Genomic DNA, 72,089 nt, shown 5'->3' on the forward strand with positions numbered 1-72,089 from the left:
TAATCATAAGCAACTAAGTTCATCTCTTTCATTTATACCACAAAGCCATTTTTCCTTCATTCTAGAAAAGTTTGAATAAAGTTTCTCCGAACAGTCTTGCAAACCCAGATGCAATGTATTAACGGAGAACAGGGAATCAGGAATGACCTTAAACCTCAGGCAAGTGTTTGTATTCATTCTCTCTTCATAAACAATATAATTGCCACTTTGCCCTACAAATTAAACCCCACTGTAACTTCAAAAGGCAATGTAAAATTTTTATGAAGTTCAGAAATTTTGTTGCATCTAAGTCTATCTATAAATAGGTCATAGACCACAGTTTGGAAATACTTCATAATATACAAAGCTTGGTGTGGTCTGAGGAATTGAAACTTTGGCTGCTCTGTAATGTCTCAAACACAGAGAAGGAAAAGAAATGAATGCAGAGCTTAAAAGTAAGGATATCATAATGATATCATGTTAAAACTTTTCATTCCAACCTAAGAAGCTATAATCAAGCAGTGAAGGAGAATTGGGGAGAAACAGCAATAAGAGATGAAGATGAGCAAGGATTAGAGCTATGCAGCATGGGATCCCTGTCCTATCTCCCTCCCCCTCCTTCAAGACTTCAACTCCTGTTCTTTTACCCCATGCCAAAAATTAAATATTAGTTACATTGAGAATAGACTCATATATGATACAGACTGCTAATGAAGGGAATGTGGTAGGCTCTATTGCTTCACAATATGAACTCATTTTGTAGCAAACAAAAGCAGAGAACTAACCAACCAAAAAAACAGAAAAGATCATGTAATATGGAAATAACAGTTAAGGTGCTCTTCACCCCTCAATTTCACCACCTCAGTTTCTCCTGTATTTTTTTTTTAGTTTGAGTAGAGTTGACACACAATGCTACATTAGTTTCAGGTGTACAATATAGTGATTCAGCTTCTCTATATGTTATGTTATACTCACTTTAAGTGTTCCTACCATCTGTCACTGCACATTATTACAATACCATTGACTATATTCCCTATGCTGTCGTGCCTTTTATTCCCATGTCTTATTCATTCCATAACTAGTGCTTTCTTCTATATCATCACAGTGTGATAAAAAGAAATGGTATTCACTCAACTAATGATGATGATGATGATGATGTGTGAAACACCTTGACTATTACAAAGATGAAGCCTGAACTCCCCTAAAAGAATTTGTACCTTAATTTTTAAAATTAAGACTCCTTCCTGAAAAATTGTGTTTTCTGGCTTCCTCATCACCTTCTCATACTACTGTCACCTGTCTAAGCCCATCATTTTTGTGTCCATTCTAGTACTTTTCACTAGCTTTTTCAAACTTCTTACATCACAGGCTATCTTTAAGGGAATGCCTTTTCTAAAATTTGAACTACCATGTTTTTTTTGGAGTTTACTCACCAATCTAGAGTAGCAGAACCCAACTATTAATGAAATTCCATTTCCTTATTCCCATTGCATTCTGGACCATCTCTTCTTGAATATCCCAAAGGCACTGACTCCTCAAAATGTCTAAAAAGAAATTATTCTCCTGTTCCCTGTATTCTTTTCCCCTTCCCTACTCTCTTAGTTTTATTTCTTCCAGGGCAAACCCTAAGACAAGAATCCCAGCACAAATAGTTTATTTGGATGGGGATGCAGGAAAACTATTCAAGGATTGGAGGAGTGAGACCAGGAAGGGAAGGCAGCCAAAAAGGCATAGTTGTCAAACAGGTTGCCACTGTGGGAACCCAGAGCTGTGTCCCACTTAGGGAACAATGGGAGTAGAATATGAACTTCAGAGTAATACCACCTATGGTGCAAATGTGCCAAGGTATTTACCCAAAACTCCTGTCAAACAATGGTTAAGGGCTGTCACTAGGACATAATTCCCCAGTGTTCCCTTCTCCTTTGACCTTAACACCAGAGAAAGCCCTCAGGTACTGGAAACACCCTTCAGCTAGAAAGCTATGTGCTGTACTTATGAGTGGGGCACCAGCAAGTTCTGTTGATCCTTTGTTCCGCATCTTGGCCACTGGCACAACACCACCAGTGACCCTAGCTGGAAACCTTATATTCATCCATGATCTCTCCCTCTTCTTCACCCCTTACACTCACTGAGAAACGAAGTCTTGTTGATTTTACCCCATCTTTGTATTAACTTTGTTTGCCCTCCTCAATCCTTATTCTATTGCTTTATTTTGGTGTCTCTCCTAAAACGTTGTCATAAATGGCTTTCTATCTGGTCTTTGTCCTCCAGACCCTTCCTTTGAGCTGCCAGCAGAGTCATCCCTCCTTTCTACTACTCCTGGAGAGATAATAAAAGTAGTCACAGCCAACACGTACTAAGTGTTCTCTTCATGCCAGGCACTGAACTAAGTAGGTTACATGCATTATCTCACATGATCCTCACAACAAACCTGTAAGGTAATGTTTTTTATTTCCATTCTACAGATGAGGTCACTGAGGCTTAGAGAAGTTAATGAAGTCAGAGCTAATAAGATCAGAGAAGGAATCCAAACCCAAGCAGTCTGACTCCAGAACTCGAGTGCTTGGCAACCATGCAATATCACCACTGTGCCCAGTCATCTGTTTAAAATGCAAATCCAGTTATCTCATTGCCCCAATTAAAAACCCAACTCCCATCAGTGGTTTGCTAGCACTTTAATGACATGACGTCAAGCCATATACTGGCCTCATGTTCCCTTTCTGGCTTATCTTTATTCACCTGGGCTCACATATTAGCTCGTAAATTTAAGCCACAAGGAATAGGAAGCAGAGTTGACTAAAACATGGGGCGCTTTGAGGAGAGCTGTATAAGATAAGCCGGTGTTCGTATCACAGAGGCCTTCTATAAATCACTAGATCAAAGAAGCTATATATCTCTCCAAAAGGCATCCACCTGTCTCAGCCATCGACATTCCTGAAAAAGTGGTCAGGACTTTCAACCTCATGCAGTCAGGAATGGCCTGAGCCAGCTGGAAGGCTGACTCACCTACAAACCTGTGGACTGAACCCTTACAGTCACCAACAGGTACTGTTTGGCTCCCTGCTGTTCCCGTCACCTGCCTACCTGAACCCTACCCTTCTCTCCACGGCCATTCCAACTGTTTCTTGTTCTACTAGGTCTTTTCCTGCTGCCCACATTGCTCTTTCTCTGCTCTGAACTCAAAAAAGACTCAATGTCTGTCAACCAGCACTGCCTTGTATCTTATGAGGTCATTTCGTTTTCCCCTGAAAGTAGAGCATGAGTACATAAGGGAATAGAAGCATCTTATATTTAATTGAATGCCCTTCAGCACCTAGAATGTAAATGATTTGCAACAGAAAACTGAATGGACAAGTTAGATGGCCTATCAAGGTTCTTTCCCATCCTGTGTTATTTTAAATCTAATGTTCTCACAGTTTGAATATATGCTAACATGTGATAAACTACACATATCACTGAGAAAAGAATATTAAATTCTGAAGGTCACCTCAGGTCTAATTAATAATGAGCAATAGGCTATATTTCATATATGAAAGTGACCCACTATCAGTAGAGCAAACATTACGAGAGTTAAATATTCACAGGGCTAGCCGTTATCAGACTAAGTGGTGTTATGGTGGTTAATATTGCACAGGCCAATTCTGTTATCCTTTTAACAGAATACTAATCATCTACCACACCCCTGTCAGCTTCCCTGCTCCACCCCTCCTTTATGATTTTGCAGGTTAGTACTTTGGATAGAGACACAGTGAGGCCTATTTCCCCGACAGGATGTAAAAAATGCCAGTAGGTAAATAAAATTCCATTTCACAGAAGAATTGATTTCCCAATGTTGAAAGCATACGCAGATTGTTGCCATTTTGTTGTCTATTCACACTGTTAATCCCTTCAAGTGAAGTGATTAAAACTTTCTCCCCTCAGCAGAGAGATGAAAGTGAAATCATATTTTCAGCATGGAGTCACTATTCTATCATTGAAGTGGGCAGAAGAATTATGTTCAATAGAGAGCATGTATTTGTGCTGTGAAACTTTATGCAGCACTGAGGTGGGAGAAATAAAAATTGACCCTCATTAAAATGATGATGCCAGCCTATGGCTGGAGATAGAAGGCAGCTCCCTACACAGGAGAGAACTTCATTGATGAGTGGGAAGAGGAAGCTCTTGGTGACCAACTCACAGTAGTACATTGCAGCATAATTAAACCAGCTCCAAGTTTCCTTGGTTTGAAATCAGGTTTAGGGAAAATGCTGTTTCAGTGAAGATAACTCTATTCCCCTGGGATGTTGCTGCTAATATAAAATCCATTATCAAAAGACACACTTAGCTAACCAGAATTGGTGATTCTTTTCCAAAGTATGGTTCTTAGAAACAGGATTTTATTTGTTTTGGCTTACTTATGGTAGTAATACTCTATTATTTCTAATTTTATGCTAATCGCTAATATGAATTTATACATGAAAGAGGTATTTTTTTATATTTAGTAACATAATTTAATAACAATAATCTTGGTCTCAAACTCCATATGATATTCTTGAAGATGGAGAAGTTAGTATAAGAAAAGTTAAAGAGGAGAAAGGCATAAGAATGTCACAAGTAGCTATTTTATAGGCTACTATCAAGCACAGACCAAAAAATTATTTTGAAAGCCCAAAGATAGTCGCTAATAAAATGCTGTATACTTTCCAAATAACTAGAAAGATTGAAGTAAATAAATAATAGTTTATACAGAAATTCATTTGGAAAACTATTTAGAAATATTAAATGTTATACATTTAGAAATAAATTTCATGCCATGATCCAGCAACTTCATTTCTAGGAACCCAGCTGAAAAAATAATCACTGATACATAATTGTTAGAAAAGATTGGGGGAATATCCATACTTATGACGGACTATTGCACAACCTTACTATGAGGACCATGACAATGTGCTCCATACACCTGCAGCTACAAGAAATATAATTGACCAACGGCCCACGTGGCTGCTGCATTTTGAACTCCATTATTGAACGTGCACCAAGGCCACACTCTGTGAGGCCTACTCCCAGCTAACGACCAAGGGGACAAGGTACTAAGGCAGACCCACTCCTGGTCAGACTCGCATGGCTGTGTGATGGTTATTCCAGCTTCACCTGACTCCCTCCCTGTTTTCTCTCACATAGGAATTTCAAACAAAATGCTTGCAGGTTTAATCACATCTTGTCATCTGATCCTGTGCAGACCCAGACTGAGAAACATTAAAAACATGTTTTGGGCCACCTGGGTGGCTCAGTCAGTTAAGTATCTGGCTTCAGCTCAGGTCATGATCTCACGGTTTGTGAGTTTGAGCCCCACGTTGGGCTCAGTGCTGACAGCTCAAAGCCTGGAGCCTGCTTCTGATTGTGTGACTCTCTCTCTCTCTCTGCCCTCCCCCACTCATGCTCTGTCTCCATCTCTCTCAAAAGATAAATAAATGTTAAAATAAGTTTTTTTAAAAACATGTTTTGAAAAGATTATCTAACTTCATACTCTTAATTTTAAATTAAATGCTCATGAAATATTACATTTCTAAAAAGCAAGATGCAAACTCTATGCCAAAAAGTAGCCAGATGTTGTGGAAAAATAAAAGAAAAGGACACATTCACATGAAGATAAGTGGGAAGATAATAGATAATAGAATGGATAGAAAGATACCAATGTTAAAAGTGACTCTCTTTGGGTAGTAATTTTATAGATGGTTTCAATTTTCTTTTATGTATATTTCTGAATATTATAAGTTATATAAGATGACTATTTTATTTTTAAATTTAAAAAATTAATGTTTATTTATTTTTGAAAGAGAGACAGAGGAGGGGAGGGGAGAGGGAGACAGAGGATCTGAAGCAGGCTCTACACTGACAGCAGCTAGCTCAATGTGGGGCTTGAACTCATGAATTGTGAGATCATGACCTGAGCTGAAGTTAGACACTTAACCAACTGAGCCACTCAGGTGCCCCATTATTTTTAAATTTAAAATACAAGCATCACAATTTTTTAAAGTGTAGATTTTATAGAAAAGTAAACACAATACAATTTGGTTGCTATAGACTGAATGCTTATACCTCCCCCCCCCCCCCCACTCCCAATTCATGTTGAAACCTAATCCTTAATGTGTTTGTATTTGCAGGTGAGACCTTTGGAGGGATTAGCTTATAAGGGAAGAGTCCTCATGAAGGATATGAATGCCCTTATAAAAGAGACTCCAGAGTGCTCCCTAGTCCCTTCTGCCATGTGAGTATACAGGAAGAAGATGACCATCTATGAAACAGGAAGCAGACACTCATAGACAATGACTTTGCCTTAATCTTGGAATTCCCTGTCTCCAGAACTGTGAGAAATGTAATTCTGCTGTTTCAGCCCCCCACCCCAATCTGTGGTATTTTTGTTATAACAAATCGAATGGACTAAGACATTGGCTAAGCATTAAAAATGGCTAAATTGAGGCATATGATGCTTTCCTAAAATAATTGAAGGTTTTTTTATTGTTTGGTTTATTTAAATTGGAAGTTCAAAGAGAAAGGTAGGCTCTTTGATTCCTCAGTACTTTGATGAATTTGAATATGTGCATTGGAATCATTGCCTTCTTGATATAAAGTACCTACTTCAAGTTAGTGAACAAAGTTAGATGCCACTGTTGGGAGAATCTCTAGAAAAGCAAAAAAAAAAAAAAAAAAAAGACATGGAAACCTTGCTCTTGATTTAATTTATAGCAAAATGGGGACTTCTACCAAGATTCTACTTCATTACGAGTTATATGGGTGACTTGTTTTTGAAAGCTTGGTGTGTGGAGAGAGACTGTGTGTGTATGTGATAGAGAGAGGTACTTTTGGGGGCGGGTTTGGAAAATATAATTTCCTTCTCAAGCCAACTCTGATAGATGTAGTGACTACCTTTGTTGAAAAGGATGCTGAGGCAGCAGATGATTGAGCTGAGAAAAGTGGTGTTATCAATGAATCACGTCTGCCTAAGTGTGGAAGGGAAGGTATTTGTCATCTTTGGGGTGATGATAGGCAGTGTACCATTAGTCTAGTAGTTTTTCTGTCAATACATTATGTGACTTCAATGTGAAAACTGTATTTAAGTTCTGCCAGCCTATTATTGATTAAAAGCATTATGCTATTATGTTTTATTGGAAGTATATTGATTTTGAGGTTAGTCTGGAATACAGACCAATGTGGTTGAGGAGCTGATGATATAAAGTAGGAGATTATTGGTTGTAGCCCACACATAATCTCAGAATCATACACATTTAGATACTAATGAGCTATGTTTTGAAAATTGATCATCTTTAGGTGGAGGAGGGAAGTAGTTCATACACTATTCAATTTTAGTAAAAATTAGTTGTACATTTGCACACCACACTAAAATGTTAGTTGTAATATAAATTGTCAGGCTGAGGTTGTACCATCTGAATTTTTTAATATATGTCATGTTTTGTTTTGCTTCCTTTTAAATCAGACATGTTGATGTACTGTGACTTAAAAAGAGTACTACAACTTCCCAGGGAAACAGAATGAGTGTATTTTATACGTTATTTTTACTATACAGAATGGAATCTAGAAGTATTAGCATACACATCAGAGTCAAAACTGGATCTCCAGCATTTCCTAGTATAGAATATGGATTAGCTCATCAGAATCAGAAGGGGGACTTCTTGATAATGTGGCTTCCTGGTCCCCGTGCTCTACCTTCTCAACCAAAATCACTGGGAGCTAGCCTCTAGAAATTTACACGTTTAATAAGCATACCAAGTAAATCTCATACACACAAATTTGAGAACTGTTGATTATTACCAGGCACTCTCCTACTTTACCACCACCTCTATTACCCTCATCTAAAAACACCAACAGCACCTACATTATTCTCTATTCCAAACCTACTTCTCTAGATCAACTTCTGAGAAACATGTATACTTACTCCTAACCCTGAATATTAATAATTCTCCCTAGAGATGTTGTAATAGGCTCCAAAAAACTTGGAAAAATGTTGCTGGCATATTTACTCAAAATTAAGGGTTTCTCTATTCTTGTGTTCTAAGTAAGATGACCTATATTCTTTTGGAAATTGAAGTATCTTTCACCATGATGTGAAAATAGGTTCAGAGGCATTTCAATTTTGATGGATAGGAATTATGACAGGTGTTTTTTATAAATCTGGTTTGAAAAGTAGTAGTAGCAGTTGGATAAGAGTATTAGTAGATAACAATTGCCTATACCAAATGCTTTTCCTATATTGAGCTCTGTGTGCTTTATATTCAAATATCCTTGGACTTGCATCATATATATCTGGGTTGGTAGTTGTATTTAGAACTTCTTGAGGCTTAAACCACTTCTTTCACATATTTTTCATAGTGCTTTACCTCAGGCAAAGCACTGTTCCTTCATATCTTGCCCCTCACTCTTACACCCAAGCAGCGAAATACAGATTTGAAGGAAGCCTGCCTCCTTGTGGAGTCTCAGCTGAAATATAATGCATTTTAAATGACACCATATCAGCAAATCCAAAGGAAGATCTCTAAAAAGAATGTGTCATTTAAGATGATTTATGGTGTTCATTATTCTTGGGTAAGGTAGTAAAACATATATAACAAGAAATGCCTACCTAGTGCCGTTTCCATGGCAGCAGATACATCAGGCTTCTAGACTATGCCAAGACTCTGCTTTCCATTGTAAACTCTGTGAATTTCCTACTAGTTACTACAGTGGGTTAAGTTTTGGTCCTTTGACACAGGAAAGATTTTACTTAAAGTTTTGAACATATATTAGCTCTGGTAAAAAGGTAGATGACTCCATGAAATATCCAAAAAAGCAGTCTCTAGGGTCTTTTGAAAGTGAAAACATGTGAGAAATCATTATGGTACCATTTGGCCTCTGAGGTTGTGGGTCTGTCAGCATTTCATTTCCTGGCTTCTGCATATTTTTTTCTATTTGGACAACACTAATGTCCTACATCACATAAAGAAAAAAAAAAAGCTTTGTCCAGAAAACTGTCTTTTTTAAAATTTATATATTGTATTTATCAGGGGAGCACAAAAAGTTTTGTTTTGTCTCATGATAAAATGCTTCTTTTGAAATACTTCTTTTTTTTTTTTTTTTTGCCTTTCAAATTGTGTCTGTGATGGGATGGCACAATATGAACATATTCTTTTAAATCAGGAAAACACCTCATTAATCCCATATCTATCTATAATACCTCTGGCAAACAGATTCTTAAATCCCTTGAGAAAAAGTGCTTGTTAAAATTTATGTGGAGTTTTCAGTCCAGAAGATAGAACTAGAGATGGAATCAGGGTGTAGAATGAGAACTGAGCCTGTGCTAAGGGCACAGACCTGGGAATCAGGAATTCTGTGTTCTGACTCTACCATTAACAAATTGTGGGATCCTAGGCAAAAGCATGGATCAAGCCAACCAAAATCTCTTCCAGTTCTCTGGGGGTGGGATGCTGCTGTAGAAACACACACTGCCAACCGGCAGTATTTCAGAGTGCTGTCTCCATCTTCAGCCAAGCCCTCACTAATGTTCAGTAATATTATACTACCATAGAGAGGGGAAATATTTAAGAGTTAAGATTAAAACAGAAAGAAGGACAGATGGGTTATAAAAGTTAATAAGATGTCAAAGAGGAGCTTGGTTAGAGAACATGGTATTTGCTACTCTGATTCATGAAGCTCACAGTCTTTTGTTGCCATTGATCCTGAGGCCCACTGCATTCTTGGTGAGAGATCCAACCTGAGGGGCTCCATGAACATGTGTCAGGTGGCTGGGCATTCCCTGGGACAGTACGGAAAATTAGGCCCTTTTCCTGAAGAGAGGAATCATTACTTCTTTAAGCTTTCCATAGAGGTTCATAACCCAAATTATATACCATATAAAGAAAGAAAGTGACATGTTATCCACAGTAGCCTGGAAGATGGTCTCTTCATCTTTGAATCTACAGTTCTATGCATGATCTATACCTTCCATCTGATATATACTCAAAAAGGGTTTCATGAGAGAACTGAATGGATTAATGAATGAAAGAACAAATGCACAAACCCCATTTGGGGATAAGTTGCTAAGCACCGAAAAACATCGTTCTTGCCTCAAGTAGCACAGCTAATCAGAAGCCTCAGTTCCTCAAATGAACTGTGATCTCTGCTTCCCCACAGCAATTTGTGAACAACATCCCCCTGCTTTCCTTTCTACTAGATACAGTGCTTCATATTATTGCCCATGGCCAATTAACTTCAATGGAAAAATGAAATCCATCATAATATTCATTTTTCTAATGGAAAAGTTAGAAGCAATCTTCTCTGAAATAGAGATGCATGATAAAGGACTTACTGGAATAGAGTTGAAAAGGAGAGCACTATTCTTGGACTGCCATATTAGGGTTACAGGACTTACTAGGCAGAGACACTTGTCCATCAGCCCATAAGCCAAAACCCTTGGGTTTCAAGTCTGCACATTTATTTGAGAGGCCATTAAACTCTAACTACTTTGGCCCCTGCTCATAACCCAAAATAGAGGTGTCTTTGGTTTATTTGCTGTACTTGCTGTTCTTACTCTGGTTCCATTCTAACAAGAAGCTATCTTTTTCATGCTCCCATTGTCGATGCTCTGTTAACCCAACTAGGCAGGTGCCACTGAAAGAGCTCTCAGAGCTGCCCTGGATATATGCCTGCTTCTCCGCATTCGTCAGAGTCTAGATGCATATTATACACAGGAAAGCCAAGGCCCTGCCTTCATCTTTCTACCTGCAGTCAAAAACTACTGTTGAAGTCCCATCCAGGAACCAGGGAAAGTTCCTGCTGATTCTGTGAAAATGTGTGGGAACTTGTGCTGCAGGATGGCTATGTAGAATCTGCAAAGCACTCCAACCTCTCTTCTGCAACTTCTCTGTATATATCAACTTTAAAAGTGTAAAGCTCTGTCTTCAAGAGCAGTTGGTTGTGCCTAGAAGATAAGCCTTGTCCAGGAGTGTTTTCTCACTTCAATGACTTGAAACAGATCTAAAGAATAAAGTTCAATTGTAGTCAAAAATCACAGGTTCTAGCTATGGGACTCAAACCAGACTTTCATGGGTCTGATGAAGAGGCACGTTTGCTATCTCTGTGATATTCAGGGAATACTCCCTTTACACAGGCTATTGTATCTGGGCCAGGTACCTGTCTACTGACCCAAGCTCAGTTTAGTCTACCTTACCTTGCCTCAATCATTCTACAACTATCCATTGAGTACCTAGTCTATGCCTATATTCTGTTAGGCATCAAAAATAAAAGTCCCTACCCCAAGGATTTGACAGCTTAACAAGACAATGAGGTAATTATGGTAAAAAAAAAAAAAAAAAAAAAAGTCTATTACCATCAAGAGCATTCTATTAGTTAAAATTGTTCTTAAAATGATTGGCTATTGTCATTAGGCAAGAGAAATAAATGAGGCAAAAAATAGAAAGGCAAAATCATCGTTATTTGAAAATGATACGGTTACATAATCATAAACCCAAGAGAGACAGCTAAAAAACTATTAGACACAATGAGATAATTCAGTCAAATCTCTGTTTTCAAAATTAATTTCCTCAAATCAATTGCTTTCCTATGTACAAATAAAAACTGTTAAGAAAATAAAATGAACAGATTAAGTAGTCAAAATAAATGTAAGAAACATGTTGGATCAATGAGAAAAAAACTTTAAAAATTTCTACCAAGCAATACAATGCAAGATAAATAAATAAATAAAAAGAAATTTGTTTTTAGAGAGACAAAATAATTATTATATAGACATCAATTATTTTTAAAGTAATTTATACTATGAATGCCTTACTATTTTTAAAATACCATGTTTCTTAGTAACTCACCAAGGTATGAAACATATAAATTGGTACTGAAACAAGAGTAATCTGACAGATTAATGAAATAAATTTGAGAGTCCAGAAATATATCAAATATATTTTTAAATTTAGTATGCAAAACCGAAAAGCATTTTTATCAGTGGAGAAAAGATAGACATCTAAAAAATGGCCCAGCATTTGGGCAAAAACAGGAAACGATGGATATCTCACTCCTCCCACCAAAGTAAATTCAAGATTTTTCAAAGATTTAATCAAGAAAAATCTGTAAAATTACTAGATAATAAAAGCAAAGAAGAGAAATTCTCATAGGTGCCCATAGTGTAGTAGTATACATGTGTACATGTTGTCATGGGGAGCTGGATGTGAGGGGAGAAAGAGAGGGTAAAACATGGTAGAGATGTCATGCCCTACTAAGAAGCAACAGATTAGAGGTTAATAGAATAAAATAAACAGGTCATTTAAAAATGGACTTAAAGTTTCATTTCTTCACTGCATCCTTACAATAAGAAAAAGCTGAACAAACTGAAAACCAGTGACTTTTTTGGATTCATAAAAGAACTGAGTTTACAGGGCAAACTACTACTCCCAACACAAATTCAGAGTCACAGCCAAAATCTCCCCTACCTGGAGCAGAAGCCATTGGAGCTATAAACTTGTAGCAACACTTAAATGGTAATTTTAAAGAATTTGAAAATTCCCTTGTGTCTCTCCAGCAGGGGGGAAAGAGATATAAATCTTTATACACCCGGAGTCTTCTGTATAACAAAATCCTACTTCCCAGAAGAAAGAGCTTGTTTCCGAGCTCTGGGATTCCAGCCATAACTAATCTTCCTGTCTCATCTGAGGGAGGTAAGAAAGAGGGGACAAGGTATTGAAAACAAAAACAAAACCCCTTGTGAAGATCTCAAGCCATACACACAGACCCACTAAATATCACTACACCAATGAGTCTCCAGTATGATAACAGTGGATTACAGCTGAAAGAACTACAAGACACAGATTCTTTCTGAGAAGTACTTAGGGGAACCCAAGTCAAGAGGAGACAAGAAACAAGGGCACCAGAGGAATTAAAATGTTTGGCACCTTTAACAACAAGAAACACAGCTCAGCTCCATAGTGACATAAATCCTCACAGTATAAACCTATTTCCCTCAGTTTCTATTATCCAATATAGCATGAATAGCTTCCAATAAAAAATTCCAAGGCATACCAAAAGGGGAGAAAAAAAATAGCCTGAGGAGACAAAGCAAGCATCAGAACCAGACTTTAATATGACACTGATCTCCCAAAGAAAATAGAAGCAAAAGGAATATTTCTTAATTCATTCTATGAGGCCAGCATTACTTTAATATGAAAAAGAAGATAAAGATATTACAAGAAACAAAAACTACACACCAAAATGGATACAAAAATCTTCAACAAAACATTACCAAATTGAATCTGACAATGTATTAAAAGAACTCTACACCAAGACCAAGTAGTATTTATTCCAAGTGAGTAAGGTTGGTTCAACAGTTGAAAATGAATCAATATGGGGCACCTGGGTGACTCAGTCAGTTGAGTGTTGGACTTTGGTTCAGGTCATGGTGTTGCTGTTTGTGAGTTGGAGCCCCACATCAGGCTCACTGCTGTGCTTGCTTTCGATCCTCTGTCTCCCTCTCTCTCTGCCCCTCCCCTGCTGGTGCTCCATCAAAAATAAATAAAACATTAAAAAAAATTTTTAAAGAAAATCAATCAATATAATCCACCAAATCAACACACTGCAGAAAGAAAATCATACAATCATGCCAACTGACACAGAAAATGCACTGACAAAATTCAATACCCATTAATGATTTTCAAAACATTCATCAAACTATGAATAAAAGAAAACTTCCTCAACTTGATAAGGTGTACAAAGAACATAAGTTAACATAATATTTAATGATGAATTCAATACTGATCACATGCCTGCCCAAGACTAAGAATGAGGCAAGGATTTCTACCTCACCACTCCAATTCAATGTTGTACTGTAAGTACTAACCAGTGGAATAAAATAAGAGAAGAAAATCAAACATACACAGATTGAAGAGAAAGAAATAAAACTGTCTCTTTTCACAGATAATTTTTTGTAGAAAATATAAAAGAGTGAGGGGCATCTGGGTGGCTCACTTGGTTACGCTTCCAACTTCAGCTCAGGTCGTGATCTCATAGTTTGTGAGCTCAAGCCCCACATCAGTCTCTGTGCTGACAGCTCAGAGCCTGGAGCCTGCTTCAGATTCTGTGTCTCCCTCTCTCTCTGCCCCTCCCCCATTCACTCGCAAACATGCACATGCTCTCTCTCTCTCTCAAAAAATAAATAAACATTTTTTAAAAACTTAAAAAATCTAAAAGAGTGAACAAAATTACTTCTGGGACTGATAAGCAAGTATAGAAAAGCCACAGGATTTGAAGTTAATGTACAAAAGTCAAGTGCTTTCCTGTATGTATGCCAGCAATAATTAATTGAAATTTGAAATTAGTAAGACAGTACCATTTACATTAGCATTGCCAACAATTAAATATTTAGGCTTAAATCTAACAAAATATGTGCACTACTATATATAGACAACTATGAGCCAGTGATTTTATTTTTAAAAAAATTTTTTTTTCAACGTTTATTTATTTTTGGGACAGAGAGAGACAGAGCATGAACGGGGGAGGGGCAGAGAGAGAGGGAGACACAGAATCGGAAACAGGCTCCAGGCTCTGAGCCATCAGCCCAGAGCCCGACGCGGGGCTCGAACTCACGGACCGCGAGATCGTGACCTGGCTGAAGTCGGACGCTTAACTGACTGCGCCACCCAGGCGCCCCGCCAGTGATTTTAAACAATGAAGGATCTAAATAAATGAAGCAATCAATAATCCATGTTCATGAATTTGAAGATTCGGTGTTGCTAATAAGATGTCAATTCTTCCTAATGTAACCTAAAGATATAATGCAATTCCAACCAAAATTCCAGCAAGCTATTTTGTAAATACCAAAAAACTGATTCTAAAGTTTATATGGAAATACAAAAGACCTAGAACAACCAACACAATACTGAAGAATAAGATAAATGTTGGAACATTAATATGACTCTATTTCAAGACACTATAAGGCTACAGTAATCAAAATAACATGATCTTGGCAAAAGGATAAATAGAACCATGGGACAGAATAAAGAGCTGAGGCAAGAACCACACAATTACAGTCAATTGAACCTTGACATAAGAGTAAAGATAATAGAAAAAGAATAGTCTTTTTAATAAGTGGTGCCAGAATAATTGGATGTACGCTGTGTAAAAAATAAATAAATAAATCTACATATGGATCTTACACTTTATACAAATTTTTTTTTAATTCCAGTTATTTAACATACAATGTACTATTAGTTTCAGGAGTAGAATTCAGTGATATATCACTTACATATAACACCCAGTGCTCATCACAAGTGCCCTCCTTAATGCCCTTCATCCATTTAACCCATTGCCCCACCCACCTCCCCTCCAGCAACCCTCAATTTGATCTCTGCAGTTAAGAGTCTGTTTTATGGTTAGTTTCTCTTTCCACCCCACTCTGTTCATCCGTTTTGTTTCTTAAATTCCACATATGAGTGAAATCACATGGTATTTGTCTTTCTCTTACTGACTTATTTTGCTTAGCATTATACACTGTAGATCCATCCATGCCATTGCAAATGGCAAGATTTCATTCTCTTTTGTGGCTGACACTTCACACAAAAAATTAACTCAAAACATATAATAAACTTAACTGTAAAATGCAAAACTATAAAACTTTTTTTAAAGAGAGTGTTTTTTAAGTCTACTTATTTATTTTGAGACAGAGAGAGAAAGCACAGTGGGGGAGGCACAGAGAAAGAGAGGGAATCCCAAGCAAGCTCCTGTGTGGGGCTCAGAGCCCTGTGTGGGGCTCAGAACCTACAAAATGCAGGATCATGACCTGAGTGAAAGTCAGATGCTCAACTGACCCAGCCACCCAGGTGCCCCAAAACTATAAAACTTTTTGAAGAAAATAAGAGAAACTCTGTGCTGTGTTAGGTTCAGTGATGAGTTTTTAAGCACATCAATAATATGATCCACAAAAGAAAAGTTGATAAGCTAGTCTTCATTAAAATTAAAAATTTGTTCCTCTGGGAAAGACACTCTTGGGAGAATGAAAAGACAGGCCACGGGCAAGGAGGAAATATTTGCAAAACACATATTTGATTAAGAACTTGTATCTAAATATAAAAAGAACTCCTAAAAGTCAACAACAAAAAGCAAACACCTCAATGGAAAAAAATGGACAAAAGATCTAAACAGACATCTCTCCAAAAAAGATACACAGATAGCAAACAGCATATGAATGACTCTCAACATCATCTGCCATTAGGGAATTTTAAATTAAAACAGTAATGTCATACCACTAAACACCTATTAGAATGACTAAAACCAAAAACTGACAATACCAAAATCTGGACTAGGATGTTGAGCAAAAGGATCTTTCATTCATTGTTGATAGGAATGCAAAATGGTACAGCCAGTTTGGAAGACAGTTTGGCAGTTTCTTACAAAACTAAATGCAGTCTTACCATACAATTCAACAACGGCACTTCTAGATATTTTCCCAACTGCTTTGAAAGCTTATGTCCATACAAAAACTGACATGAATGTTAATAGCAACTTTATTTATAATCAACAAAGCTTCAAGCAATCAAGATGCCTTCCATTAGAATAGATAAACAAACTGTAGTACACGCATAAAATGGAATGTTATTCCGCAATGAAAAGAGCTATCAAAACACAAAAAGACATGAATGAATTTTAAATGCATACTGATAAGTGAAAAAAGGTCTGAAAAAAAAAACTATACTGTATGATACCAATTATATGACAGCCTAAAGAAAGCAAAATTTTAGAAACAATAATCAGTGGTTGCCAAAGACTTGTGGGGAGGGGTGATTGAATAGGTAAAGCACAGGGGATTATTTTTTAGGGTGGCAGAACTACTCTGTATTGATATTGTAATGGTAAATACAAGACATTAAATACACAAAGACAATAGAACTGTACAGCACAAAGAGCTGAATGTATGCACTTTTTAAAAAATCCATTTAGAAGGTCAATAGATCCCAACAGAGAATACAGGATGGGACAAAAGAATCTAAATATGTTACAAAAATATGAAACAACCTCACTGAATAAGGCGCTGACCTAAATAACTCTGGGAATGAATAGAGTCTGTAAGACTAAAAAACAATAGGAATTGTACACAAGCTCTGGTTGATGAAAAAATTTTTTCCCATTGAAGTATGAGTTAACAATTCTAAAAGCCCTGTATATGTATACTGGAATTAAACATCTGGGTAAACGGATGGCAAATGGTGGAAGTGGGACTGAGAAATAAGCAAGAGAAGAAAGCTGGAATGATCCATGCAGTAATGGAGTAGAGTTGGAAACATCAGAATGAACACATTAAATCAACTGTATCATATATAGTTGGCTACCTATATATTTTTAGATAGGTGTATATACATAAGTTAAAATACACACATTTGACTCCTTGCTCTTTCAGTTGAGAGAGCCCAGTACCAAAGAGTATACCCAGCACCCAGAGCTTGGTTTTAAATAACATCCTTCAATAAAACGAACCAGGGCTCCTGGGAGAAATGGCTGATTCTAAGACTGAAGTAAGAAACATGCGAGATGAGCCGGGAGCATCTGTAGCATCAGAAAGATAAGGGGGTGTTTAAACAAATCATGGAGGTAAGTCAAGGGATCTGGGAGCAATGAAGCCCCTGATGGAACTCTGAGCAACAAAGCTGGAATAAGTTGAGCAACAAAATTAATAAGGTAATATTGGTTAGGTTTATTCCTAGGTATCTTATGGTTTGTGGTGCAATTGTAAGTGGGACTGACTCCTTGATTTCTCTTTCTGCTGCTTCATTATTAATGTGTAGAAATGCAACAAATTTCTGTATGTTGATTTTGCATCCTGCGACTTTACAGAACTCATGTACCAGTTGTAATAATTCTTGGGTGGAGTCTTTCGGGTTTTCTATATATAGTAGCATGTCATCTGCAAACAGTGGAAGTTTGACATTTTCCTTGATGATTTGGATGCCTTTTATTTCTTTGTGTTGCCTGATTGCTGAGGCTAAGACTTCCAGTACTATGTTACATAACATTGGAGAGAGTGGACATCCCTGTCTTGCTCCTGACCTAGAGGAAGAGCATTCAAATTTTTCCCATTAAGAATGGTATTCTCTGTGGATTTTTCATATATGTCCTTTATGACATTAAGGTATGTGCCCTCTAATCCTACCTTGTTGAGGGTTTTTGTCATGAATGGATGTTGTACTTTGTCAAATGCTTTTTCTGCATCTATTGAAATGATCATATGGCTCCTATCCTTTCTTTTATTAATGTGGTGTATCACGTTGATTGATTTGCAAATATTGAACCGCCTTTGCAGCCCAGGAATAAATCCCACTTGATCGTGGTGAATGATTCTTTTAATGTTCTGTTGGATTTGATTTGCTAGTATTTTTTTTGTAACCATGTTCTTCAGAGATATTGGACTATAGTTCTCTTTTTTACTGGAGTCTTTGGTTTTGGCATCAGGGTAATGCTGGTCTCATAGAATGAATTTGGAAGTTTTCTTTCATTTATATTTTTTGGAATAGTTTGAAAAGAGTAAGTATTAACTCTTCTTTAAATGTTTGGTGGATGGGGAGCCTGGGTGGCTCAGTTAGTTGAGTGTCTGACTTCAGCTCAGGTCAGGATCTCACAGTTTATGAGTTCAAGCCCCGCATCGGGCTCTGTGCTGACAGCTCAGAACCTGGACCCTGTTTCAGATCCTGTGTCTCCCTCTCTCTGCCCCTCCTTCCCCGCTCATGCTCTGTCTCTCTCTGTCTCTCAAAAATGAGTAAACGTTAGAAAAAAAATTTTTTAATGTTTGGTGCCATTCACATGTGAAACCACCTGGCCATTTTGTTTGTCAGGAGATTTTGGATTACTGATTCAATTTCTTTGCTGGTTATGGGTCTGTTAGTGTTCAATTTCTTCCTGTTTCAGTTCTGGTAGTTTATATGTTTCTAGGAATTTTTCCATTTCTCCCAGGTCGTCCAATTTGTCGGCATATAGTTTTTCATAATATTCTTGTAATTGCTTGTATTTCTGAGGTATTGAGTTATAACTAAAAATGTAAAATAAATACCAATGAGTATTCATGAATCTGTATTGATATAAGCAAGTGATTGAATAAATAAATAAGTTGGGGAAAACACAACTTTCCCTACCAGACAAATTCCAAATATTTTTGCAGATACTCGGCAAAGAAGTAGATTCTAACACCCCACCCATTGAGTGTGGACTGTGCATATTGATTTCCTTTCTTCCTGCTCCTCTCCACAGTATAGAGTATATGGAAAGGAGGAAAAAGAGTAACTTTAGAGTGGAGAACTCTGGATTTGCAAGCAAATTTCCAAAACTCATTTTAAAAAGCAACCCATAGGGCACCTGGGTGGCTCAGTTGGTTGAATGTCTGACTCTTGATTTTGATTCAGGTCATGATCTCACCGTTTCCTGGGATGAAGCCCCACTGACAGTGCAGAGCCTGCTTAGAATTCTCTCTCTCCCTTTCTCTTCACCCCTCCCCCTCTCATGCTCATACTCTCTCTCTCTCAAATAAATAAACATTTTTAAAAATAAATAAAATAAAAAGCAACACCTGGTTATGATTTTTCCCAATATGCTTTTCCTGGATATAAAGATTATTTTCATGTCTTTTAAAAGTACAAAACATCTGTGCACTTCTAAAAATGTTTTTCAAATGAAAGAAACAAAATATGTAAAATATAGCAACCTCTCTCACTGCCCCCACATTCTCTTAATACCCAACCACGCCCACAGAACAGTTGTAAAACCTAAAAGAAATGATCAACACCATGTGTCTCTAGATTTACCACTGGGTAGAGAAGTAGAAGGACAAAATAAATTTGGTCAAGCAAGAAGTACAATAAGTATAAATTCCTTCTTTGCCTAAAAGAACACTTTCATTTTAATACTTATCCAACCATTATTTAAGGAAAAAATTAAATTAGATGTATTAGAGTCCATAAGCTTCTCTGTATAGAAAATATATAATCTATTCAGCATTTTATAAAATGAAAATCTTAATGGATTAAAATATTTAGAATTATATATTTATCTTGGGAAACAGAAATCCAAAATATGTTAGCAAATGTGTGCCACTGCTGTGCTTTTCCATTGTTAAATCAGTTATATTCTTAAAATGAAATTTCCCATGAATTTTTATGACTTCCTGTGGACAGACACACTGTTCAGTGTTGAAACTATTGCCCAGGTAGAATTTCAGTGCATTCTGTCTCTTTCCAGGGAATGATTCAAACTGAGCCAGAGCAAGACCCAAGCATAATAAAAGGAAAGATACTGAGAATTAGAAAGGGAAGTCAAGCAAATAATTTTATCTTTGATGTCCTGCATGTTCTGTTTTCATAGTTCTAACTTCCTCCCATTAATCGAGTCCAGTGCCTTCTTCTAAAACCCATTCTTAGAAAAGGACAGTATTGCAATAATAATAATAATAGTTACTTTAGCTAGTAGTTCTTGAACACTTATATATGCCAAGTAATACTGTAAACTGATTTAAGCTAGCAACAGTCCTATGAGGTACAGATTTTTGTCATCACCATTTACCTCTTGGGAATGAAGAAGCAGAAAGATTAAGTGACTGGACAAAGGTCATGCAGCTAGTGAATGAGAGAACCAGGATTTGAGCTCAGGTAGCCTAGCTCCGGAACTCATACTGCTGACCTGTCACTGCATACCTGTCAAGGCATTGTGGTCAGACAGACCCGAACTTGTCTTCTCATTCTGCCACTTTCTATTTGACTACATAGAGCTTCTCTCCCTCTGGCTCTTGAGTGAGTCCACTGCTGCTTACCTCTCAGGCTGTGATGGGAATTCATTGAGATCAGGTAGATCCCCTTCCACAGATCCAGGTCCATGGGAGGCATTTGATTACAGTTAGGCATTAGGGATGTGAAAGTGTTTAAGACAGGATCTCTGTCCTTGAGCTCACCTTTAAGAAGGAAGTATTCCGTCACTTGGGACACATGGAATTGCCTCTATCTATTCTACAACTGCGTGCTCCATCACTCCAAGTGACCATTGCTTTGTTCTGTGACTTCTTCAGGAGGTGGGAAGCAGCTCTGGCTCATTGACTCCCAGGCTTGTTCTTCTGCCTCCTGCCAACTGCATGGTCAGTGACAACCTGCTAGTCTGGTGAAAATATATTATTATTATGCAGTACTTTAGAAGACCAAAAGATACTGAACATAAACTGAATATAGAGACAGCAGGGCTTATCATCTCCAGCTTTTAAGTTTAATGGTGTTACACGGTGTTAAAACAAAACAAAAAAAAACAAGACAGGGGTACCTGTGTGGCTCAGTCAGTTTAGCATCTGACTTTGGCTCAAGTCATGATCTCACGGTTTGTGGGTTCAAGTCCCACATCAGGCGACAGCTCAGAGCCTAGAGCCTGCTTTGGATTCTGTGTCCCCCTCTCTCTCTGCTCCTCCCCCACTTGTGTTCTCTCTCTCTCAAAAATAAACATTAAAAAGTTAAAAATAAAAACACAAAGAAAGACAACAGGCCCTAAATGGAGTCACTTATGCTGAGCACCATATCACCAAAGACTTAATTACAGTTTTCGCCCTTCCAGAAATGGAATCTTAAACCAGCCAACCAGGAATTGCCTGACTAGCACTAGTTAGAGAATCTGCCTAATGGATCCCTGCAATTCCCTAAATGGCAGTATGCTTGCAATAACCAACTTTTTTTTTTTTTTGCTTGGGATAACTTCCTTGTTCCCACTCCCTTCTGCCTATAAAAATCTTTCGTTTTCTAGAGCTCCTGTGAGGTCCTTTCTATCTGCTAGATTTGATGCTGCCTGGTTTGAATCAAATTTTACTCAAATAAGCTCCTAAAAAATTTTAGTATGGCTCAGTTTATCTTTTAACAACAGGAAAATTCATGATGCCACACAATGGGGAATCTATATCCAACAAAGACTCTCAAAGGATTTTAAAAGATCCCTCCCACCATTAGAAAAACTGAACACCAATTGGGACTGAGAGACAGCTGGCTCCCTTAAAAGAACACAAATATGGAACAGTCAGGATACAGAAGAGTTCAACATCAGGAAAACAAGAACCAGCATTGTGCAGAACATACTGAAGCAAATCAAATTTCCTATATAAGTTGTGATCACAAAAAGCAGTCATTCATCTTTGATATCCTATAGATGCTATTCAGAAAGCTAGTCCCTTCCTATTTATTAAGCCCAGTGTCTTCATACTAAAATATAAAACCCACTCTTAGAGAAGAGCAGTATAGCAATAATACTAATGATTATTTAACTGATATATATTAAATACCTGGTACGTGCCAGGCAATATTGTAAACTCATTTAAGTTGATAGCAGTCCTATGAGATAAGTATTAATATCATTCTCATTTTACATTTTACATTTTAGGAATGGAGACACAGAGAGCTTTTGGGTGAGGCTGCAGTGATATGATATGATTTTATAAGGAAATCCAAGACTTTCAAAGTGAATCATTTGATGAACATTCATGTTTCTTTTGGCTGGATAGCATTGAAGAGAATAGAAACCTATATTAAAGGATGGATACCAGGGAAGCAATAGTATCACACAGTTGGCAGGATTTTAGGAGGAAACAATGCAATGAAAAGGAGAAGACCCTGAAGCATTTGTGGTCTTGGACTCTTGGGCTGAAAGGAGGTTAAACAATAGCACCACTTCTCATTCTAACAAATTAAAATTAGAAGATACAAATGCAAATGAAGGGCAGAGCAACAAATGCCACTTTGACAAAAAGACTAGGGCATGATTTAGAAAGGCTTATGCTGAACACAAAGTATAGAAATGTAGGGGGGCTAGTCTAGATGTCCAAACAGGATTGCACATATTCATAACTTCTTACGTGGTGCAGATTTCTTGTTTCTTTTCTGAATAGGTCAAAATCAGTGTGAATAAATGTGAAATAATAGAAAAAATATACATTGGTCTCTATCCCTGGTTCCTGACACTGAGCTTCTAAAACTTTTGTAATTTCTTGAGTATAGGAGCATCTGACACCAAGCTCCTAAGTCCCTTGGCATTTCCTTGGTGATAGGAACATCTTTTATTCTAATGGTGGCTCTTCCCAGGTTCCTGGATGGAGGTTGATCACCAGAAAAACCAAGTTAAAAAGTTCAACTTTCAGCCCCACTTTCTCATTCTCCAGAAAGGGGAGATGGGCTAGAAATGGAGTTTATGATCAATCATGCCTACTAAATGATGTTTCTGTAAAAATGCCAGAGGTGCAAGGTTTTGGAGAGATGTGTCTGGGTGAGCTCTTCTAGAAAATGGTAAAATCCAAAAAGAGGGTTGTGGGAATTTCTGATTTGTAGCCAAGTTGGGTGTAGGTAATCGGTAACCTGGGGACCTACTACTTGTGATTGGCGTCTGGAGTGGGGACAGTCTTGTGGGACTGAGCCCTTAACCCTGGGGTATGCACTAACTATAGTTAGTATCAGGATTGAATTAAATTGCAAGACACTCAGCTAATGTCAGAGAATTTGTCAGTGTGGAGAAAAAAACCCACACATCTAGAGTCAGAAATAGAGGCAGTATGAGTAGTAGAGAAACACAAGGAGTTTTTCTAGATAATAAACTAAATGTTGATGTTTAATGCATCAACTTTGTTTCACCTGTCTCTCCCAACTCCAAGGAGGTGGGGAAGGAAACCCTGGAAAGAACAGGCTATGTAACAAGCCTCATGATGACTGCTTTACTCTTAGGAAGACTTGAGATTCAGATTCAAACAAAAATAAATGCCCAACATTAACAATTGGTTAAATAAATTATGGTACATCTAAATAATAGAATGCTATAGAGCTCTGATAATCATGTTAGGAAAATACATTTAATCAATGGAAAATCATCAGGATATAATGTTAAGTGAAAAAGAATTGTTGAAATATATAGCACGACACTGAGGATACAATAATAAATAATGAATAAAGCTGAAACCCTGCCTGAGAAGTGAGTTCAAATTCTATAATCACAAAAATATGAATATTATAGTCAATATTTGGGTATTGTCTAGGATCTTTTTGGAAACCAATCCTTCCTCACACTGATTCCAATTTTTTTCAGTTCTTGATATTTATTGGTGGGACTGGTCCTGCCTCTACCCCTCTTCAGGCTTTGAGGTGCTCATATAACACAGCTGTAATCTAGTATCCAACATAGCAATAGCCAATCATAGCACTCAATCCTCTGGCTGGAGTGATTGCTATATGTTAAGCACATGACCTAAACAAGAACAATCAAAATCTTCACTGAGACTTTTGTCAGAGCCAACATCAGGGGATTTTTCTCCTTTTACTAGAATTGTTAAGTTTGGGGGGGGGGGGGCTGTGAGGGGCTGGTCTCAGGCTACCCATGCTAATAACGCCCACTACTTGAAAATAACAAACTGAAAATTGGAAAGAGGAAATCTCTCTCTCTCTTTTTTTTTTCTTAAATAACTTAAGGTCATTCTTAAATAACTTGAGGAAACAATGATGTTTCCTTCCACTGAGAAAGAAAAAATGTCCTAGCTAAAACAACGTATCATGGGAATCTCAGCTTGAGCCTAGGTTTGACAGCATATCTGATTGTAGGGTCAGTAGAGGCATCTATTTGCACACATTATTGCACAGCAGAAAACATCCTGCTAGACACAGAGGGGAAGATATAAAAGGTGGAGAAAAAAGCAGGGTGTTGTTCCCCAGGCCCCATATATTTGAGTTTGAGCCCTAAAAATGACAGATGTTGATAAAGTGAGATGATTTTGTGAAACAATCTATTAGGCATGAGGGCCAAGCCCTTCTGCGTGGGCGCCCCAGAAAGTAGCACAGCAGATGAGGCACAGAATGCAGGGCAGTAAGACTCTGTCACGTGAGCAACTCAGGATGTTCAGTCCATTCTGGTACCTCAAGGTTTTGCAGTTCAGGGAGGATCTGAAGACAGTGCACTTGGTATTTTATCAAGGAAGATAAAATCATCAAAGCAGCTGAAGCACTGTCATCTGAGTCATTATGCGGGTGACCTTGGAGTGTGGAAGACATAATTGTTTGAGAAACCATAGGAGTCACTCTTGGTCATGCCCAAAATAACATGGTATGGTATCGAAGAGGACTCAGGCTCTTACATCAGCTGGAAAGAGCACAAGTTAGTGAAGTTTAAGATAATTACAGTTGCCTGAAGTTTAGAGTGATCATGTCTGGAAATTTTAAACTGTGTTTCAAAGGCTATACCAAAATGTTAACAATGGCTATTTTTGGATGATAGAATTATGAATAACTTATTTTCTTCTTTGACATTTTTTATTTCTTTTAAGTTTATTTATTTATTTTAAGAGAGAGAGACAGTGTGAGTAGGGGAGGGGCAGAGAGAGAGAGAGAGAGGGAGAGAGAGAATCCCAAGCAGGTTCCACATTGCCAGAGCAGAGCCCAATGTAGGGCTTGAATTCACGGTACCTCGAGATCATGACCTGAGCTGAAACTGAGAGTCGGATGCTTAACCAACTGAGCCACCCAGGCGCCCCTTCTTTGACCTTTTTTAAATTCCCCCAAATGTTTTATAAATAAATTATACATTATACTTTGATCAACAAATAGACACAATGTTGTATATATTTTTTTTAATTCTCAAACCTTCATATAGTTCCATTCAAATGCACCCAAGAACTGGTAAACTTTCTCAAGAAAAAATCTCACAACTTTGAGTTTAGAATAGAATGAAGAAAACTTAAGAAGTTGGCTACTCAAGAGTTGGAGGAAAATTCTTCCCAGAAAAATACACTTTTCTTCATTTATCACCAAAATCATTAGCAATATCAGCAAACATCATTTCAGAAAGTCATCTGAAGATCAAAGAAATATGAATTAATTGTATTGAATTCATGGGTTTTTTTTTAAATTTTAGGTACATAAAATATAGTTCATAAAGTTCATTTAGTGTGATGTCTATTGTTTGAATTACTGTAAATATGTGGCTATACATATGGGTATAAATATAAGACATAAACATGTATAAAGTAGACACAGGCTTAGATTTAGGTATATATTTATCAGAGTTTTCAGAACCATACTTAAGACCCTTTCCTATATTCTCCAGCATATACTCTTTAGTTTCTCAACTCTAACTTATCCCATTCCAAAGGTTTTCAGAATCTTAATCCTAATTTTCATGGAGGAATTATTATAGTCCAGTCCCTAGACAATTTTCCATTTCATTTCCTTTTATGTTTGTTATGCATTCATAATATACAGAGCAGTATGCAGAGTTCAGGAAGATTTAAAAGAAAGGATACAAATTTTATTTAGAACACCAAAGACTTACAGCCAGATAAATAGCTAAAAACAAAAACAAAAAACTATTAAATACACTGCTAATATATTTAGCAATTTAGATAATAAATGTAAGATAATTAGGTAACTTTCCTACTTTGAAAATCTGCAATTTTGGGGGGTGTCTGGGTGGCTCAGTCGGTTGGTTAAGTGTCTGACTTTGGCTCAGGTCATAATCTCATGGTTCATGAGTTTTGAGACCCACATCGGGCTCTGTGCTGACAACTCAGAGTCTGGAGCCTGCTTCAGATTCTGTGTCTCCCTCTCTCTCTGCCCCTCTCCTGCCTACGCTCTCTCTCTCTCTCTTTCTCTCAAAAATAAACAAATATTTTAAAAAGCATAGCTTTAAAAAAAAAAGAAAAGGAAAATGGGCAATTTTAAAATATATCAGCAAATGAGATTATATTAGAACTGCATTTGCAAATGAATTTTGTGGACCACACATTACATTTAAAATCATCTTTTATCTTATAGTTTAATATAAAATGAATTATTATTGCTTTCTGTATATATTAATTATATAAGATATATAACTATAGATTAATTCCATAACTCATAAGGAAAAGTAATCCCAATCAGTATCAATAGCCAAGCTTTTGTACAGTTTCTAAAAGATACTATATGTTTTTGAATTATATTACCCATAAATATTTATTTTTTAAAAATGGTATATACCCAAAAGGTGCTAGTCATCTCAAGTTCAATGCATGTCACCTACAAATAAAGAAATGGATTTTAGATACATGCCTTCTACACAACAATCCTACTAGAATCACAAGACAAAGACAAACCTGAACAACTATGTTTCCCAACTCTGGGTCACCAATCACACAGCAACCCTGTACAAGAGCCACATGAAAATTTTTATAGAGATGGTTAGTAATTATTTCCTAAAGGATAGAACAGAATGAGAAACATCCTCTAGTTTAATGTCTGGAGATACTATTTTCCCCTCTTCTCATCACTGACTGCTTATTTTGCGTCTCATTATCTAATTGACCATTTTCTCTGGTCTTTAATAAGATTCTACTCTGTTTCTGGCAAATCATTTGCACTAATAATCTCCGGCTCAAGTTCTCTCTATAGCATCACATGAATGATGACTTCTTGCTTTGCTAAGAGCTCATTTGCTGGACTGTAATTTTGGTTCAAGACGAATTAACATTTTGTGGAACAGATGGTGGATAATAATTCATCACACCTTGAAAGTTTCGATGCTATTGCTGCTGCTGGAATGAAAGCCAGGTTCATTAGACAGGTGTTCCATTGCCACTCGCTATTGTTCGAGGTGATATAAAACTTTTCTCTCCTACATGCTTTGAATTTTTTGCAAAATTTGCAATACCCAAAAGGCTCTCTGAGTGGGGAACAGCATGTTCTTGCAGGGTGAGTCTTTCTGTGTGAATACAAAAAAAAATTCTATCCCTGGACACGTTCATCATTTCTTTGGTTAGAGAGAGAATTACATAATTTTTTCTAACTTTTCTATATATATTCTCTTTGCCAAATCAAATTCAAGGCTTAAAACTACATTTCTAAAGCAGCCATTTCTGAGTCAGCAACTAAAAATAAGGTTGAAAATATTATTTTTAAAAAGATCAACTAAATAGGCTTTCCCATTTAAAAAGATGTTTGCACATTCAAATCCTCAAAGGCATTACCCTGCCTTGCTTTACACAGACTCAGAGTATATGGAAATTTGACCTCAAAGCTACCTTTTGAAGATCTATTCTCTTGACCTTCCCAGGTACTATGCACACTTGCCCACATTGTGGACAAAGGCTGCACTACAGGTTCTCATGCAGGGATGTGTGTGGACAGGCAAATCCAGGAGGCAGGCGTCCTCCAGAATGATGTATAAAAAGTGACCGGTTATAAGGTTTCAGCATTTTCACAGAAAAAAGAGAATACATATAATTTGATTTGTTTTTATCTGTAAAAATTCCTTCCCATTATGTTTTCGGAATTCAAAAATAAATATTAAGAGGGGGGGCTCACAGAGGTAAAAAGTAAACTCTAAAAATACAAGCAGTGCACTCAAGGACATATGCATAGACAGAATGCCTGGAGGAAGTCAAGGGGCATCTACAGTGAAAAGACAGGTATTTATCCTTCAACACCCCTCCTCCCTCAAGGAAACTCTATATTATCTCCCAGAGTTCTCCAATGGGATTGTGCCCCAGTTTCCCACAGTGTAAACTGATCAACAACTTGGCCTGTATTTGCTTCCCTCCCATGTCTGCCTCACGTCCCCACCCCTTTATCAGCACTTCCTTGGATCATTTTTCAAAGAAACCACTTGCACACAAATCTTCATCTCAGTGTCTGCTTCTGAGGTGATGCGCATGCTCATGTGTCCCTCCAAGCTATAAGCAATCCTATTTCTCCATTTTCTACTGTGGTAGGCCATAAAGAATAAGAAGCAGTACACAATTCAGTATGAGAATAGAAAAGAACTCTAGTCCTCTTGAAAAAGGCCTCTTATTGGAGATGGAGATCAACCTATATACACTATGTATTAGTTCGCTAAGGCTGCCCTAACAAATAACCACAAACGTGGTGGCTTAAAACAACAGAAATTTACTTTCCTCACAGTTCTGAACCCTCGATGTCCAAATTTAAGGTGTCAGCAGAGCAATGCTTCCTCTGAGGTTTCCAGGGTAGGATTCTTTCTTGTTTCTTCCTGGTTTCTGGTATGGCTGCTGGAAATCCTTGGCATTCCTTAGCCACTGGCTGCCATCACTCCAATGTAGGCCTCTGTTACCATGTGGTGTTCTTCCTTGTGTGTGTCCCTGTATCTTCACATGGCATTCTGGTAAGGATGCCAGTCATTGGATTTAGCCCCCACTCCATCCAGTACGACCTCATCTTAACTTGATTACATCTTGAATGACCCTATTTCCAAATGAGATCGTATTCACAGATACCCGGGGTATGGATTTGAACATATCTTCTTGGAGACACAACTCAACCCACAACATGCTACATTTACCAGCTTGACAGAAAAATCAAATCACGTGATTTTCCCCACTCACTCATAAATACTAAATACATGATGATGGTAGTAATTTTAAAAATCTACTCCAACCAGGAATGTAGCTTCCTACTTCTGTCTGCTTCTGAGTTTTTTCTAGGCTAGTTATCGTCCATAGTATTTTCGCTCTGAGAATTCAGTGACTGTCTTGGATCTCTATTCCTCTTTCTCCTGAAAATAATAAGAGTAATTTTGACAAGACAGTACCTTCCTTAGATGAGGTGACAGCCAAAAGCAGCAGTTCATCAACCCCTCACAGTCCCTGACCTTAAATGAATCCTGTTTCAGTTGCTCTGAGAAAGAGACAGCCAGGAAGACACTGCTCTGTGACATTTCACCATCAGCCCCTTGCCTTGAGTGTGTCCCTTGTTAAAGGCAATCCCTCTCTCATCTTTATAAGCACACCTGGTTTCCAAGTGTTTCTAAATGCTTGCAGGTTCTTGAGTCTTTCACGAACCAGTCATGGCATTTGAGCCATATAAATGTATCTTCAGCTTCTCTGATGCAGTATCTCTTTTGATTACTTATGAAAGGCATTGGAAAGGAAAGGGAAGGCTACTTAACAACCAGAGAAAAATGCCCATCGCTAATTATCTTAAAGTTCCAAGATCTAGCATCCTGATTAACACAGGCCTGGAAGAAGCACAGAGTAAAACCAGACATTTATTCTTCAATTAGAGAGCAGAATAATGACTGCATTCCAGATATCCTAGGGAGCAACACTTCAACTCCATCACTCCTTGAGCAGAAAAAGAATTTAAAATGCAAACAAGTGCCCATTTAGGGTCTGTGAACATAGCATCAAAATGCTCTACCATGGAAGGCACTCCGGACGTTTTTCAGCTTTTATATCTTAATCAAATTAGTCTCCTGCCGAAGCGGAAACAAAAAGAGCCATTCGCAAAATTATATACACAGTGGTGTCTCAACTATTCAAAAATGATCACAACACTTTTAGAAGCAGACATGATAAATTACTAACTGTAGTAATCTTCAAGGATGTGATGATGAGGGTTTGATTATTTTCATTTCAATATTGTTATGTTTTCCAACTTTTCTGCAATGAGCATATATTATTTGTATTATAGCATTAATGATTTAATATGTTTTGAATGCTTATAATGTACACAACACTATGCCAAGAAAACTGTGCATATTATCTCATTTAATTCTAACCAAATGGGAAAAAAAAGAAAAAGAAAAAAAGAACCTAAATAGGAAATATTATCTTCGTAGGTAACTTGCCTAAGTTCACTTAGCTGTCTATGGCAGAGTCAGGAATCAAATGCAAGTCTACATAATTTCATTCTGTCCCACCGTGTGTTGTTTTCATAATCAGAGAAAAGGGGCTAGTCTAAAATTAGTATCCGAGTTAGTAAAAAATAGTGGAATCAGCTTGTATAAAACAAGGTTCCTAAAATGTGAATAAAAAATAATAATACACCTGGGAAGATAAAAATCTGTAAAAATAATGTATCTCAGCCTTACTCAATGTCAATTACCGTTAAATAGTCTTTCAGTATGAAAATGCATATTACCACCTGCACATCTGATGTGGTACCTGGAAGTCAGTCAGTGACCTCCACTGACTGACCTCCACTTAATGATACTCTATGAGCTCAGTCAGTTTGCTTGTTCCTCCTGAGATTCTGTTCTCATTTGTTCACTCATCTATCTATTAATTCAACAAATATTTCCTCTGTGCCTAACAGTCCAAGCATTATGGTGACTCCTCATGAGTGCAGTCAATAAGAGAGGCATCATTTGTGTCCTTACAGAGGTTTCTCTCCTCCATCCTCGGTGCCTCACCTGTGACTAAAGATAATTCTTGCTTCAACTGGGGTTGTTGCTAGGATGGTATGAAACAAAGTGAAGCACCTGGCACAGCACTTGACATGTGGAAGGCACTCAATAAATTTTACTGCTGGTATAATCTCAGTTTTCCCAGCTATAAAATGGAATTTATCTTATCCCAGCTGGCTGGGTGTGAGAATATTGATCTGTAAAATCCTTTAGTGATTATATCTGCTCTAGTCCAGAAGACACCTTGATTTTTAAAAGATGCTTCAGAGAACAGGAGATCAAAGGACAAGATGAGAATTAAATATTGTATTCTAGGCTTGTAGTAGATTAAACTCCACTTACTTTGCCATATTTAAAACCCCCATGTAAAAACTTGTAATTCACTAGAAAAACTCTAAGCATATTTATGTAGGCAAATTATTATGATCTTAGCATTCATGATATAAGAAAGCTAAGGGGAAAGTTTGATAAGAACTATCAAGAAACTATCTTGATAAGAAAAGCAAGTTCTAACTTTTTAAAGGCTTTCAGATGGGATATCTTGAGACCTAGTCAAAGTAAGAAGTATATTTCTTCACCAACCAGAAATATATTCATGTACGTGTGTCAAATGATATATACTTCCAGTAATGCTACAATGCACATTCAGTATCTTGCAAGCACAGCATTTGAAATATGTCAAGAGATTTACATAGATTTTTCTCTAGTCCTCCAAACACACCTTCTAGTAAAGTTAGATCTCCTCCATCAGCAACTGAAGCTCAGAGATGTTAAGCAGTTTACAAAGTTATTCTGGTAAAAGTCAGTGCCTGAATGTGAACCCTCATTGTCTGACTTCACAACTTAACTTTTCCTGGTAACACCCCATCCATGCTTCAGCAACAAGAAATTCATTACTTCCCATAGCAGCTCATCTCTTTTAAAAGCACTTTCAATTCACAGAGTTCCTTCCAACATTAAACTGAAATCTATTCCCTTCTGAACCTCACCACTACCTCTAGTTTCACCCTTCAGTTAAATTAGTTAATTTAATTCCTCTTCTGCATGAAAGCTCTTTAAATATTCAGAAACACCTTTTATTTCACGCCTTCTCCTTCTCTACCAAGTTTTCCTTTCTGCAAAACTAAATAGCCCCATTTTTCCACTGCTGTTTAGATTACATTGTTTTGAGTCCCTACCCTCTCCCTACTCAGTTCCAACAATCAGTGTCATTTGTTTATGTCACTTTTAAAATAGGATGTACAGAACTAAAAATAATACCGCAGGCGTAGTCTGAAGAGTAGAGTTGAAGTTCATTATTGCCATCTTTGTCCCAGATATTGTACTTCTATTTATGTTGCTCAGTAGCAGGTTAGCTATTTTATTCCAGGTACTTCATGCTGCTGACTCACATAGTATTTGCTGCAATTATAATAAAGCTTCTAGGTCTTTTTCACATGTGCATCTATGAATCCACATTTCCAACATCCTATTGCCGTGCTTTGCCTACAAGACTTTTTTTCATGTTGAGCTATGCTTCTTATATTGGGAAGGCTGAAATGATGGGTCAAGCCTTTTTTGATTTGTTACTGTCATTCAGTGGATTCCATCTCCTTCCCAGCTCTGTTTCGTCATCAACTTGACCTCCCAAATCATTGAGTAAAAATACTGACCACACAGGGAAGAATGTAGGGTTTAAAATTCTTTTCCTCACCCAATATTCTTCTTTCTAGATTGTCATGAATTCACACATTAGCAGCTTGCAGACAGGGCCAATTTATCTACTTGGGGATTCACCTACTGGTACTAGTCTCCAGCCCATGTGTCCCTCCTAGATTTCTCCTCTAGAATCCTAGGAAAGATCAAGACATATTGCTGACATCCAGACACCCCGTGTCTACTATATTCCCTACACCCCCAGGATGATAACTTGGTACTTTGGGCTGCCTTCTGTTAGAGGATGTACAAAGCCATTGATTTTTTTTGTTTTCTTTCTTTACCCTTAAGGAATCACTCCCACCAAATGCTTGTCTTGGTGCTGCTGAAGTTCTCCACTACTGCTTTCTAGATAAGGCTGGCTTTATGGGCATATTACCATAGGCAGAGCCCCTGACTCGGAGAAGCCTCCCACTGTACTTAATGCTCTCCTGCCACCATATTGAAATTTTTAACAGTTTTATTTACACATTAAAATTCCAATTAATCTAAATGTAGAATGACATTAAATAGCAAGTAAAAGAATATATACCACAAGTCAAGAAGATAGAGACTACAGAGGAAAGGAAAAAGTTTTATATCTTGACATGTTTAACAGTATTCTTTTCCCGCTTTTTGAACAAGGGGCCCCAAATTTCCATTTTCCACTGGGCCCACAAATAATATAGCTGGCCCTGTTTCCAGGGTAGATATTCAAAATATCCTGCCCAGTTGACCAGGTTCCTAACCAATCGGAAATCGGTGCTAATTGGTATGTAGAACTGCAGCATATCAGGTGAATATTGGCCTTGCTGCTTTCTCTTGAGTTGATGTAGTTTCCTGCAGGAGCATGTAACATTATGGAATCCTCTGAAATACATTGAACAACCTCAAACCTGTGCCATCAATTCTGCAACTTCTTCCCACACTTACCAATCTTCAAACTGCCACACTGCAGCAAACCATCCTTGTTCTGGACTTGGAAAGTCAAATAAAAATACAGTATTTCCAAACAAAATTTAAGGTGAAAGTTCAATTCAAAGCTTGTAAAAGTCATGGAAATCACTAGCTGATTTACCATTTCCCATAAAGACCATACCAACGTCAGACCTGTTGCATTTCCATTTCTTAACTTCATGCCTTGAAAGATTTTTGCTTGAAAATTTTGGAGCACCAGATGCATTTCTAAAGAGGAGGGAGTAATGGTTATAAACTTATTCATATATCCTCTGATGAAAGCCATGGAGTATTGCCTTCCAAAGGCACTGATCACCATTGGTATTCTTGCTTATATAGATTTAGGGACGTTTAATTGAAAAGCAATTACAACAAGAAAGTTCTCTGATTCTTTGTCTTTCTGAAGTGAGGAAAAATTATTTTTTCCACTGCCTATTTCCAGCAGAGGTTGAGTATAACCTCAGTCTCCAGTGCACTTCCTCACTTACCATTAAGTTCTAACTCACTCCCTAACCCTGACTACCATCCTGGCCCTGCCCAGGTTTCATACTGTAATCACACAGAAAAGTCACATCATCACCTCTATGTGTGCCTCATCAGTGACTTTTCCTCAAACTAATATCCCTCTTCCTATAATCTCTCCCCTCTCTCTTCTTTAAGGTTTTGGTTCAAGTTCCATTTCCCTGTGACATTTTTCTCTTCTCTACTACAAAGTCTCTTGCATTACTGTTTTCAAACTTGCCACTTTAAAACCATTTATCTCAATGTCTTAGTAAGACCCAATTTACCTGTTTCACATTTAGACAGCATCCATAGTTCAGATGCAATGAAAGCTGGTTAGAAAATTTCTAGTCACAGGCTCCCGTGTGGCTCAGTCAGTTAAGCATCTGACTCTTGATTTCGGCTCAGGTCATGATCTCATGGTTCATGAGTTTGAGCCCCCGTGTTTGCATGGAGTTCTATGCTTCTCCCAAGCTGAGCTTGCTTGAGATTCTCTTCCACGCACACGCACCCCTCCCCTACTGATGCGCACTGTCTCTCTCAAAATAAATAAACTTTTAGAAAAAAAGAAAATTTCTAGTCATGTACATCTATGAAAGATTGAAATCTATTAACTGTGATAGAAAGAACATTGTCTCTGAGCTCAAATTCTGCATTTCCTACTTTCTAGTATGTGATCTTTGAAAATCCCTTTTCCTTTGTGAATGTGTATGTGGGAAGATAATGCCCACCTGGTAGGGGTGTTTTAAGCATGAAATTCTTTCTTCTATGCCAGTCAACTAGTACAATACTGGCACAGAGCAGGCACTTACTAAATAGTAGCTATCAATATCAGAAAGGACTCCACCACCACTTGCTTGATAATTCATCATTTCAACCCAGATCAGTACTAAAAATAGGTAGCATTTCTACCACCAATTTTTTATATATTTAATATTTAAATATATATATATATATATACACACACACACACACACATATATATATATATATATATGTATATATATATATATATATGTATATATATATAGTTTTTGATGCCTAGGAAGGTTGCTGAAGACAATAATTACTAGTGAAACAGAGAACAGGTTGGTGAGAACTAGAACAAAAATAATGGTCAGGAGATCAGGGCAGATGTGTAGGTGTGTTAAGCAAAGTCCAATATGTGGTAGTGTATCAAGAGTGACCTCGCTGGTTCATGGTCCTTATAGCAAGATAGATATAAAATAATCTACATTTCTTCTGGGGATTCCTTGAGGAATATCTTGACAGCCCCGTTCTTGTTGGCCAGACATTTTAAATCCCTACTGACCTGCATCAGGTTAAAAATTATAGGATACAGATGAGATTTATGTGACAGCCTCATACATCATTTTTCTCACCTCAGTGACCTTAGTCCCCGGAATGACATTTTTTGCAAAGTGCATCAACACTAAAGAATTTAACAGGTTTTCTTCATTTTGCTTATTTCTCCAAAATCCTGCTCTACAAACTTTTTGGCCTTTCAGCTACAGAAATTATATCTCAGGGATACATAAAAGTGTCAATGTTACCAGGCGGTCTGATGATGCATGGCCTACTTCTCACTAGAGCAAAGGCGATGGGAGAAGGTATTGCCTTGAATCAAACACTGACACGGGGCCAAAAATCGCGGCCGGCAGTACATCCTCCAATGGAATTAGGTTACGAATGCGCAGAGAGTTGTGATGATGCATGCATGAAATGACACCACATGCCAGGAGAGCAAGCCGAGCTGTCAGATCAGAACGGAAGAACCTCTCAGAATTGTTCTCATGTCATCTAAATTGGAATTTTGAACTAAAATGCATTGCATAATGTTTGAGGCACGCAGGGGCGAGAATAAGAAAACATGCTGCTCCTTCATTTGGCTAATTCCTATTAATCCTTCAGAGCTCAACTCAGCAATTCTCTTCTTCAAGAAGCTTCCTGTGGTCGCCACTGCATCCTTAACGCCACCACCCACCACTGCCACCACCACTGTCATTGTTGCTTCCATCACCTGCAGCCACCGCCACCACTGCCATCATGGCAGCCCAGTCTACTTAGGTAACCCTGCCCTTGACTCTGATGAGGCAATAGCATACTCTGTTTAATGTCACTTGCTACTCTCTAGCCTTATTTTTGGGGGTCAGGACTTGCTTTTGTTCATCTTAACTCTCCAGTGCCTAATAAAGAGCCTACCTATGGTAAGAACTCAACAAATGTTTGCTGAATAGATGAAAAAACCTAAAAAAAAGAATTATGGTTCAGAAATGCTTGCAGTATGGAATGTCTTCTTTTTAACAAATTACAGCCAGATTCTCAGTGTACAGAAAGTACCTAGTAACTTCATTAATTCATTCCAGCCACTAAGGAACACTAAAGAAGCAATTTACTGAATGACACTCTAGTGACCAGAAAGAGGTAATGTGGCTAATTCCAAAAGTAATTTTCCACACAGAGTTTACCCACAGGAAAAATATGGCTAAACACTTCTTAAGACCATAGGTTGGGGAGCAATAAATTAATTCAGCAGGCTATGTCTTTCCAGACTCTTTGAGAAATCAGTAGGTAAGCTTGGGTTTTACCTGTTGTAAGCCAGTTTTGAAAATCTGTTTTAAAAAAAAATCCCACTCTTCCATTACCTTATTTGTGACTTAGATGGATTTCTATATATGGACATTTATGCTGTAACATGGATTGTCAAATTGCTCACCCCAATCACCCTTGAACAATAAGGGGGGGGGTGGAAATCTGAAGTTATTTTGTTCATTTCTAAAGGTTGTTTTTACCTCTGTAAGACTTGCACATATTTTAAAGATGATGGAAGGAAGAGTGTCAGAGAAATAGGAAGAGGAAAATGGAAAAGTTAAAAAAAAATTTTTAATGTTTATTTATTTTCGAGAGAGAGAAAAAGAGAGAGAGAGAGAGAGACAGAGCATGAGCGGGGAAGGAACAGAGAGAGAGGGAGACACAAAATTCGAAGCAGGCTCCAGGCTCTAAGCTGTCAGCACAGAGCCTGATGTGGGGCTCAAACCCATGAACCGTGAGATCATGATCTGAGCTGAAGTCGGACTCTTAACCGACTGAGTCACCCAGGTGACCTGGAAAAGTTTTAAAATGTATAAATATAAATATGAATATGAATATAAATATAAATATGAATATAAATATAAGTATATATATGTATAAATATATATATTTACAAAGCCAACATCACATCAGTCATTACTGCCAAAAAACAAGCATAACTTTGGAGTTCATACCTTTTAGTAATATGAAACTCACTTGCTCTACCTGGTTCTACTTCTGCCACTAACTATGTGACATTAAGGATGTGAATTTGATCTTCTGCTCCTTTTCCATAAGTTTGAGGGACTGGTATTGTTTACCCAAAGGTCCTTTAGTGCTTTATGATTTTATAAATTCATACAAATAAGTACCAAGCATTCCATTATCTTATCTCTCTGCCTCTCTCAGTTAGAAAACCAAAGGTCCATGTAAAGGAGAAAAGCACTACAAATAAGCACCTTCCCAGGGATCTTGGAGGTTGTTTGGTTTTGTTGACTCACACTGTGAAAGAAAGGTTGCCTCATTCTGCTGCCAGGCTCAAGGAGAATTATAGGTACAATAACTATGTTTGAATTTTAAGTGCTTGATCAATCAAATCTCCCCGGGTTGATCTCATTCTAATAACTCAACACCTTACAACCAAAAGAATATAAGAAAGACAAACAGACAGATAGAGTTACATGGCTCTCCTGGCTGTATTGTCACATGTTCCTTGAGTCAGTGTGTTCCCAGAGAAGGGATAAATATAGTCCAGGAAATAAATAAGATATGTGCAATAATAAATAATAAAATATGTGCAAGTCTCACCTATCAATGTATTTACCATCCAGCATGCGATCAAGGAGGGAGAATCTAACCAATTCTCACTGCAGCCTTTTCCCCAAGTTAGAGAACAAACATATACGAAGGTGAGGGGACATGGGGCAAAGAGGCAAACAAAGGATGATTCCGCTTTTCTGTTAAGAATTATGTACAACATATCACCATAATTTTGTAAATATTTTTACTTTGTTTCTGCTTTTCTAATTAATGCTATTAGTAAGTTCTTTCTTTTAAAGTGCCAACCTATTTTAACGGGCAGATCCACTTGCCCTCACTGCAGAGCCAAGACCAGCAGTGTATCCCAAAAGTCAGGAGCACATGGGGCAACTCAGGAAGCTGTGCTGAAGACCTGCAGATCGGAGGCAGTGAGCCAAGTCAGCACCAGCCCTGGGGCTGACTGTTCTTTTCTCACGTGGTGTTGTTCCCTTACAGATTTGCTCCTTCAAAGCTGATTTTCTGCAATATATTCAATAACCTAAAATTCCTAAACGTAGAACTTGTTATGCAGTCGGTTCACCCATTTAAAATTTTACCGGGGTGCCTGGATGTCTCGGTGGGTTAAGCTTCAGACTTCGGCTCAGGTCATGATCTCACCACTCGGCTGGTGCGTTCAACCCTTGCAGGGGGTTCTGCGCTGACAGCTCAGAGCCTGGAGCCTGCTTCAGATTCTATGTCTCCCTCTTTTTCTGCCACTCCCCCATTCATACTCTGTCTCTCCCTCATGCTCTAAAAAATGAATATTAAAAAATTTGGGTGTTGTATGGAAACCAATTTGTCAATAATTATATTAAAAAATATTTTAAATAAACAATAACAAAATTTTATCAAAACTAAAGTATGGAAATACGAAAATACCCGAGATGTGAGACTTAATTATTTCTTCTATTGGCACATATATCAATCTCCATAATATTTTTTGGTAATGGGGAGAGGAGCCAAGATGGCGGAACAGCATGGAAGTTTTTTGTGTCACGTGTCCATGAAATACAGCCAGACCAACACTAAACCATCCTGCACACCTAGAAAACTGATTGGAGGATTACCACAACAAACTGCCAACCTGAACCACAGAATTCAGCAGGTATGTGGCGCGGAGAAGTGAACTTGGGGAGTGAGAAGCTTCAGAGAGCAGGGAGGTGCTTTTGTGGGTGGAAAGAGGATGGAGATGGGGGAGGAGAATACGGGAAAAGCGCCCCTCCCCAAAAGCAGCTGGAGAGAAAGTGGAAAATTGGAAACGGCCACAGGGACTAAACTAAAAAGGGAGAAAGGAGAAAGGAGACGGTTTAAATTCCATTAAGACTTAAACAAGGGGAGCACAAAGGCTGCAACTCCGCAGCTCAATACCTGGCAGTGCTCCGGTGGGAAGGGCGAATCCTGAGGAGCAGAGTGGGGTCCAGGAGGTTCTCAGGCCACACAGGGAAAAGCGGTTCCACTTCTGGAAGGACATTTGGTAGAGACTGTTGAAGCCACCTGGTCCCGGCAGACCCCAGAAAATGGCCACTTTCACTGGTGCTGGGGCAAGTTCATTAAAAGTTAAGCCTGGTGCCAGATGTGTGTTGTGATTTTCCATAATCTCTGAAAAGCTGCTGCTATACTCTCCTGAACTTTTTCTGGGGCAGGCTGGCACCTGGCTGCAGTCTCAGGGCACCAGCAGCAGCAGGGTAGAGCAGGCATTCTTGGGTACAGCCGATATTCAACCATTACTCATTTGGCCATTGCTCAGTGAGACCCTCCCGCAGAGGGGCACAGCGGGTCAAAGCCTCAGTCCTTCGGAAGTAAGGGGCTGGGGAAAACAGCCACATCTGAGATAAAACTGGGGAGAGAGGTATTGCCTGGGGCCTGGTCATGGACAGTGAAGAAGCAGGGAGTGGACGATATCTGAAGACAGAGGATGGGTGCACGATTGCTGATCAATCAGAGTACAGAGGAGTACAGAGTTCCTTCTGATACTAGAGACGAGGTAGCTGCATGACGCCATTCTCACCACTCCCATGCATGTGCATACACACCTACAAGTGCCGCAAAAATCCACCCCAGTAGTCTAGCAGCGCCATCTTGTGGATAGCAGAGCTGTTACACTGAGCCCCGCCCAACTGGCCCAACCTCTCGCTCTTCAAGAACACAAGTCTCACTGACTAGTTTATGGACTATAAAGCACTGACTTTATAAGAAGTCTGACTTCTAGGGGAAAATGAAGTAATTTCAGTCCTATTTCAATCTGTTAGGAGATCCATCTATTCAATTTTCTTTCTTTTTCTTTTCTTTTTTTTCTCTTTTACACTATTCTTTTTCTTGAATACAGAAAGAGAAAAAATTCATTTTTATTTTCAACTTTTCTTAAAAACATTTTTCTTTAATTTTTTTACTATATTCTTTACTTTTCTGTAAATTTTTTCAAATCCTATTTACTTCCATCATTTTACTTTAGCCTACTACAGTGCATTCACTTTTTGAAATTTTCAAATGATTTCTTTTTCTTTTTTCTCTTTTTCATTTTATTTTTCATGAATAAATAAACAAAATTCATATTTATTTTTATTTTTATTAAAAATATTTGTTTTTAATATTTTCCCTTCTATATTCTGTACTTTTGTGTAAATTTTTTCAAATTCTATTTTACTCCCCTCATGGCATTACACACTTCAGTGTATTCATTTTTCAAATTCTCAAATGATTTCCTTCCCCCCCCTTTTTTTTCCTCTAATCTGTCAAATCATTTTCAACACCCAGACCAAAATACACCTAGGACATAGCATTATTTATTTGATTTGTATGTATGTGTGTGTCTGTGTGTGTGTGTGTGTCTGTGTGTCTGTGTGTTTAATTTTTTAATTTTAATTTTTTTAATTTTAATTTTCTACCTCAATAATTCCTTCTCTCCCTTCAAAATTACAAAACGAAGGAATTCACCCCAAAAGAAAGAGCACAAAGAAACGACAGCCAGGGATTTAACCAACACAGATACAAGCAAGATGTCTGAACCAGAATTTAGAATCATGATAATAAGAATACTAGCTGGAGTTGAAAATAGATTAGAATCCCTTTCTGCAGAGATAAAAGAAGTAAAAAATAGCCAGAATGAAATTAAAAATGCTATAACTGAGCTGCAATCATGGATGGATGCCGCGGCGGCAAGGATGGATGAGACAGAACAGAGAATCAGTGATATAGAGGACAAACTTATGGAGAATAAAGAAGCAGAAAAAAAAAGAGGGAGATTAAGGCAAAAGAGAATGATTTAAGAATTAGAGAAATCAGTGACTCATTAAAATGAAACAACATCAGAATCATAGGGGTCCCAGAAGAGGAAGAGAGAGAAATAGGGGTAGAAGGGTTATGTGAGCACATCATAGCAAAAAACTTTCCTAATCTGGGGAAAGACACAGACTTCAAAATCCAGGAAGGACAGAGGACCCCCCCATTAGATTCAACAAAAACCGACCATCAGTAAGGTATATCATAGTCAAATTCACAAACTACTCAGGCTAGGAGAGAATCATGAAAGCAGCAAGGGAAAAAAAGTCCCTAACCTACAAGGGAAGACAGATCAGGTTTGCAGCAGAACTATCCACAGAAACTTGAGGCCAGAAAGGAGTGGCGGGATATATTCAGTGTGCTGAATCAGAAAAATATGCAGACAAGAATTCTTTATCCAGCAAGGCTGTCATTCAAAATAGAAGGAGAGATAAAAAGTTTCCCAGACAAACAAAAAGTAAAGGAGTTTGTGACCACTAAGCCAGCCCTGGAAGAAATTTTAAGGGGAACTCTCTGAAGGCAGAAAAGATGAAAAAAAAAAAAAATACAAAAAGCAACAAAGACTAGGAAGGACCAGGGAACACCACCAGAAACTCCAACTTTACAAGAAACATAATGACAATAAATCCATATCTTTCCATACTCACTCTAAATATCAATGGACTCTATGCTCCAATCAAAAGACATAGGGTAAGAGAATGGATAAGAAAACAAGATCCATCTATGTGCTCTTGACAAGAGACCCACTTTAGACCCAAAGACCTTCAGATTGAAAGTAAGGAGATGGAGAACCATCTATCATGCTAATGGTCAATAAAAGAAAGCCAGAGTAGCCATACTTATTTCTTTTTTTCATTTTTTTCAATATATGAAGTTTATTGTCAAATTACTTTCCATACAACACCCAGCGCTCATCCCAAAAGGTGCCCTCCTCAATACCCATCACCCACCCTCCCCTCCCTCCCACCCCCCATCAACCCTCAGTTTGTTCTCAGTTTTTAAGAGTCTCTTATGCTTTGGCATAGATCCAAAATCTATAAAGAACTTATCAAATTCACCACCCAAAAAACAAATAATCCAGTGAAGACAGGGGCAAAAGACATGAAGAGACACTTTTTCAAGGAAGACATCCTGATGGCCAACCGACACATGAAAAAATGCTCAACATCACTCATCAGCAGGGAAATACAAATCAAAACCATAATGAGATACCACCTCACACCCGTCAGAATGGCTAACATGAACAACTCAGGCAACAACAGATGTTGGCAAGGATGTGGAGAAAGAGGATCTCTTTTGCATTGTTGGTGGGAATACAAGCTGGTGCAGCCACTCTGGAAAACAGGATGGAGGTTCCTCAAAAAAGTAAAAATAGAACCACCCTTGGGGCGCCTGGGTGGCTCAGTCGGTTAAGAGTCCGACTTCAGCTCAGATCACGATCTCGCGGTCCGTGAGTTCGGGCCCCACGTCGGGCTCTGGGCTGATGGTTCAGAGCCTGGAGCCTGCTTCCGATTCTGTGTCTCCCTCTCTCTCTGCCCCTCCCCCGTTCATGCTCTGTCTCTCTCTGTCTCAAAAATAAATAAACGTTAAAAAAAGTTAAAAAAAAAAAATAGAACCACACTACGGTCCAGCAATTGCACTAGTAGCCATTTATCCAAGGGATACAGGTGTGCTATTTCAAAGGGACACATGCTCCCCAATGTTTATAGCAGCACTATCAACAATAGCCAAAGTATGGAAAGAGCCCAAATGTCCATTGATGGATGAATGGATGAAGAAGATGTGATATATACATATATATCACATCTTCTTCATCCATATATGTATATATATCTATCTCCAATGGAGTATTACTCGGCAATCAAAAAGAATGAAATCTTGCCATTTGCAACTACATGGATGGCACTGGAGGGTATTATGCTAAGTGAAATTAGTCAGAGAAAGACAAAAATCATATGACTTCACTCATATGAGGACTTTAAGAGACAAAACAGATGAGCATAAGGGAAGGGAAACAAAAATATAAAAACAGGGAGGGGACAAAACAGAAGAGACTCATAAATATGGAGAACAAGCTGAGGGTTGCAGGAGAGGTTGTGGGATGGGGGACGGGCTAAATGGGTAAGGGGCACTAAGGAATCTACTCCTGAAATCATTGTTGCACTATATGCTAACGAATTTGGATGTAAATTTTAAAATAGAAAAAGTAAAACAAGTTAAAAATAAAAAAATAAATAAAAATAAAATAATTTTTTGTAATGGAAAAATATACGTACATCCCTGAAAGTAATGGGACTTAAATTTTTTATTATCTCATAAGAGGGGGTATTTCTCATTCTAGTTCTCAAAATGAGCAAAGGATCCCTGAGGATCCTGCATGAAAATAATCCAGCAATAAACCAGTAGTGTTCTGTTATACCCCTTTCTGAATAAAAAAACGAAAAAGCCCTGATCTGTAGTATTTGCTGTAGTACTTCTACCACTGATAGCTAATTTAAAGCATCAATATTTTAACAAACAGTTTGCAAATACTTCATTATTTGAAAATCATCTCTGCAAGTCAGTGAAAGCTAATACAAGTCGGCTTCACCATACTAGTTACATAATTAAACACCCTAAATTCTTTACAGAAAGCAAGCCATTTGTTTAAATAACTTGAATAAGTCAATCAGACTTTCAGTTGTCTGAAATTATTTCAAAAATTGTCAGACAATTTCTGGGGCGCCTGGGTGGCTCAATCAGTTGAGCAACTGGGGTCATGATCTCATGGTTTGTGGGTTCTGGCCCTTCATTGGGCTCTGTGCTGACAGTGCAGATCCTGCTTGTTATACTCTCTCTCTCTCTCTCTCTCTCTCTCTCTCTCTCTGTCCGCCTCCCATGCACTCTCTATCTCTGTCTCTCTCTCTCAAAATAAATAAACTTTTTTAAAAATTTAAAAAAGGAAATTGCCAGGCAATTTCTTACTTCCAGATTGTCAAATACTGGCTTCCTGAAATCATCACCAAAACAACCCTCTAAAAGAGCAATGTTGAGTTTATTGCTTACTACAGTGCAGGAGATCACTTTCTTGAAAGACTTTTCATAGAATTTCAGATGAAGGGGAGCAAAGATAGGCTACTGATAAGGTTTTGGGGGTCTGAGTTAGACAGGTTTTTTTATACAGGTAGTCATAGAAGAACTTGATTAGGGTAGGTCAAGTTTTTGACATAATAGTTTAGGATTGGTGAACACAGAAAGATAAGGGTTTCAAAGTGAAACTTGAAGAATAAACAGTCATTTGATGTTACCTATCATCCTGAAAAGGAATTTATATTGGAATGAAGATAAACTGAGTAGTCTAGTGTTCAAATCAATAGATTTGGGGAATGTTCCTGAAACAAACAACAAAGTTATTTGCAACGTTATCTTCCTAGGCAAGAGTTTCCTAGAATCTTAAAAATCATGCTATTGAATTCAATCAAATAGGAAAATGATTTTAATGAACACAGCCAAATAATAAAGTTTGGTGTGGTTGTACCAGGTTTTGATCCCCAGAACCAAAGGTCCATGAACCTGGAGGCTTCTCTGCATTCAACAAGTGATTTTCCTGTCAAGGTTAGGAAGGGGCCATTGGTTCCCTCCCAAGTCATGGAGAGACACACAGCTGATGAATACTTTGAAGACACCTACAGAGCCTGACAAGTATTCTGGAGCTCCAAAAGGTAAAAAGAACAGCAGACTATAGGAAGATTAGGTATATGACAGGCTGGTATAGAGGATTTACAGGTAGTCCTTCCACAGATGTGTTTCAAAATATCTACCATTCTTTCTGCTCTTTCTGATATAGACTAATCTCCTTTAAAATACAGATTATTTAGGGGCGCCTGGGTGGCTCAGTCGGTTAAGCGTCCAACTTCAGCTCAGGTCATGATCTCACAGTCTATGAGTTCGAGTTGTACTGACAGCTCAGAGCCTGGAGCCTGCTTCAGATTCTGTGCCTCCCTCTCTCTCTGCTCCTCCCCTGCTCATGCTCTGTCTCTCTCTCTCCTTCAAAAATAAATTTGAAAACCATTAATAAATAAATAAATAAATAAATAAATAAATAAATAAAATACAGATTATTCAGCACAGAGTCTTATCTCTAATATTTTAGTGTGAATGAATCATTATTTTACTCATCCACCACTCAGTCAAAAAATAAAGTGCCTATTATTAATTTTTAGACCCCAGTAAGCATGCAGCCACCAAGAAGGACACAAATTTTTTGAATACCTCAACTAAGAAGGGAAAAGAGGGTATGCAGAATATTATTGTCATTGGTTACAGAATCTCCACTACTCGTGAACTTCCCATTTCAAAACCTTTTTACATGTATGAAAAAGGCAAAAGCATGTCAGCCTCACCTGCTTTTAAGCAGTGGTCCTATCCATTTGTTTCAGAATAGAATGTTACATTATTTATTAACCCACAGTTGCTTCCTTTTGATTTTCTTTTTGATCAATAGGTTTATCTATGAATATGAGTTTTTATGTACACTTTGCTCAAATTTTATTGTATGATTCTTTTTAATTTTATAAGATTATTATCAGAGACCATAACTTCTAAGATGTGTACTAAATCTTCACTTTTTTGAGTTTTTAAATACTTTCTTTATAGCCAAATACATAATCAACTTTTGTAACTATTCCATAGATGAAAAAGTATTTTCTCTGAAATAGGAATGCTATTAATTATTTTCTTTAATTCTCTGTGTCCTTAGTTCTAAAATAGGTGTATTGAAGTCTTCCACCAATACGGTGTTTGGGTTATTTTCTACTTGAATTTCGAATAGTTTTACTTGCTACGTAAAAGTTTTTGGTAGCTTTATCTTCCACATAAATTGTGCTTTTTATCATAGAATTTTCCTATCTTTTTAAGTTTTTTTTAAATGTTTATTTATTTTTTGAGAGAGAGAGACAGAGAGTTAGTGGGGAAGGGGCAAAGGCACAGAATCTGAAGCAGGCTCCAGGCTCTGAGCTGTCAGCACAGAGCCCAATGATGGGCTGGAACTCACGAACCGTGTGATCATGACCTGAGCCAAAGTCGGACGCTCAACTGACTGAGCTGCCCAGGCACCCCTAGAATTTTCTTATTTTTAGGTTTAGTGCCTTTAACATTAAATCCCACCTCTTTTGTTATTAATTTTCCAGTTCTCTCCTTTTTCTTGGCACTTGCCTGATTTTCTTTGTTTATTCTTTTATATTCAACACTCATTTTGTTTTAAGGATATTTCTTATAAGAACCATGTAACTAAGTTTTGGGTTTTAATCCAAAATGATAGTCTTTCTTTCAAGGATAGAAATACAGTGCATTTGGGGTGCCTGGGTGGCTCAGTCGGTTAAGCTTCCGACTTTGGCTCAGGTCATGATCTCACAGTTTGTGAGTTTGAGCCCCCGCATCGAGCTCTGTGCTCGATTAAAAAAAAAGAAATACAGTGCATTTATATTTAAATTTTAAAAATTTAAAAAAAGAAATACAGTGCGTTTATATTTAGTAAAATGACAGATATTTTATCTCTTCCAACTTTCTTTAAGCTTGTTAATAATTTTACATTGATGTTGCTTCCTGTTTCCATTTTTTTATGGTAAAATCTAATTACTACTCATTACACTTTTTCCTTGTTCATTTGAGATACCTTCCATTTACCTACTCTCATAATCAGATGCGTTTGTCTCTACTGATATTTGAAATCTGATCCAAATGTTTTCCCCTCAAACGTATTCTCCAGATAAAAAGATAGTTTTAGACCACTTCCTGGGCCCTCCCCTTGCCCATTGAGACATTTAGAATGTTTGTACTTTGTCCCCTCCAACTGAATTATTGCTTTTATTGAGATATTTTGTTTCATTTTAGTACATTTTGTTCTAGACCATTATTCAAATTTTTCTTGTAGTAGGCTCCTCCCATTTCAGGATTCCTGGTTTAAGCTCTTGGATGTTTGCAGACAACCTATCCTTTTCTACTTAATGAATAATTTAAATAGATTCTCACTGTTTTCTCTCTTCATCTTCCCTTATTTTACTTTCAGTTATGGTTCATTTCTTGTTTGATTGGAGTCTTTCACCAAGTGATTTTCTGAGAAAGAACACATGGCAGGTAATATAGGCTTTTTAGATGAAATAAAACCTTGTTTATTAAAGGTGGCCATGTTGTACCTGATTAAATGAGATTTATTCTCAGATATGACACTACATGTATAGATTCAGTTACACAATCAATTTACCCAATATTATTTTGGTAAAAAGGAGGATAGATTTTTACTTGAACCTATGCAAAATAATTCTATTGTTATTAAAGTGCATTTAGTGTTGAATATGAAATAGAATTATTTACGAATTCTGAGGGTCAATGAGAATCAGATACCATTAAAATATTTATTTCAGCTAAGAAAAAGCAAAGTTTACTAAATTGAGAGCTAGTGACAGTTTACCAACAAAAGGAAAGAAATTCTTCATATATCCATTGAAAATGGAACATTAAAAATAATGTTAATGAGGGGTGCCTGAGTGGCTCAGTTGGTTAAGTGTCCAACTCGATTTTGGCTCAGGTCATGATCTCCTGGTTCATGAGATCAAGCCTCAGGTGGGGCTCTGCACTGACAACAGGGAATCTGCTTGGGATTCATTCTCTCTCTCTCTCTCTCTCTCTCTCTCTCTCTCTCTCTCTCTCTCAAAATAAATAAACAAACATTTAAAAAATAATGTTCATTATTTCAAATAAATAATCACCATTTAACTTCCCTTATCAGTTTATTAAGTCCCATGTAATTCACTCTTGTTACACTGGATCTTGGACCACAGTCTGCTTTTATCATGTATATCTGCTTCAGGACTAGAAAGAGTCCTGGAATTCCTAACTCAGTCCATTGTAAACTCTAAAGTTGCCTAAGCCTTGAAAACTCAGAAGTATATATCCAACTGTCTATTCTTTAAAGTATCCACAGAGTACCTGGTACAATCTATCCCATGAGGCTCTGACACTGTTCTTCTTTGTTCTGAATATATTTTAGGAACCTGTAAGTTATAGAAAAGACTTCAGGTAAATATCCAAGGGAAACTGAAACTTGCTCAATAATGAAGCTGAATGACTATGGTCAACTTATTACCAATTGTATCAGGATGGAGGGAAATAATATTCTTTAATGGGGTACAATACAAAACTCTTTCATAAGCGTTTGACCAAGGTTTTCCTGAGAATAAAAATAATGATCCATCTCAAGGGTCTTCTCACAAAATGTACTATTTCTGAGAATTTTATATTAGTAATATTTTACCTATACAAACTTAACAAGGGAAAATTGAACATGTCTTCTGATTTGACAGTTACTCCCATGTAGTTCTTACAAGAGCATCAAACTAATTGTGAAATATGGAACATAGCAAACACTCCTAATTATTTCTACCATTCTTCTTTATAAGGTAAAATCATAAATCTTTTTAATTTTTCAGGGCCCTCTGATATTTTCAAAAGTAGCTTTAGATGCAAAAGACATACTGATTTTATTTTTCTGATTTTGGGATCTGAACTTGAGATGGCAAAATCAAGTGTTATTAGAAGGGATTTTTATCACTTAAGACAGCATCATGGATGCCGACAACTAGTACTTGGTTATCTATATAAAATCAAAGTATCAATTCATTAAACAAGGTAACACAATTGTAAGAAATTTTAACTCTTTCAGAAGTAATACAACTTTGTTCTTTATTTTTGCTTTTTAAAAAAATAATCAGGACAGGGGCCCCTGGGTGGCTCAGTCAGTTAAGCATCCAACTTTGGCTCAGGTCATGATCTCGCAGTTTGTGAGTTCGAGCCCCACATCAGGCTCTGTGCTGACAGCTCAGAGCCTAGAGCCTGCTTCGGATTTGTGTCTCCCTCTCTCTCTGCCCCTCCCCTGCTCATGCTCTGTCTCTCTCTGTCTCAAAAAAAAATTTTTTTAATTAAAAAAAAATTAATCAGGACATTATAAAAGTCAGTACAGAGCAGAGGAAATGAGATATGGGGTCTCTACCATGTGAACAGATTTCGCAGAGGGTGCAGAATAATATTTTACTATCCTTCATTAAAAGTTCTAAGACTAATTTATCATTTTAACAGAAAGAGCTAAATTCTAGTTTTTCATTAATATGATATTTGGCAGTAAAAACCTCACAAGCTCATTTTTATACCTTGAATTATCATGAATAAATTCTTCAAAATAGGAAAAACTGCAAAAATTTTAATATATTTCATAGCTTCTTTTCAGACTTAGTTATTATAATTCAAGGCAAATAAAATTCTCTTTCCTTAAATTGTCTACAACTTGCTATACATACTCAGATTTTGCCCTTCACTATGCTTTTATATTCTGGAACAAACTAACATTTAACTTAGGATAAAATCATTCTTTTTTTCCTTGAAAAACAAAAGTACACATACAGTTGTATTTCTCTCTCACTATGGCTTCTACTATAGTCTCAAGTACCCATATTAATTATAACTTCTAACTAAAATAACCTCTGTTTTGCAGAGTAAACTAGAAGATAGAAAATTGAGAAATGTATCATACTTAAAGGTTTTATCAGTCTACAAAATTCATGAATACTGGTAACAAAATTTTCTCCAGCTATTTCTTCTTTACACCTTCATAAAGTGGCAAAAATAAAACATTTATTAACATGAAGATCACAAAGGTATAGCCACTTTATAGTGTATCAAAATCAGATGCAAAAGTATGTGAACTTCAAATTATGTTTAGTAATCAATGTTTCAGTAACAATACTTCTAACCTGTGTATCAATTACCTTTGAATTAATGTAATTTTTAAATTCCAAGGTTTTAAGTTACCTACAGATCTTAGAAATGATATTTAAACTTACACACTACAAAAATAACTACTGCTATAAAAATGTCTTCAGAGCTATGAAGATAAATTTACATTTTTATAATCTTAGGCACTCTGTGTCTGTAATGTTAGTTTATTTGGTCAGTAAGTCAAAGTAGGAAGTTTAGGAACTTCATATTATTCACAATAAACTAGTCTCCTCATAAAAAGACATACCCAAATCATGCTATGTATATAGTAACATGATTTGGGTGTATATATATACATATATATATACACCCAATATATACTATATATGTGTGTGTGTGTGTGTGTGTGTGTGTGTGTGGTGTGTATATATATGTATATGTGTATATATATATGGTGTGTATATATATGTATATGTGTGTATATATATCTGGTGTATATATATATATGGTGTGTGTGTATATATATATATGTGCGTGTGTATATATATGACGTGTATATATATATATATGTATATATGTGCTGTATTATAGTGAACACTGATAAATCAAAGAAAATTATTAAACCAGTCTAACTTGTCAAGAGTCACCTTCATTATGTGAAATTGGATTCTTAATGTGTTCCTGAGCTAGCAGTTTCTATAAGAAGGAGTTTTTCCTCAAAATCCTAGTACATTTACAATAGTAAAAGATTAGTTTCAAGGCCTAAAGTCCTTTGTTTCATATTGGCCATGGTTCTCAAATCACTGAGAATTCCAAAGTACTTGTTTTTATGTAGATTATTTCTATTGCTATTCACCATATCAGTAATCGAAGCAGCAATTTAAAAAGTTCATTTCAAAACGATAAACAGATCAACATAAATAGCATTTTAAATTTTAAATGACTGTGTTTTTTATATTTTTTCTAAAACCAAAAATTTGGAAGAGTGGAATTGTTTCGTAGTTTAGAAAATATCTTTAATGCCTGGGTTAAAAGAAGACAGCTGAATGCTCATACTTGCTTCTACATTCAATGTGTTGAGAAATGTTTGGTTGAAGCATATAAAGGAAATCTGGCCTTATACAGACTAGGAAAGAGAGTACCTCTCAGACCCCCTGAAGGGTCTTCCTCAGACTGCTCTTTGACAACCAGCAGCTTTACAGCAGTGTATCTCAGACATCATAAATGTTCCATCCTAATCTAGTACACACTTCATGTATAAAATCGAAATGAGTATTTCACAAAACAATACTTCCCTAAGGAAAACAAGATTCATTTTTTTCATTTCCTGTGAATTCTGGGAATATTGAATTTGTATTAGCACTTTATATATGTCTAAAATCCAATCAGAACAGAGTTGCTTTAATTTCATAAACATTCTAATCTAATTTATTAGTGCCCTGAAGAAGTAAGAAAATATTTCACCTTCACCCACGAGAGGTAAAGGTTTTTTCTGAATCACAAACACACAAACACACAAACACATCACTTTTAGCTCAGTTGTATGACTTCAGCTGAAGATCAAAAGTAAACCCAGAAACACAAACACTCACCAGTTTAGATCTGAAAAGCTGTTGCCCTTCCCAATGGCCACAAAATACTTTTCAATTGATTTGAGTTTACAAGTAGGCAAACAGAGAAAGATTAACAAATCAAATTTGGCATATCCACCCTTCAGAGACGAGATTTCCATCACACATTTCACAGAGATCACAAATGGTCAGATCATAAAATCAAATTCCCAGCCATAGCTGCCACCAATGGGAGATGATTTTATTGACCATGTAGGAACCAGAAAAAACAAAACCACAAAATCAATACAGAGAGAGAGAGAAAAAAAAAAAAACAAACAAACTCGAGAAACAGAGCAGCAAACTTAAACTTCTATTGCTGCTTGGCATTTACTCCCGGGGGGGGGGGGGGGGGGCAAGAAAAGACATGCGAGAGTGAGCATAAGCAGTTCATCAAGTGACTTCTCCAGCAAAGCAACTCTTTAGGTGAGTATACTTGGGCATTCCAGTGGATGATCTCCAAAACTGTTATAAGGATCATTTTCCAAATAGTAAAACCATGATTCTCCTGCAATATAATATGAATGCTTGTCCGTGATTTTTAAAAATTCATTAAATAATGAGAAAACCACTAAAATATGTTAAGGTTCAATGACAATTTGAGAAGGTAAGTACCTGCAGGAAATTTAATGAAGGAATGTTAAGGTAAAATTGCTGGGTAGATAAAAAAACTGTTTAATGTCTTACAGTACCCTACACTATATCCTTTGGGGTGATCTATTCCACCACACAGAAATTACTTTCTCTCTACCACACAAAAATCTTCATGTTAACCTCAGCCACTACAGCCTTGTAAAAGAGCTTGGTTAAAAGAAAGTCAAGTCCAACACTGCATGGAAAAAACACCCAACAATCTCTTCTACCTGGTTCAACTTTGGGACCATTTTTTTTCTGACAGACCACAAGAGTTTTTCCCACGCCGCAATACATCCTTCTTCAGGCACCCTACTGGAATCTGGTGAGCCCCTTCAGTATGCAGATTAAGCTCCCTTTTTCCTGTTTCTCTTTTTCAAATCAGTGACATTTTGTGCTATTACTTAATTTTCACCTCAATTTATTCAGTTCCTTTCTCCTTCTGGAACTCCTACAATACACATAATGGATCTTACAGAACCAAACTTATCTTTTCCCTAATGATCTCCATCTCTTGATATTATTTCATAAATCTCCATCTCGAAAGTGATCTTCTTCAGATTGGCCACGGAATCTATTCATTGGAAAATCATGATTTCTATTTGTAGAAAGTCTTATTTGTGCTATACTTGGATCTCCTTAAATGCTCTGATATTTTTCTTGCTTAAGTTGTCTTCCGTCTCTCCCTACAATTCTATTTGGCTAAGCAAGTGCTCTATTTGCACTGACTACTCACCTGTCTGCTGCCAAGTCCCTTAGATCAGTTGTTATTTTTTTATTATAGCTGTTGTTGATTCATTGGAGCTCATCTGTGACAATCTCCTAGCCTACCCTGGAAAGAGCATGCTCATTCAGTCGATTCTTGACCTGTTGTGTGCTGCAATATCTGGCATATTTATTCAAAGCTGATTTTGATTCCCCTTCTCCCACGCTGGGCAGGGCATGCTGGACACAGACCTGTGCAAGCCAAGCTTTTCCCAAGAGCCTCTGCTTCCCCTTAGGAGTCTCTTAGTGTTGCTTCCCAAGTTCTTACTTAGCCCACAGAGAGGAAAGGCCCCACTCATTCTCCTCACCTTGATTCCCACAGCTCAAGGCCTCATTTGGATCCAGCTACCCATCAACTCCACCAACCATGTGGCTGAGGAGAGGAAGTAGATTGGAGTTGGGAATGGAGGCAAAAGAAATAGTGTTTCACTCACCATCTTTCAGAACTCTTCACCATGTGTAACTTCAAATTCTTCTTCATTGATGTTGCCTGAACCTCCCTAAAACTGCTTCTTCCATTAGTCTGTGATATTGTGTGTGACAGTGGGGTGGTGGGGAGGAGGATGTGAGATTGGAGGCTGTTCTTAAAATCAACAGGAAGCATGTAAAAATTAAACTGTGGTTAACTAGGAAGGCTAAACTATGTCTTCATTTAGCTTGAAAGAAGCAAAGTGGTCATGTCTAGACTCCCTACATTGCCAAATCTGAGGATGGCCTCTCTACCAGTTGTTTATCATTCAATGAAGTTGTTTATCTAGGTTCTTTATACTTAAGAGCATAGGATATTTAAAGAATGAGCCAAGTCTAAAGCCCTATTGAGCCAGGACAGAGCTTTTGGTGGAATGTAGGAAAGTTAAAATGTAGGCTTCCACAGAATGAAGAGATTGCTCTGGATTTGTTCTATTGGATTTCTTTCAAATTGCTTCTGTCTGTATCATAATGGGAAGGTCTTCTTTGTGGGAAGACCTGGGTACAGATGCCTTAGATCAGCACTTCTTCAGGCCTTGGAGAACAAACCCTTCTTCTCTCTGATTTTAGTATAGTCTTCCTTGAGTGTCTTTCCTTTCCTCTTTTCACCCACTGTGTGCTAAAATCCAGACAGCTGATATTAGTGTGTGAGCTTAGGGGACAACACCAATAAGGTCTTTTGGCTATTTTGTCATGGTTGTGTGGCTTTTATGTTTATTAAGGTTTATCTCAATCACTTAGGTCTGATTGCTGTGGATTAAAAACATCTTATGACATACTGTGGTACACCTCAACTCCCAAGGAAACTAGATTCAAGTTTGGAGTTAAACTTCCAGATATTTATAGGCTATCTGTACTTGAATTTCTCTTACATATCACCTTTGCGCTCTGATGCAGAGTTAAGAGACAGATCACTAATGATGCTCTACTTAAGATAATGAGCCTAGCTTTGTAAAGGTGGAGAATGACATATACTTTAGGATTACATAAGGCAGCTCTAATAGCCCTAAAAAGATTTTGTGGCTCCATAAAGAAAATACAAACTTGAAGCATTATCAATATGATTAGAACCTTGAAATGGGTTCAGAGACTTTCCTGCCTTGTTCTCATTTGATGTCCACAATTATTCACAGATGAAGTAAGAAAACAAACCTGGCTGAATATTTGAACAGTACCTTGATTCTGTTTTGTTTTTTTTTTTCCTTTATGAACAGAAAGCATTGCCCGCTTTTGCTTTGATTTGCAGCTTTAATATATTTTTGCTGTTTATAAAAATGAAAAAACAAAGAAAGAATATAAAAGTGCTGTATGATCAGGGTGCCTGGGTGGCTCAGTCAGTTAAGCACCTGACTCTTGGTTTCCACTCAGGTCAAGATCTCATGGTTTCATGAGTTCGAGCCTCGTGTCAGGCTCTGCGCAGGCTCTCCCAACTCAAACTGTCTCTGTCTCTCTTGAGATAATAACAACAACAAAAAGTCATCCATGATTTCAATAACTAGTTAACCTCTGTTAGCATTTGCAGAACTCACTTTTAGTCTTAGATATACATATATCTAAAGAATTCAGTCATATTTATATATTCATTTCATTTAATTATTTGGGCAATGGAGAGCTAGTTTTTCATGAATATGATCAAAACTTTTTGAAATCATTTGTGAACTTATATTATTTTATAATTATAAAATTCAATAGTGATATAAATATTAATTTGATATGCTTTTACTTTCAAATCTTTGCCAGTAAAACCCAAGAATATGCATCTAAAATATCATGGAGTTGTTTTTCGTCTTCTCTTTTAGTTTATTTTTGTATTTCATTTGAAGACCAATTTAAAACAATTACTTGGGCCTCATTCCACACCTGTGTCTGACATCAGCACCCACATCATGGTCCTTTAGGACAATCTGATTTTTATATCCTTGCAAGTAACTTGTTTATTTTGCTTGCTTGAAAACTTTAAATTATTTTTATACTGGAAATTCATATTTTCACCAACATATACCTAGGATTCCTCAGCCTACAGTGTCAGATAATTTTTTTCCAATCCAGAAACTTTTCTTTATAGATCTTTGGTTATATACTTAATTACAGTTTTTACTCTTCTCATTTGGTCTCATTCTCAAGGGCACCAATTATTCATAGCTTCATAGTCTATCTCCAGGAGTCTGTGTGTCTCCTGGAGGTTCTAGGCAAGAATTTCCTCGCCCGTTTCCAGCTTCTAGATACTGTCTGCATTCCCTGATTCATGGCTTTTTCCTTCAACTTCAAAGCCAGCAGTGATCTTCAAACCTCTTTCACTGTTTCACTGATTCACCTACCTCCTTTCTCTGTTTTTTTTTTTTTTAATTTTGAGTATAGTTGACACACAATGTTACACTGGTTTCAGGTGTACAACATAGTGATTCTACAAGCCTATGTGTTATGTTCACCACAAGCATATAGCTACCATCTGTCCCCATACATCGTTGTGACAGCATCATTGGCTATTCCTTATGCTGTGCCTTTTATTCATTCATAACTGGAAGCCTGTATCTCCCTCTCCCCCTCACCCATCTTGCCCAACCCCTCACCCTCCTCCCCTCTAGCAACCATCAGTTTGTTCTTCTTATTTATAGGTCTGATTCTGCTTTTTGCCTGTGTATTCATTTGTTGTTGTTTTAGATTCCATATATAAGCGAAATTACATGGTATTTGTCTTTCTCAGTCTGACTCAATTTCACTCAGCATAATACCCTCAAGATCCAACCATGTTGCCTCAGATGGTACAGTCTCATTCTTTTTATGGCTGTGTAATATTCCATTGTGTACATATACCACATCTTCTCTATCCATTCCTCTACTGATGGATGCTTAGGTTGTATCTATATCTTGGCTGTTGTGAACAATGTTGCAACAAATGTAGGGGTGCATGTATCTTTTAGAATTAATGTTTTCATTTTCTTTGGGTAAATACCCAATAGTGAGTTTATTAGATCATATAGTATTTCTATTTTTAATTTTTTGAGGAAACTCCATACTGTTTTCCACAGTGACTGTACCAGTTTGCCTTCTCACCAATAGTGTAGGATCCCTTTTTCTCTAAATACTCACCAAAACTTGCTATTTCTTGTCCTTTTTTTTTTTAAGCCATTCTAACAGATGTAAGGTGATGTCTCAGTGTGGTTCTGACTTGCATTTCCCTGATGATTAGTGATGTTGAGAATCTTTTCATGTACCTGCTGACCATCTGTATGTGTTCTCTGGAAAAATGTCCATTCAGGTCCTCTGCCCATTTTTTTAATTGGACTGTTTGGGTGTATTTTCGGTGTTGAGCTGTAGAAGTTCTTTATATATTTTGTATATTAAGCCCTTATCAGATATATCCTTTGTAAGTATCTTCTCCAATTCACGAGGTTGTCTTTTTGTTTTGTTTATGGTTTGACACATTTTTTTTTTAATTTTTTTTTTCAACGTTTATTTATTTTTGGGACAGAGAGAGACAGAGCATGAACGGGCGAGGGGCAGAGAGAGAGGGAGACACAGAATCGGAAACAGGCTCCAGGCTCTGAGCCATCAGCCCAGAGCCCGACGCAGGGCTCGAACTCACGGACCGCGAGATCGTGACCTGGTTGAAGTCGGACGCTTAACCGACTGCGCCACCCAGGCGCCCCGGTTTGACACATTTTTAAATAGTACTTTGAAGTAGTGGGTCTTCTTATTCACATTATATAGAACTTTTCTAAAGGTTATTTAATGGTTTTTCCCCTTACTCATACATCTTGAAAGAGGAAAAATTTTAACCAGGTCTGGTGATTGCTAATCAACAGGGACAGTTCTCCTTTTGTTCCCACTAGTGTTCCCAACTCTGACATTGTCTTCTTCTCAGGCCTTCCTCTGAATGTGGGCGAGCACAGCCTCTAAAGATGTTTATCTGAGAGATTCTATGAGACATGAAATCCTCTACATGTTCCTTGTGCCCTCTTCCAATCATTAACCCCACCCAAAGGTAATTACTTCCTTGACTTATACCATCACAGATTAATTTCACCTATTTTTGAAATTTACATAAATGGAATTGCATAGTATGTGTTCTTTTATACCTAACCTCCTTTGCTCAAGATTATGTTTTTGAGATTCATCCATGTTGTAACTAGTCAGAATATGTTCATTCCCACTGCTCAAGTACCATATTCCATTGTATGAATATGCTACTATTTATTTACCCCAACTCCTAATGATACACATTTGAGTTATTTGCAGTTTGGAATTATAAATATGTTTTGGGCATTACACATGTTAGCCATAAGTTTTCTGTACACATAGTTTTGACAGATTCTGTGAAGAGTTTTATAAGCAATGGGTGGACGTTTCAGTTGCTCCAAATCCTTTCTAACTTTTAGGATTGTCAGTTTATTTTTTTATTTTATCTGTATTTGGAGGCCTGCAGTGGTATTCATTGTTTCATTTGTTTATTGACCATTTGAATATCCTCTTTTGTGAAATGGTTATTCAAGGACTTTCTATTTTGAGCCATCTTTTTCTTATCAATGTGTAGATGCCTTTTTATATATTATGGATATAGTTAATATCCATATATATAGTTATATATATATATATATATATATATCCAATATATAGTTATATATATATATACACACACACACATACACAATATATATACATATATTGTAAAATACCTTCTCCTACTCTGTGACATTTTACTTTCTTACTGGAGATTTAAAAAATATTTTATATTGAGTAATTTCAGTCCTTAAATGAATTGTAAGGGCACCTGGGTGGCTCAGGCAGTTAAGCATCCAACTTCATCTTAGGTCATGATCTCACAGTCTGTGGGTTCAAGCCCTACATCAGGCTTACTGCTGTCAGCCTATCAGCACAGAGCCTGGAGCCTGCTTCTGGTTCTGTGTCTCCCTCTCTGCCTCGCCCCTACTTGTGCTCTCGCTCTCTCTCTGTCTCTCAAAGATAAGTAAACATTAAAAAAAATTTTTAAAGAGTTGCAAAAATAGAGTTCCTGTATACACTTCGTTCAGCATCCCCTAATGTTAACATTAACATTTGAATAGTTCAGTTATAGAAACCAGAGTTTTAACATTGATATAATACTATTAACTGATTACAGATCTTTAGTAGAAGTTTACCAATGGTCCCACTAATGTTCTTTTCTGCTCTAGGATAAATTGCAGAAACCAACATTTAGCTGTCATATCTCCTTAGTTTCCCCAAATCTGTGACAGTTCCTCAGTCTTCTTTGTCTTTCGTGACTTTGAAATTTTGGAAGGGAGTTCCGCCAGTTGTTTTGTTGAATTTCCCTCAATTCTGGTTTGTCTGATGTTTTCTAATGATTAGATTGAGGATACGCATTTTTGGCAAGAACACCACAGAAATGATGTTGTGTCTTCTCAATGCATCACCTCAGGCGATATATAATGTTATGTCATCTTGATGATGTTAACTGATCATTTGGATAAGGGAATGCTTGCCAGATTAATCTGTTATAAAGTTACTGTTTTCCACTTTATAATTAATAAGTATTTCCTGGAGAGAGACTTTCAAGTGATTCAAATATCCTGCTCTTCATTACACTTTCACCCATTAATTTTAGCATCCATCAATCATTATTATCTGCAACAATTATTACTTATTCCTATATCTGTCCAATTTTGTGTGTATACATATATATTACAAACCTTCAGTTCATATTAATATCTCTGTCCACAATTCCTTTAGCTTTCTCATATCAGTGTGTGGGACAGTTGTCTTCATGACTGGTCCTCTTGAAGCTCCCTCTCTAGGCAAACCGCTCTGCCATCCCCAGACTAGGGGAAGAACTTACACCATTCTGACACACCAGTTTAGACAGAACTTCAGTGATCCCTTTGCAAAATCCTGCCTGGAAACTCCAGGAAATGTGGAAGTTGAAGAGGTTCCATCTCACACTCACTGTTGCTGCCTGACGTATTGGTACTCGACCAAAACTGAGGTACTGAAAACCCCAGACTAATGGTTCATATACATCCTTCAGATTTTCTCAAGGTCCTGAATGGAGACAAAGGAATAGCTTCAGCCACATTACAAAGCAACTGTGGTCCAGGACAGAAGGAAACTCCTAACTGTGACAGTTAAGAGACAATATACCATGTGGGCAGTTGCTTTTTCCTACTACTTCCTTGTTGGTGATACACAGATCAAGGTTCTTATTTGTCCATAGAGCAGAGGCAATTTCCCCAGAATGTTGCCAAATCAGAAAATCATTTTTTTTAATTTTTTAATGTTTATTTTTGAGAGAGAGACAGACAGACCGACAGAACACGAGTAGGGGAGGGACAGAGAGAGAGGAAGACACAGAAACCGAAGCAGGCTTCGGGCTCTGAGCTGTCAGCACAGAGCCCAACGCAAGGATCGAACCCATAAACTGTGACATCATGACCTGAGCTGAAGTCAGATGCTTAACCAACTGAGCCACCAGACACTCCAGATAATCATTTTTATGTTTCCATGACACTCCTCCTCCGCAATGGCACGTACTTTCATAAATATCTAACCATAAAGGTTAGGAGGTAAATCAAATATAACTAGTTGATCACCATCACACATTAGAAATCCTATGTATGTATTTCCCGAAACACATACAACATTTTTTAAAGGTCATTTTAGGTTATTTTTTAGAAACATCTTCATGGTGGTAGAGTATAAAAGGAGATGCAAATAATATCAAAAGCATGCATAATTAGTTAAATTTTAGACTCTCCTGGGTAAATTCATCAAACAAAATATATAACTGTTCCGATTTCTGTAAGTAGCCTCTTATAATTTTTTAAATTAAAATAGTAGCCAGTTCACTCAATACTGTAACACAGTTTAGATGACAAGTGCCCATGAGCATGGGTAGTCAGCTCTTGAGCACTTGGGAACTCTCCGGATTCATAGAATCTCTGCTTACAGGGACAGTTTACCAACTTTTTTGGCTATGATGAAATAAGTCTTCTTCCATACAAGCAGCAAGATAGGAAGGCAAACAAGTTTACCAGTAATGATCATGAAGGCCAACACTAATAAGAAAAATTGTCGTTGATGAAGTTTGGTCTTCATCTCTTCCTGATGGGCTGAGTTGCTAAAGGATGAACTCAAACTTCTGTCCCCTTAATTTAACTTGGTAGACTTTCTATCCTCTCTTCTAAGCAGTTCCTCTCATTTTCATTATGAATATGGAGGACAGAGGAAAAGCATTTTCTAAATTAAATATCCACAGAGTATATTGTATGTATTTCTAGCTGTATTTTTATGCACAAAAGCATGACTAAAAAGCACAAGGTTCTAAATAGAGATGCTAGGGCATTGATGAGCTGTTTACTTTCTCATGTCATCAATTATCATGGCCAATAAATCAATTGTACTGATTGGCTCCCTACAGCACCGTGTTGGATGTATTTCTTCATACATTGATACACTGCCATTTATCATTACTCTTTAATTAGCATTGTATGGCCACTTTCCAATGCCCAGTGAATTGGCAACGCTTCAAAAGTGAGGTAGAATCAAAATTTCCTGTATCTATTTTTCATTATTAATTCATTTACTTAACTAACATCGTTTCCATTTATTAACCTTCATTCTAAGCACCCTTCTAGGCTTTGTGGCAATTATATCTTAGTCCTTGCTTTCATGATAAGACAGAAATAGATATTATTCTAGCTAGTGTTTACAAAATGTTGTACCAGAAGCATGATAAAGTGGCATAGAGATGCAGGAGGAGGAATACATGATTCCACCTGAGATTGAGAAAGGTTCCATAGAGGACTTAGCATCTGAGCTTATCTGTAAGAGGAAATCTGTAAGAAGTATTTGAACAGATGATATTGGGAAATGAAAGAATATTGGAAGATAAATGGAAGAGCACAGAAAAATATAAGAATATCAAAGAATGACAAATGGCCCAATTTGACTGAGGGGGGGTATACTTAAAGACAAAAGATGTAATTTTGGAAATGTATGCTTGAGCTAAGTCAGGGAAAGCCTTGAATGCCAGCCAAAAGGCTTGGATTTTGTCTTGCAATCTCTTCAACAAATAAAATCAACTTTCAAATTTTATTTACTTAAACAATTCTGACTGAAGATTTCCCATTTATTATACCTGCAATTAGTTCTTATTTTCAAGAAAAAAATTGTTTTCAAAATGTACAGAGTTAATGTCCTACAATACCAATTGGATTTTTTAAATAAACTGAAATCTTGAATTTTCACGGACTCTTGTCTAACATTCTATGTTAGACAGCGACACCTAATGGTAATATGTTATTTTACAGCCGATTCTATGATCAGGAAGGACACCAAAAGGCCAAGAATGAAATTAGGAGAATCCTCCCAGCAGGAAGACTGCCCAGGACTACAGTCAGGGGTGTAATGAACTTAGGGCAATGAGAAGAGATGCAGGGTGATTGGAAAGGGCTCAGCATTTCCTGAATTACTAAGTTCCAACACAGCCCCAGTATCAGTCAGCAGTTGGGACACTCCATGACGGTGTTCCCTGAACCTGCCAGCTGATGACACACTTAAAGCATTTTTGACCAAAGATAGTAAGAGAGTGAAAAATACACCTCTCTCTCTATTATTTGGTTCTTTCAGGTCCCCGGGTATTAATAAAAGCCTGCCAAAAAGATAAACCCCAAGTGTCCAGAATCTGGCTGACACCACACACAACAGAAATTTCTAACTGTCTTACATTCTGTTACTGGTGTCTTTCTGAAAAAAGATATAACACGGAAAAGTGTTATAAAATGCCTTAAGTCCCCTGATGTCACTGTTGTACCACCTCCAGTTCAGAGGCCACTGCAGCATCTGCCTGTCAAATCTTCATGCTGGAGGGTCTTCTCTTCTATGTCATCCTGCAAACAGAGTGGGGAGTGCTCTCAGCTAGGATAAACTCCCCCAAGTACATGTGCATGAGTAATCCAACCTCCTAAAGAGGAAGAAAATGTCACACTCACACATAACAGTGATACCACACGAAGCACATGTTCTCTTGCCCACCCCTAACACTGGCAAACTCAGGAAGAAAATGATCCGTTGTTTAAATGAACAGGAACTTAGTCATCACTTAGTCTCTGCCTGTGTTTAGCATGAAGACCTGTCATCACTCTGGGACTCCAGGCTGCGAATCCCACGCATCCTGGACTGGGGGAGAAAAAGTAAAAGTTAATGCAAAACACCTAGGTTATTTTAGGTTTTCAGTTTGTCAACATCACAGCCTTCCACTCACATTTTCAAGCATGACAAAAAAAGAAACACAAAATAATCCTATTTGCTTATATGATTCTAATTGGGTACACTTTATTTCAGCTTTTAGCTCAAGTTTTATAATTTTAGCTCACACGACTTTGAATTATCTTTCTAATTAAGATACAAGTTTCTGAAAACAATCCATATCCCTAAATGACATTAATTTAATGCCATGTATTGAATATCTGTTCTGTGTCATCACAGAATTAGGTCCAAGGAAAAGGCTGACAAAAAACAAGCATACTTTGCTTCCCACATCAAGTGTTTGTTTTACTCTGCATTTTCATCCTAAGAAAATACTCTTATGCATACCACATTTACTAAAATTTCTTAGTTGACTTATGGTAGATTTCTATTACATAATGGCTAAGATATACTTCTAAAATTTTCAGTTCCTATTGTTGTCTATATTGTAATCTCTCAAGAACATATTAAAGGTGGGGAAACATCAGAGGAAGAAGATGTTCTAATATACCAGGACTATCTTAAGGTATGTGGCCTGAAAATGGACCGGCAAAAATGCAAATGGAAATCGTGTGCTGGGTCTGAAGGAATCTGATGATAGTGATCAGGGTCGATGGGCCCCAACTGCCTTTCCCAACCTCCAGAGGTAGGCAGCTAGTGTGGGTAGAAAGACCTGCTGTATCCCAAGGTGATTCTGCCCGCTAATGGCCCTGCACAGACAGGCCCCTTGGTGAGGTATGAAGACACTGCCAGTCAGGGTAAATTCTCCCAGGGAAGGAGCCTACCAGCTGCCCCACCACAGGTTCTTTCCAGCTGGTTGGAAGCCTGCCTCCTCCACAAGACATATCTTAAAGAGACTGCTCTCCTGCTTCCCTCACCTCTAGCAGAACAATGTTCCCATAGAGAATCACAGAAAGATAGTGATGTCCTTTGTTCACAAGTTTGTTAATTTCCTTTAGCATGAACCTCAAGCCCAATCTGTATTCTACTCTACAACCACAGCTTGATAACATCCCTCATAAAATTAGATAATAAACAGCTACATGAAGTCCATACCACATCACTATCCTGCATCTACAAGAACTTTTTAACCTTTCTTGGCCACTTCGTAGTGCATACATTTCTTACAAACAGCATATAGTATATTTTTTACACTCATTCTGAGCTTTTCTGTCTTTCAACCAATGAATTTAGCCTATTCACATCTTACATGAAAGGAAATATGCACACTTTGCCCCTTTTGTCTGATTTTAGGTTTGCTGTTTATTATTATTATTTTTGTGGATCCGTCTGTCCACAGTGGCTTCCCAGATACACAATCAAGAGTAGCACCACCCAACAGAACATTCTATGATGACAGAAATGTTCTATATCTGTGCTACCCAATTCAGTAGTCCCTGCCACAAATAGCTATTGAACACCTGAAATGTAGTTAGTGCAACTGAGAAACTGGAATTTTTATTTTGTCTCATGACCACAAATGGCCAGTAGCTACCCCATGAGATGGTGCAGCCTAGAAGCTTTGGTTAGGCTGGGGTGCTAGGTGAGGGTGGGTCCTCAATTGAGAGGCAGAGGCCTGGAGCATAGGCTGGGTGACTAAATCCAGTCTGCTTCGTTGGCAGCTCTGGAGCAGAGGAGGGTCTCCAGGTAGCAGAAAGGAGAAGATAACTGCCATCTCAAGTAGGCTCAGGGTCAGTTTTCCAGATGTTCTCTCTGCAGATTCATGGCATCAAAAGCATTGAAATGTCCCATTTCCAACACTCTGAAGATTTCCACAGCGCCAGAAAACTCTCTCAGGCTTTGAGAAATCTCTAACTGTTCTCCTACTACAGATCCAGAGGAGCCAGACCCCTACCTGGTTGCACAATTGGCTTCCTGTTCTGGCTCCTGGCTCTATTCTAGAACCATGGCTCTCAAACTTCAGGAGAAAGTAGGATCAGGCAGTTCAACAGGAACAACACATAACAAGTGGACAGGCCAGCTCCTTTTCAAGAAGATCCACAGGCTTCTACTGGCTAGGCCTGAAAGAAGACACAAAAATCTATCATTTCACTCTAATCTTTGAGAAGACATGGGCCCTCCTCCATTTCTGTCATCATTCAGCTCTTTCCCCACAGGGGATTGGCAATCTCAAGGCTCTTTCAAGTTTCCTCCTTTAATTGTTATAAACAACTATTCCAAGAGTCTCCCCCAACAAATTTTCTACAAGTGTTGCCTCTTTGCCCTGCGTACCTTCTAGCCAAATGACTAAAAAGTACTAAATGCTAGACCATCCTAGTCTGGGTCCCAGAAGCCTGTTCACTCAACATTGGATGAAACTTTCCTGAAATTTAGCTTTTCTTACATTGCATTTAAAGTAATCTTTCCCACTTTTAACTACAGAACCACAGGTAACCAAACTCTGCCCTCTGTGACAGCTCCCCACCTGTCCTCCTCCTTTGTTTGATATATGCCCTGTTTATTACGAGCATTTTAAAACTACAAGGACACTAAAGATCTTCTAGTGTAGGTAATCTTACAGGTGAGGAAAAGAGTCACAGGAAGGACAGAGAGAAGGCATGCATGCTGTCACTCTCCCATCCTACACACATGGCAGAAATCACTAATCAGTCAAAGAAATCTCTGCTGAACCCGTACGTGGCCTTAAAATCTTTCTCGACAGAATGTTCCAGGCAGCCTCTTCATATTTAATCACAAACATGATTTGCATCACACATTAAGCCCATTTGTGGATGCAGTGTTTAAATGATGTCAAAGTAATTTGTGGCAAAACTGAAACCAAGACCTGAACCCATGTCCCCTGTTTCTGGGGCCACTGACCTTTCTACCACATCACAATGCTGTGGTTCTGTTCGAATGTCATGCTTTACATTTTCCCAGCAAATATTCCATTTGGGTGTAAGTTTTCCAAAACACGTCTAATCATGTTTTGTCTTTTAGCCTTTTTTTGTTTTCTTGAATAAGTAATAACATTTACAGGGCCTCAAACTCAAAGCAATATAAAGGTATACCCTGAGAGGGCATGGTCTCACCCCATCACCATCCACTCCAGCCTTCCATTTTTATTAGTTCCTTGTTTATCCTTCCAGGATTTCTTTGTGCAAATACAAGCAAATTGAATATATATTCTCATTTTCTGCCCTGGTTATACACAAAAGGTAGCATATTATATACAATTTTAGCACCTTGCTTTTTTTAACTTAATATATTCTAGAAATGGATCTTCCTGGTTTTATTTTTAGCAGGTACATAATCATGTTACCTTTGACATTCAGACCATTCAAACAAGATCCAATCTGCAGTACATGTCTTCTTAAGCCCTGCTTGTGTTTCCTCTTGGATTTGATGTCTCTATTCAGGCAGCTAACACCTAAGTGGCCCTTTCTGCATAAGTGTAAAGATCATTCATGATCCTCCTCAGAAAGCAGGTGAAGGTTTTCTACCATCCATCACATAACATGGCCAACATTTTTATTTTAAAATAAACTTTATTAAAACCACCCCTCTTCTGGGGCGCCTGGGTGGCGCAGTCGGTTAAGCGTCCGACTTCAGCCAGGTCACAATCTCGCGGTCCGTGAGTTCGAGCCCCGCGTCAGGCTCTGGGCTGATGGCTCAGAGCATGGAGCCTGTTTCTGATTCTGTGTCTCCCTCTCTCTCTGCCCCTCCCCCGTTCATGCTCTGTCTCTCTCTGTCCCCAAAATAAATAAACGTTGAAAAAAAAAATTAAAAAAAAAAAAACCACCCCTCTTCTGAGAAATATTTTTTTATCACAAAGGCACATATAAAGTATCATAGAGGCGTTGATAAAAGCTCAATATTCTGGAGTTGCCAAGTATAAACCTGGAGGCTTCAAAATTAATTTTAAGGACTGAGCCCTGGTTATTGGCCAACACACGGGTGCTCCTGCAACCTCTGTTTCACTACTAGAAAGCCAGGGACTGCTGTGGCTCCTGGGCCTTGGCAGAGCCCCTCTGGATCTGTGACTGCCCTGGAACTGACCCACTTAGACTGGGCTCTGATTAAATGGACCCCAAAGTGCTGGCCTACACTCTTCTGTCAATCGCCCTAAGTGAGCAGGCCTGATCCGTCAGAGGAGAGTGTGCAGTCTGGTCTGCGCAGCATCCTTGCACTTTCTGATCTTTATTACCTTCCGTATAGGTACAAATCACCAGTGTGTTTTCCAGTTCAATTGCCTGATAATAAAGAATGATCCCTCTCTCTCAGGAAGCCAACATTTTGATGGGAAAATAAATACTGAGGAAATTATACAAAGCAAAGGAACAGTCTGAAAGATACACATCCTCATTTCCTTCACAATACTTGCCTGGATGACAGATTTCATTCAAAAATTTGCAAAACCAATTTAGGCACAGTGTGAATGGAGACCATAGTAAAGACCTTGAAGCTTGGATTATTGATGCCAGAAAGGCCACTCCCTCCAAAAGGTGGGGACACTACATGGAGATTATTTTTGCCTTCTTCCTACCACTGATCCCCAGAGAGGGACGATCTGGAACTCCTGTAAGGCAGCACGTTGGCAATGTTTCTGTATTTGCCTCCTACAGGGCCCCAGGATGGGGCAGGGACCTGTAAGTCCACCTTATTGCTGGACAAGAATAGTAGCGTTGGGGCTCCTGGGTGGCTCAGTCAGTTAAGCAGCTGACTTCGGCTCAGGTCATTATCTCACGGTTCATGAGTTCGAGCCCCACATCGAGCTCTGTGCTGACAGCTCAGAGCCTGGAGCCTGCTTCAGATTCTCTGTCTCCCTCTCTCTCTGCCCCTCCCCCCTTTCTCTCAAAAATAAACATTAATTTTTTTTTAAAAAAAGAATATTAGCCTTAACAACACTAATTAGTAATTTATTTCTTCCTCCTATTGCTGAGCATTTAATGATCCAAATCTTGGGAGGGGGCAGAGTAGTCATTGTTCATTGGTGGACGATCCATCCTGACTTCAGAAGTTGCTGTTGTTTTTACATTACTCTCAAGTATTATCATTAAGTTGTGAGCAAAACCAATTTTCTTAATCATCCCCAATCTCCCCAACCCTTCTTCACTAGAATAATATCATCAACAAGCTGTACAAATCGGGCATCTGAGATTTAGTTGAATTAGTAACACCTCAAAGATCATTTATAGCTGCAGCAATCAGCCACCATTTCATCTAATTAGAGAGCAAGATGATTTCCCTAAATCCTCACTAATATTTCGAGTTGACAAACAATGAAGCAATCCCGGTAAAGAGAATAAATGAGTTTCATAAAGCCACTGCTTTTTTTGCTCCCTCAATAACCTGACCACTAGGTCCCACGTGCAAATGTAAGTGTCAAGAACTGAATATGTAAGCATCTGTCACAACAGTCATTAGCCAAGAAACCTCCAAAGAAACCCCCTGAATCATCTGAAGCACTTAAACTCTGGGGTCACCATCTACCAGGAACATTGCTACTGCTTCTATGCTTAAATTCTCAAAACACTCAGGCACAGAGATGACTGTTGCTTGCTCCTGTATCATGAGAATACTTAATAAGTATTTACTAAAGCTAATTTCTGCCAATAACTTATGGCTCATTCCCCAAAGATGTTATTTCTCAAAGATGCTATGAAGCATTTGAAAAGAGTGGCCAATAAAATTTTATAGGGAAATGGTGACCTGACTAAGCCTGCTCTCGCTTAGTAAATGACAATGTTTTTCATCTGAGACAACATCTGTAGATATGTCTATTTCAAACATACATAAGGATATTAAAATAAACATAAAATTATGGACACAGTGTTGGTGAGTGTGCTCCATAGGAACAAGATGGGAACTAACATAGCAAATACATAGAAAAGGAGATGGAGAATGGAGACAAGAGTTGAATGAAGAGAGGGATATGAATGGAAAGAAGACAAAAATGAAGAGAAAGGTTAAGGGAGAGAGAAACTGCTGAGGTCAGCTTGACAAATAGCATGTGACCACTTACTGCTCCACAAGGGGATCTGATAGGTCAGCCCTTGGGGTGATTGTCTTGTGAATGCACCTGGCTTTGTCCCAAAGCTCTTCATGCAGTGACTCTGGTAGGTCATAATACACCTCAGCTTACCTGGCAACATTCTGGAGGATAAAGGGAGAAGCTGTATTGAAGAAGCAGTAAGAAAAGGGGTGTGCAGTGGGATGCTGGAAAATTCTGGGTTTTCTCTCCCTAAACCGAAGGTCAGGCAGGGTCCCTTAACCTCTGTCCTCAGCAAAATTAAGTATGTCACCCAATCCTGCCATTTGCAACAAGAAGAACACAACAGGCAGAGTTTGCAAATTGCTTCCTGGAAACTTAAAAATGTCTAGTAATTTATTTTAAAGTTAACTCATTTTGAGGTGTGCAAACTTACATTTCCTAGAAAGCTAGAACAACAACTAAACCCCTTGATTTTCTGAGGACCAATAATACAGCTTATTAAGGCAAATGTCAGCATAGCAAAGAGGACCTGCCTATTGTTTTCTCTCTCTGTGTATGTGCAAATAGCACCCCAGCAGGGGTCTGAAGAGCTGTTTAGTTTTCAACAAACAAAGGTGATGGCTATGAAGTGGGTGGAGCCAGATCTGAGCTCTACCATATGGGACTCTTGGGTTCCACACATGTTCCCTGACCTCTAAACCACACATCAGTCCATCCTTTGTACTCTGATTAATTACTGAACTATATTTTTCAAACTTCACAGATATTTGAGAAGTGCCAAGATGCTGAAGAGCAAGTCAGGGGGTCCTGCCTTCCTTCTGCTAGAGGGCTGCCTGCCTGTGTGAAGCCTTCTCTAACTTGGTGGAACCGAGGACCTATTTAATAGCTAACATTTATGAAAGACTTAACTATGTGCCACACAGTGTTCTGAACACTGCATGTGAATCAACTCGTTTAGCACAACTACTATGAGAAGTAGTTATCCCTTTTTACAGGTGAGGAAACTGACTCTTAGGCTGGTTAAGTGGCTGAAGGCCTCAGCCTCACCACAAATGAGTGGGAGGTGTCTCAGTGTGAACTATGGCTCAGCCTGTGCTTCCCTCTGTGACATCCAGCCACCATTTGCCTGACTTGCTCTCCTTTCTTAAATCTGCTGATATTTTTCTTTAACTTCATAGTCCCAAATGCTTGGTGAAAATATGTTTTATCATTGCAATTTTCTACTAAATTTGTACTTTTTCCCAAATGTTATTGTGTCTTTCCAGTATTTCATTCTGTTTCTTATTTTAAAAAAATTCTCATAGGGCAGGTTATAGGATCTCCCTCTTTCCTATCACAGCCTTTGCAAACAAACTTAACCCCAGAGATAACCAGGGTTGGAAGTTCGGGGAGGTGGTGTGCACCCTTCTATGTATTTGTTGTGTTGTACCTAAGTACTATATATGGCCATTTATTTATTTAAGTGCACACAAACAACCTTTTTAAAAAACTTATTTATTTATTTTAAGGGGGGAGGAGTGGAGAGAGAGGGACAGAGAGAATCCCAAGGAGGCCCCACAGTGTCAGCACAGAACCCGATGCAGGGCTTGATCTAACAGACCGTGAAATCATGACCTGTGCTGAAATCAAGAGTCGGACGCTTAACTGACTGAGCCACCCAGGCACCCCACCACATTTTTAACATAAAAGGATTATACCCAAGACACGGTTCTGCAACTCGTTATTTTCAGTAAACAATAGGCCTTGAAGCTCTTTTAATTCCTATGTGTATAGATATGTTTTTCTACTAAGAGATGCAAATAGTCAAATGTCAGCTTATCCGAGGGCATCCCTAGCTATCTGATATAAAATAGTGCCCCACTCACCTCTGTCATTCTCATCCCTTAAGACTTTGCTTGATTTTCTTCTCAGCTTTTATTAAACCCAGATGTATATTGGTTTGTTTATTATCTATCTCCCTCCACTATGAGAATAGGACTTGTGTTTACGATTATATCCCTAACCCATAGTGTAGTGTTGGCACCTAGGAGACAGTCAAGACATAGTTTTCGAATTAATGCTGTGAGATTACTCTTCAAAAAGACTATCAAATTACATAATCACAAGAGTGTATGCATGTCCATTAGCCCGCATACCTAGTAACATTATATATTATGAGATCTTTTAATTTTTGTTAATCCAAGAGTTTATTTTAATCTACATTCCCAGGAACTTGAGTAAATTACCTGTTCAAATACTTTTTCCTTTAGTAGTTGGATTTGATGTCTTTTTATTTATATGTAGGAGCTCTTTATACACGTGGGCATTGATCTTTTGTATCTTGCGTGCTGAAAGCATTTTGTCTTAATCCGTCCCTTGTGTGTTTCTGGTTAGGCACAAAAAATTTGACTGGCTCCCCAAGAAGCTCTGCTCCTAGGTGAAACTAGGTGCTCTATGGACTTGCCACCACCACAAATTGGCTTGTTCCAGATAACCTGGACCTTCTAGAACCATTCACTCAGTGTCTACCATTCACTGAGTCCTACCCTCAATAAGGAAGATTCCCCAGATTGTGCCTCCTCTGAGGCCTTGCCAAAGAGCACAGTGTTGAATTAGCTGCTGTCCAGCTGTCATCAAGTCAAGATAAAACATTTAAAGAATATGGTTGGAGGATATGTTGCCCATCCAGGCCTTTATCTACTCTATCCAGCCTAATTATCTGAGAGCTGGATTCTTGGCCTCTGCTCTCTTAGAGTCACACTAGCTGACCTCCACTTATCCAGCTTGCTGATTAACAGATGTTCCCCATTCCCTCTGAAAATGCAGTGAGGAAAGCACACGGCCAGCTGAATGCTCGTAGCTAGCAAATCTGGGCATTTCCGTGTCCCCAGTTATCCGTTTGGGAATAACTTTGTTTTCTTGTGTTGCGAATAGTATTAACTTGTGTTAACTTGTGTTGCGAATTGTGTTGTGTTTTCTCTCAAATCTATTTATACTAGTTATTTTTGTTATTATAATTTACAATTTGGTTAAATATTATATAAAGTGATCAAGATGCGGATGAAAAGAGATCAGTTGTTTCTGTGAAAACTTAGTGGATTGCTTTCAATAAGCTCAGTAAATTAAGTGCTAAAAATTGGTGTCACACTAGGTTTATATTAGACAACTGTAAAAAATTGGGAAATTTCCAAAAATGTAGAAATTCAGAATCATTCCTCATTCAGGTTGCATTGTAAAGAAAAATCCCTGGCTCTACATCAAAAAACGGCTAAATG

This window comes from Puma concolor, chromosome B3, assembly GCF_028749965.1.
Source record: "Puma concolor isolate L17-30 chromosome B3, mPumCon1.1.hap2, whole genome shotgun sequence".
Classification (NCBI taxonomy): domain Eukaryota; kingdom Metazoa; phylum Chordata; class Mammalia; order Carnivora; family Felidae; genus Puma; species Puma concolor.